Source organism: Miscanthus floridulus, chromosome 3 (genome assembly GCF_019320115.1).
Source record: "Miscanthus floridulus cultivar M001 chromosome 3, ASM1932011v1, whole genome shotgun sequence".
NCBI lineage: Eukaryota > Viridiplantae > Streptophyta > Magnoliopsida > Poales > Poaceae > Miscanthus > Miscanthus floridulus.
The window spans coordinates 109,438,114-109,499,061 of record NC_089582.1 but is presented as its reverse complement, the minus strand read 5'-3'; the positions used below and the strand labels follow the sequence as shown (position 1 = coordinate 109,499,061).

General features: G+C 47.6%; 2 protein-coding genes, 4 non-coding genes and 4 pseudogenes across 6 annotated transcripts; 8 read left to right on the top strand and 2 right to left on the bottom strand.

Moving 5' to 3' along the window:
* Positions 1-8,494: 8,494 nt before the first annotated feature.
* LOC136544206 (uncharacterized) lies at positions 8,495-9,232 on the top strand. The gene has a single exon (XM_066536442.1). The coding sequence runs from the start codon at positions 8,495-8,497 to the stop codon at positions 9,230-9,232; it is 738 nt and encodes a 245-aa protein (XP_066392539.1).
* Positions 9,233-9,476: 244 nt separating this feature from the next.
* Positions 9,477-23,483, top strand: LOC136544205 (cellulose synthase-like protein E6; annotated as a pseudogene).
* LOC136547728 (small nucleolar RNA Z278) lies at positions 12,891-12,992 on the top strand (annotated as a pseudogene).
* Positions 13,098-13,199, top strand: LOC136547789 (small nucleolar RNA snoR97). The gene has a single exon (XR_010781742.1). It is a non-coding gene; the product is annotated as a small nucleolar RNA snoR97 (small nucleolar RNA).
* Positions 13,774-13,868, top strand: LOC136547781 (small nucleolar RNA Z157/R69/R10). The gene has a single exon (XR_010781737.1). It is a non-coding gene; the product is annotated as a small nucleolar RNA Z157/R69/R10 (small nucleolar RNA).
* Positions 13,940-14,034, top strand: LOC136547779 (small nucleolar RNA Z157/R69/R10). The gene has a single exon (XR_010781735.1). It is a non-coding gene; the product is annotated as a small nucleolar RNA Z157/R69/R10 (small nucleolar RNA).
* On the top strand, positions 14,109-14,244 carry LOC136547790 (small nucleolar RNA snoR80). The gene has a single exon (XR_010781743.1). It is a non-coding gene; the product is annotated as a small nucleolar RNA snoR80 (small nucleolar RNA).
* Positions 23,484-37,336: 13,853 nt separating the features above from the next.
* LOC136542058 (serine carboxypeptidase 1-like) lies at positions 37,337-41,148 on the bottom strand. Its single transcript, XM_066534333.1, has 8 exons — positions 40,755-41,148; positions 40,482-40,589; positions 40,089-40,363; positions 39,744-39,989; positions 39,566-39,672; positions 39,381-39,467; positions 39,166-39,271; positions 37,337-37,654 (listed from the first exon to the last, which is right to left on the bottom strand). Exons 1-8 carry the CDS (start codon positions 41,131-41,133, stop codon positions 37,499-37,501), a joined length of 1,464 nt encoding a protein of 487 aa, XP_066390430.1. The 5' UTR covers positions 41,134-41,148; the 3' UTR covers positions 37,337-37,498.
* Positions 41,149-50,570: 9,422 nt separating this feature from the next.
* Positions 50,571-58,488, top strand: LOC136544204 (cellulose synthase-like protein E6; annotated as a pseudogene).
* On the bottom strand, positions 53,148-53,861 carry LOC136542060 (uncharacterized; annotated as a pseudogene).
* Positions 58,489-60,948: the final 2,460 nt, after the last annotated feature.

The following is a 60,948-nucleotide window of genomic DNA, read 5'->3' as shown; positions in this document are numbered from 1 at the left end:
TAACTAAAACTACTCTCTGTTTATTTTATTTTGGACTGTTGAATCTGAAATAGACAATGATAACTAAAACTACTCTCTGTTGCAAGCTTTCTCCTGAGTTAATTTTAGCCAAAGTTAGGTAGCCTGATTGGTGCTACTATGTATCCGATAAAGTTGGAATTTTTCTATTAGATGTTTACACTAGTGGCGCATGTATCAGTGCACCTTTAATTGGTTGGATTGCCTGCTTTCAGTAGGATTTTATTACTACCTTGTTGCTGCCGTTGCAATTTCTAGGACATGACCAATACTTACATTTCTTGGAGATTGATTTCTGAAATGTTGCTGCTTTCTAGTTCAATATATAGATATTACTTTTGGCTCTTGCATGAATGTAGTACTCCTGTTAGGTAATTAAAACATGAATTGAACTTCTTGTTCATCAGTGTAGGTTTGCCCATGACTGGACAACGTACACGTACTTCAGACGATGAGGAAGATGACTATTAGTACGTTGGAGATGCATATTATGAGTCAATAAAACGGTTTGTGGCCTTTTCAGCAGCAGGGAAGTCAATGTGAGATAACTGCATGCATGGTTGAATTTCTCAGGTTATGCACTTGCTTTGGACATGACAACAAGGGACTTCCAATCTGCTGCTAAGGTGGGTGCTACCTTTTGTAGTTTTACAGAGTCTTGGAGTGATGTGAATTTATGCAACTCATATTTTGTGAATTGCAATTGAAAGTAGAACATTTTTTTGTGCGCTTAGACTTCTTCGTCCAATTTAATTGTTTGAGATTATGCTTTTCTAGTCCTACAGTCTCTTAGCATTCTGCAGATTATTTATGTGCAATTATTTTGTCTCTAGACTATGTCCTGTAGAAAGGCTAGAGCTGTAGCAAATATAAGAGTCATATGTATTTTATGTTTTGCAATCTTTGGGTACCAGTGTGCTACCTATCGCATGTGCCTCAATACATATATACATGATGAACGAGATAAAATTTACTGTCTTCTAATTATTTGGCATGCTCTTTGTTTTAGGGAATTGATTGAGTTCTCCACTTCCAAGGTGGGGAATCGTGGCCATGTCAAGCACCAAATCTTGTCGTTACGATAAAAAAGCGTGGCATAAGGGTTGGAAGTTAGTAGCAAAATGATTTCATGTAGCATGTTAAATTGAAGGGATCATGACATTATTATAAACTTTATTTATCAGAGATAAAGAAAATTAAAAATCTGTCAATTTTCTGAGCCAAGCTTAAAAAAGGGCCCTTTACTTTAACTATAATTTAATAAACTTTAATGCATCCAAAGGGCATTTTTATCAAACTTTATATACTAGTATATCTAGAGCAATATTCAGAAGCTTAGCACTGTCCATTGTGACAACAGCTACCCAGCGTGTTTTGCTGTTTTCTCCATCCATGCTCAGAACAGTAGTTAATGGAAACAAATTATTATCTCCTTAAAATAAATGTGATGAACCGAAACTCAGATTGGAGTATTACACATTAAGTCACAATAACTAATCAACACTGCTAGACCAAGCAAAAAACGAAACAACTAGACCTCAGCATAAATAGAGTACCATTGGCTAAGAATGGAATGTTTTTGCACTGAACCAGACAAATTAAAAAAATGTGTGAATTAGCCAATGCATCTGAATAAGAATCTTGCAAAAATTTGTCTGGATTATCAACAACAGTGAGTAATTTGATCTAGTCAAGTACCAAACTTAACAGTAATATGTAGAGAAAAAACTGAGCAATAATGCAAGCATACGTGATTCTCTTTTTCACGTCGATGATCGCTGGCCGGCCGCTGATCGTCTCTCTCGTGGATGATGAAGGGTGCGAGGTGAAACTGGTTCAACGCTCCGTCCCCTCTCACACGCCGAGGAAGGATTGGACGGTGCTCGCTCTCCTTATCTCGTCGATGATCAGGAAGGAATTAGGGCACCAATATGCCGTAGTCGCTGCAGGGAATTCAAGGGCCTGACGACTACGGTTGTAGGGAAGGGGCGCCACGACGACAAAGGCTTCAGGGAGGCCTTGACCACGCTAGCTGCTGGTGCTGGCTGTAGGGATCAGGGGGGGCCTCCACCACGTTCTTCGCAAGGAGACAGCGCGTGGGGGAAGAAGAGAGGCCATGGGAGAGAAGGAGCCGCGACAGGAGCTACAGGCCGCGACCTCTACGTGATATGTAAAATTAGATTAGATCCTTTTTCCAATATAACTGGTCAACATTAATTAATATAGGGTACTTTCGCTATTACTAACACAAACATAGACGTAGCCTATTGGTAGGTGCTTACTTTCAAGACCAAGAGGTCTCAGGTTCAAAACCCACATTGTTGTCATTTTTTTTAAAAAATTATGCAACCGTTAAAGTGGAAAGGCTTAGGTATTGCAACAATGTAATTTTTTGTTGCTATATTATAACCTTTTTGCAATGAACGAAACTGCTACATACAACGAAACCCTAATCGTTGCAACCTTAGTGATTGCAACGAACTATTTTTTTCGTTGCTATATGTACCAATTTTTTTGCAATGCAAGCGACTATTATATACAATGGAACATATTCGTGGCGATATAGATGGGCTATTGCAACCATAAAATAAAGAGTTTCAATATTACCTTAGTATTGCAACAAAAATAAACTTGCCCACAACGCAAATCAAATCGTGGCAACATTAATCACTTATTGCAACCGTTCAATAATTTGTTGCGATAACACTTACTTTTTGCAACGATCTCCACACTTATGGCCACAAAACAATGTTCATGGCAAAAAAACAATCTATCGCAACCAAAAGTGAAAATCGTTGTGATAACAACGCTTGTTGCAACAAAACCATGCCGTTGCGACAAAAAAGCATGGTGTAAGGGTAAGAAGTTAGTAGTCTAGCTTGAGCCATTTTCACCACTATGTCATCTATATAGACGGTGATTGTTGGTTTTGGCTGCTCGACTTGGTTAGGTTGGTCAGGTGGGTCAATTTGATCGGCGAAGCATCGCTGCATGCATCGTTGGTAGGTGGCACCCACGTTCTTCAGACCGAAAGGCATGGTTACATAATAGTATGAACCATACAGGGTGATGAATGAGGTTGCAACCTGGTTGAACTCTTTCATCGTGATCTGGTGATAGCTTGAGTAGGCATTCAGAAAGGAGAGGATTTCGCATCCTGAGGTGGAGTTGACTATCTAATCTATGCGTGGCAAAGGAAAATGGTCCTTTAGACATGCCTTGTTGAGGCCAATATAATCAACACACATTCTCTATTTCTCATTCTTCTTTTTCACAAAAATAGGGTTGGCTAGCCAGTTGGAGTGGTATACCTCTTTGATGAATCTGGCTGCCAGAAGTTTGGTGATCTCTTCACCTATGGCCTTGCGCTTCGGTCATCAAAGCGACGCAGGCGTTGCTTGGCGGGCTTTGATCCTGGGATGACGCATAGTGCATGCTCGGCGACCTCCCTCAATATGCCCCGTATGTTAATAGGCTTCCATGCGAAGACATCCCGATTTGCGCGTAGGAAGTCATTGAGCTCGCTTTGCTATTTGGCCAGGAGCTTGGTCCCGATCCGCACCATCTTGGTCGGGTCAGTGGGGTCGATCTCCACCACCTTGGTTTCCTTAGTCAGATGGAAGGCACTCGAGGAGGTCGGCCCGTTGCAGTCAGGGACTGCTAGAGTCACCGAATTCCCGAGCTCTAGGAGCTCGGTGGAGTTGATGACGGTAGTGGCGAGCTCGTAATGCTCAAGGTCGCATGTGTAGGCATGCGAGAAGGTGCTACCCACGGTGATGATGCCGTTCGGTCCTGGCATCTTTAGCTTGAGGTAGGTATAGTTGGGGATTGGCATGAACTTGGCGTAGCATGGCCGCCCCAAGATGGCATGGTAGGACCCCAGAAAGTCTACCACCTTGAAGGTTAGGACCTCCGAGTGAAAGTTAGCTCGGTCGCCAAACGTGATGGGCAGGTCGATCTACCTGAGTGGGTAAGCTTGCGTCCCCGAGATCACACCGTGGAAGGGAGAGCTCATGGGACATGGCGTTGAGGGATGCGCATGGCGTTGAGGGTGTCAACGTATAGAATGTTGAGGCCGCTGCCTCCATCTATCAGCACCTTGGTGAGGCGCTTCTTGCGGATGATGGGGTCGACGACAAGCGAGTAGTGACCCAGTTAGGCGACATGGGAAGGATGGTCTCTCTGATCAAAAGTGATCAGGGAGTCTAACCAGCTAAGGAAAGAGGGGATGACCGACTCGGCGGTGCATGCCTCTCGGTAGTGTACTTTGTGCTGGCGCTTGGAGTGGACGGCATCGGATCCCCCAAAGATCATGAGGCATTCCTTAGGGTCAAGGAACCTATCTCCATCCTTACCCGCCGTGCCTCCCTTCTTGGCCACGTCCTCCTTGCCTTTCCCTTCCTTTGGCTTGTCGTATTACTGCAGGAAGCGCTTAAGAAGCTCGTAGTCCTTGTCGAGGTGCTTGACAAGGTAGGCGTGGTTGGTGCATGGATTCTCTATGAGCTTGTTGAAGTGGTTGGACTGGCCCATGCTAGGACTGTTTGCCTGTGCGATCGGTAGCGGCGACCAAAGTTGGGTTGGCCGATCGACGTCGATCCTTCTTGTTCTTCTTCCCCTATTATGTGGAGGGGCCCTCGCCTTGGCCCTCGTGCTTGGCCTTGGCCTTGTCTCGACCACTACTGAAGACCGCCCCGACTGCCTCCTTGCCGGAGGCATGGTTTGTGGCAATGTCGAGCAGGTCGCGGGTGGTACAGGGCTTCACATAGCCAAGCTTATGGACCAGGGACTGGCAAGTTGTCCCAGAGAGGAACGCACTAATGACGTCCGTGTTGAGGACATTAGGAAGGGAGTTGCACTGTTTTGAGAACCTGTGGATGTAATCCCACAGGGACTCATTGGGCTCCTGTTGACAACTCTTGAGGTCCTAGGAATTTCCAAGATGGATATACGTCCCCTAGAAGTTCTCAATGAAGACCCTCTTGAGGTCTGCCCAGTCGCGGATGCTGTTGTGCGAAAGAAATTTGAGTCATGCCCAAACATGCTCTCCCACGTAGATGGAGATGTACTGGATGATGAAGTTGTCATCATCCACTCCACCGGCTCGGCAGGCGAGCCAGAAGTCCTTGAGCCATACACCAGGGTTCGTCTCCCTAGTGTACTTGGTGATGTTGGTGGGTGGTCAGAAATGCTGTCGGAATGGCGCTTTCTGGATGCGGCAACCAAAGGCCTGTGGCCCCGGGCCATCAGGGCTGGGGCTCCGGTCATTCGGTCGGCCACCACACCTGGGGTGCATGTCCTCGTACTCCTCGGTAGTCCAGCTAGGGCCCGCGCCGCCCGCTCTTGCCACCATTCGATGGACGTCATCAATGTATTGTGTGTGGCGCCGATTGTTGATGACACTATGAGCGTCACAGTTCGGCCCGAGACCCTCACGCACAGGTGGTTGGTGTGGAGTGGGCGCCGGGTTGGGCTGTGGTGCAGCCGTGGCTTCCTGCTCCACGCTCGACAACTGCTGCGGTGAGTGGACATAGCGATTCGACTGGTGTGGCCCCAGTGCCCCGGTTGGGCAAGAGGCCATGAGCCAGTGTCACGACGCGGAGCTCTCCGTCTGCTGAACGGCGACAGTCTCCACCAGTGCCCAGAGGTTTCGGTGGATCGCCTGCTCCTAGGGTCGGTAAGCTTGGGGAGGCTGCGTAGAAGCATCACTGCAGCAGAGATGTTCTGGCCAACCTGAGTAAACTGAGGGGGGTCGTCCCCTCCGTCCAATATGCTACGCCAGACCTAACGGGCATGACCTCGAGCGCCGCTCACCAGGTTACGCGCATGTGGCACAGAGTGATGCGCCAGGTGCACCAGCGTAGGCGGCGACTAGCTCTACCGCCTTTGTCGTAACTCCTCGCCGTGCTCCTGCGCACGCGCCAGGGCCTGCGCATGGGGTCCAGAGGGGTGTGAGTCTGCAGAGACTCCGCTACCTCTAGTAGCTGTCCCAAGACATCCTCCATGGCGCACTCCTAGGACAGAGGGTGGCAAGGTGCCATGATGTCGCTGATGCTGGAGCCGTCGCTTTTGACTTCGTCATCAACGAGGTCGTGGAAGGTGGCGGGGGCATAGCCCGCCATCTCCACGAACTCGGACGTGAGAGAGGGTGCCGTCAGCATCCTTCGGAGCCCCTGTGTGCACGCGTCCATGGGGGATGCGAAGCCGTAGGAGAACTGGTCGCATGGTGGTCGCGGTGGGGAGAATGGGGTCCCTACAGAGACCTGGCGAAATGTGTTAAATAGTGAGTAAAAACAATATGTACATCACTCACCGTGGGGTTTGAGCCCAGCATGGGCTCAAGGCGAAGCGCAGGTGTCTCGACGTTGAGGTCGTCGAGTGGCCCAGGGCCGGTGGAGGACGCTCCTCCTCCAGTGGGCGCTGGGACAAGCCCCTCCTCACGGAGGCGGTGTACGCCGAGCTGGTTGGCGACGAAGTCCAGACTCCCAAAGAGGAAGGTCTGGAGTGGCACAAAGATGGGAGGAACCCACATCCCAGCAAGTGGGAGCATGAGAAACTCCAGCGAGTCGAAGTGAATCGCATCGCTCGAGCCCGCCATCCGATGACCAAAAGCGTGAATGCACGGCGTCTTCCCCACAGACGACGCCAACTGTCAGTGCGAAATGTGGCCGACAAGTAAATATTTATAGTTTTGCCATGCGCTGTGATCAGATGTGGCCTAGCACGTAATGGCACATGATTTATACTGGTTTAGGCAACGTGCCCTACATCTAGTTTTAGTCGGTCAGTGACTTTATTCATGAGCCAGGTGCTCGAAGTTTGCTGTGGGGTTACAAATGAGTAAGGAAAGAGAATGGGGGTGTTAGAGGCCCGGTTGGACTCTGATCCGAGTGGAAGAGAGTGACGAATGCTCAAACGTGCGCTAAGTATTGAAGTGTATGCTCTGTGTGTCCAAGCTTATCCGCCGTTGAGAGCGTGTAGACTGTGTCCTTTTAGGAGATAGCGTATCCTCTTTTATAGATGAAGGGGATAGCCTTACAAGTCAAAGATGGAAAGGGAGAGAGTGTGTATGGGTGCTACCTAATCTTGTCTCCCACGCCGTCGGGTATGGCATGCCATCGCCCGCCATACTGTTTATGCCGCCATCGCCCACCTGACTGTTCATGACCTGCTATACCTGGCAGGTTGCACAGTGTTCGCCTAGGACGATAAACGACGGCGCCCACAATACTGTTTGTGCTCTGTCGTTTCTAGCAGGCTGTATAGTGTCCGTCTGACATGGCCAGACGACACCGTCCTGTAGGTGCGTAGGGCATGGCAGGGTACGGTCCTCGGTATTGTGGTTGACTTGAGCGCCTTACCTTATTTGCTCCGCTTGCTCCCCAGGCCCACACCGAGCAGGCGTCCTGGTCGGTCGTTCCCAGTCGGCCCTGACTGTGACGGTCAGGAAAGAGAGGCGAACAAAGGTCCGGCATATCCTCAGTCGGAGGAATAGGGTCGGAGTTGGACTGTGGTCCCATCACAGCCCGGCCTTTGGCTCGGGGCTCCGACCAGGTCTCCTGGCGCGGAGGTGCTGGTTGGGGACCGGATCGTGGTCTTGGCCTGCCATTATGTATCTAGGCCGGCCCAGACACGCGTTGTCGCTACGCCGCCTGCTAGGCCTAGTATTGCCGGGAAGCGGGTCCATTGGGAACCTCGAGTTTATGAACCTGACATTAATTGAAGAGAGAGAGAGAGTTGGAGGAAATGGTTTTCTTAATAAAAAAATCATGTCTACACGGAAAACCAACACATAAAAGATGTGATAGGTAAATGCGGGAGAAAGAAAATGCGTGATTGGATAAATGATGATTCTGTTGAAATTATTCATTGGCAACATAGTTTCTATGTATAATGTATACATAAATTAATAGCCATAGAAACTACTTGCAGTATTTTCTAGCACTGTGACTGTCCTGAAACTTTTATCATCCCTACTATACTATGCCATATCAGCTTGAAATTCTCGTAAAACTTTCAGAGACGGGCCTTACTGAAATAACTAAAATGCACCATGGATGGAAGGGAAATAACCTGCATCTATCTCAAGCACGCAGGGTCCACCATTGTCGCTTTTGAATTCTAAACGCCCTAATAATTGCCGACCGCCCCCCGGCTCCCATTAAAAAATATGCACTCGGCCATTGATGCCTGGCGCAGGGCATTTCTGTGGTCTGGCTCTGACCACGCTTCCGGGGCCAAGTGTCTCATTGCCTGGGAGCGCATCTGCGAGCTGAAAGAAGATGGTGGCCTGGGCGTCAAACGCCTGGAAACCCAGAACGCCGCACTGCTGCTCAAGCTGATCCACCGCCTTCACCATCCAGGGAGCTCCGCGTGGGCGAGCTAGGTCACCACGCAAGTCGACTTGCCGGACCTGAGCGGCGCCCTCGATGGGGCTCACTGGTCGGCCCTGCGCTAGCTGTTACCGGCATACCAGCGTATGACCTCGGTCACGGTGGGGGACGGCCGCAACACCGACTTCTTGAATGACACTTGGCTGCTGGATGCTCCACTGGCGGATCGACTACCGGCCTTGCACAGCCACGCCGACGCCCGCGTGCGCTCGGTCCACGACATCGTGCACAGGGGGATCGCGAACGTGCTCCAGCGACGGCTCTCCACCCAGGCATCCCAGGAGCTAGCTCTGCTGACACAGCTCCTTGGCGATGTTACTTTAACGTCCGCCCCCGACGAGAGGTACTGCAGCTTTGAAACAGAGGACCACAAGCTCCGGTCGGGCTTGATCTACATGGCATCCATGCGCGACCGTATCCAATGCAAGACATCTCTCCGCCGCAAGCACATCCTCCAGAACGCTGACTGTGACATTTGTGGCGCGCCGGAGGAAACTGCCGACCACATCATGTCTGGCTGCCCCTTCGCCAGATCGTTCTGGAGACACATCGGGTGGCATGCTGATGCTATTGCCCCGGTGGACGAACTCTGGAAGTCCACTCCGGCACTCCGCCATGTTCTTGGACCGGCGGTGAGCTCTCTCATCCGCCTCTGTTGCAGGGAGCTGTGGAAGCACAGGAATGATGTCGTGTTCCGAGGCTTGGCCCCCAACCTGAATAGGATCATGGCCGCCTGCAAAGAGGAGATTGCGCTGTGGTGCTGCCGGCTGCCTAGGAACAGCAATGTGTTGCTCAGTAGTTGGAGTTCCTTGCTTAACATGTAATCCATCACTCACCCCGTCTTCTGTATGATCTACATGTAATTGGATAGGCGCCGTGCCCTTCCACCCCCGGTTATTCCGGCATCAGTGGAATGAAAATTCAGGTGGGGAGGCCGCTCTCCCCCCGATGTTGACTAAAAAAAATGCACTCTCGTTGAATTCTAACCTGCATCTATCTAGAATGGTTTTGAGCAGGCTCGGCGACAAGCTCCCTTGCGTGGACATCTTCGTCTGCACCGCGGACCCGCGGTCAGAGCCGCCAAGCCTGGTAGTCTTCGCGGTGCTCTCGGTCATGGCGTACAGCTACCCAGCTGACAAGCTGAGCGTCTACCTCTCCGACGACGGCTGCTCGGCCCTCACGTTCTACGCTCTGTGGGAGGCGTCCCGGTTTGCCAAGCTCTGGCTGCCATTCTGCAGGAGACACAGGCACACAGCATCGAGCCGAGGTCACCGGCCGCATACTTCTCGGAGATTGATGTTAAGCTTCGTGCTGCAGGTGCGTTGTTGTGCAGCGACGAAGAATGGTCACTAGTCAAGGTAAATAAATAGGAGTATAAATACGCATGCTTTCATTTAATTTCATCTGGAGATCGGTTGTTGGGCCTTGTTTAGTTCCCTTCAAAATTCCAAGTTTTTTCACTCTCTCTCCATCACATCAATTTTTAGCCGTTTGTATGGAGTATTAAATGTAGGTAAAAAAAATAACTAATTACACAGTTTAGTTGGAAATCACGAGATGAATCTTTTGAGCCTAGTTGGTCCACGATTGGACAATATTTATCAAATAAGACGAAAGTGATACTATTCATCAGGTTGAAAAAACATTAATCTAAACGTGGCCTTGTTGTTCCTTCCCTGCAGGGCAGGCAGAGGCCGGCCAGGCGGCCGGTTTGCAGTATTAGTGAATGCTGGCTGTACGTGCAGTAGTACAGCGTTTGCTGCAGTACGTAGTAGTAATTGATAGCTAATCATTCGTGGGGGGCTCGCGCGTGAGAAATAATTATCGAGCTGCATGCATGCTGCATCGACAATGTACTGATGATCCATCACTACCGGAGACTGTACATTTACCGAGTGCCCATATATTTACCGAGTGTCAAAAGTCGGGACACTCGGAAAACATTTATTACCGAGTGCCAACACTCGGAAAACATAAACACCCGGTAGTAGACCTCTTTACCGAGTCCGAACACTCGGTAACCTCAAACACTCGGTAGAACTACAATTTTACCGAAGGGGCGCACTCGGTAAAAATAGACACTCGGTATTGAGCTGCCACGTCTCCTAGTGTACCAACCGTGCGCCAAACGGCGTCACGGCATGACATGTTTGCCGAGTGTAGAAGTATTTGCACTCGGTAATAATAAAGTTTTACCGAGTGTAAGTTCACAACACTCGGTAAACACTATCTTTTACCGAGTGTAAGTTCACAACACTCGGTAAACACTATCTTTTACCGAGTGTACTGGAGCAACACTCGGTAAAATTCAACCAAATTTCTTGTTTGTTCCCTTCATTCTTTTCCCTCTATCCACATATGATATTGAGTTTTTTACCTGTGTGCCATTATAAAATATTGAAATGACCTGTGTACCATTGAAATTTGAAAAGGTTCTCCAATACCCTCTTTGAAATTTCTTTTGCTCTGTATACCACTTCCGTCAGCTTGCCATTCAATTCTAACGGAGGTGGCTACGAACCAGAGTAAAAATTACCTTTTTTACCTGTGTGCCATTATAAAAGTTCAAAATGACCTGTGTACCATTGTACCATTGAAAAAACGAAATTGCTTGTTTAAGGCCCTAAATGAATTCAAATCAAAAAGTGGTCAACTACAAAGTTTCATAACTTTTTGAGATCTACAATTTTCATTTAGTAAGTTTTTCCATCCGAGGTCGTTTGAAAAATTTGAATTTTAAATTTGAGAGATTCAAACGTAGTTTTGCATGATAAGATGATTTCAAATCAAAAAGTTGTCAACTACATAGTTTCATGTAACTCTGAAAGTAGTCAACTACATAGTTTTATGTAACTCTGAAACTATGTAGTTGACAACTTTTTGATTTGAAATCATCTTATCATGCAAAACTACGTTTGAATCTCTCAAATTTAAAATTCAAATTTTTCAAACGACCTCGGATGGAAAAACTTACTAAATAAAAATTGTAGATCTCAAAAAGTTATGAAACTTTGTAGTTGACCACTTTTTGATTTGAATTCATTTAGGGCCTCAAACAAGCAATTTCGGGGCATGAAATAATTGGCATTTTTTCATTTTTGTTTTGCATGAAATAATGGAGACTTTTACCGAGTGTGACCTAAAACACTCGGTAAAGATTAGCCACGGCCCACCTGCCTGCCATGCTTATGTTTACCGAGTGCCGTAGATCGGGGCACTCGGTAAACATGTACCAGGGCTGCGGTGCTTGAGTTTACCGAGTGTCGTACATCTAGGCACTCGGTAAACAGAAGCATTCAACAAGCCGTTTCTCCCTCAAATCGTTTCCTACTTTCACACACACACCGCACACGCCTGATCCCCACCGCCGCGGCCGCCTCCTCCCCTCCACCACCGCCGCCACCGGGCGGTCCCCCACAGCCGCCGCCACCGGAGAGACGGAGAGAGAGACAGCGGCACCGGCGCACCGGACGACGATCCCCTCCGCCGACGCCGCCCCGTGCTCCCTCCTTCGCTCCCGTTCCCGCGAGGTGGGGTGGGGTGGGCCCCAGCAGCAGCGGCGACGGCGAGCACTCTCTCCCCTCCCCTGACCGCGGCCTCCCCTTCCGTACGTGCTCCCGCCGCACCGGTGGCGACAAGGGACCCCTGCCTGCTCCCGTCGACGCCAGGTAACTGCCCTGTTGCCCACCTCTCCCCTCCGTCTGGTGGCGCCGTGATGCAACTAGTATTAGTAGATGGCTGCAAACATCATGGCGCCGTGATGCTTTTCATTTGATTGAGTGTCCTTTTTTTCTAAGTAGGTCATGATTTGTTCAACCTGAATGTAAGGAACCTTTGTTTACAACTACATGACACAACTGATATATGTTCACCACTAAGGCCTGATTTGAGTCTACAGCTAGCCATAGGAACTCCTAAGTACTTAATGGGCCATTTACCAATTGCACAGTTGAACATATTGGAAAATTCCAGGCTTTTAGTGTCATCTTGACTTATCTAATGACCTCACTCTTAGAGAAGTTAATTTTCAGACCAGACATCTTCTCATAAAGGTAAAGAAGAAGTTTGAGATGAGCAGCTTGCTCTTTATCATCTTGGACGCACAGAATCATGTCATCATCATACCGAAGAACTGCTACCCCATTTTCAATATATTCAGGAACCAACCCCTTAATCAGATTATTACTTTGAGCAAGAGAAATCATTTTAGCCAAAGTATCAGCAGCTATGTTGAAAAGGAAGGGAGACAGCAGGGGATCCCCTTGTCTAACCCCTCTACCAGATTTAAAATAACTTCCATTAGAATTATTCACCTTGACACTAACAGTGCCAGAGCTCATTACTAACTTAATCGAGTCACACCATTTAACACCAAAACCTCTTTGCTTGAGACATTCAAAAAGGAAGTCTCAATTCTGTTTGTCAGTCTTTCTCAAAGTCCAACTTGAGAATTTTTCTTGGTGCAAACCTTGCATCCCATTGGCCACTCATGAAGTCGTCCAGTGTTTGGAGTCTGCAATCGGCTCAAGTTCCTGCGTAGCTCCTACTTGGAGCTGCTGCACCCGCATGACAAGACTGGGCGGTGTCCAAATGCATTTGCAGTTTAGTAATAGTATTGTAGTTTAGTTATTTCTCTCAAATAATTATACTGGGTAAATCGGAACCGAGTTTAACTATCCTTGCACTAGTGCTTTCTGATTTGTGTTGAGGCTGAAAAACTCGAAGAGTGTGTGTTGTCATCAGCTTCGGCTCTGTACTGTGAGCTGGGAGTTAAATAACAGCACAAGATTGTTTACTTCTGTGGGTTTAAGCCACATATTTTGCCTTTTCGTTGCAACATAATTATTTTTTCAGCCTTCAGAACAAGGAAGTTAGCTACTTATATGTCAGACTAATTCATCTGTCTGATGTACAACCTCTGTAGTTTTGGCTGCCTTTGCATGTAGCTCACGCCCTCTATTGACTAGTTGTATTTATAACAGGACTGACCAAATTGATTTGAGCTTGTATAGAAATCATTGGAATTATTTGCTAGGTTGGCCTGGTTAGTGGCTACTGTTAGAACCAAAACACAGGTTTGGGGCTAAATTTCAGATTTCATTAGCCATGCCACAACTATGGAAGGGTTGGGATACATATAGGATAGCTTGCTTGAGCCTTAAGAAAGCTTGCTTGAGCCTTAAGAAAGCTACAGCATATTCTAGAGATGCTAAAGTAGATGCTAGGGATAAAGATAAGGGCTGACACAGCCACCAACTACTTTAGATAATTATCCTAAGTAGATGCTATTTTCTCTTTGTTCCAGGCAGCATCATAGACTGGATTCGTGTCTTCTTTTCTGTGTGGTTACAATGGTTCATTTGAAATGAGAGTGGTGAAGAGCAACTTTTGGGGACTAGAGTTTCAGATATTATCATGGTAGTATTTGACAATCAAACCCTTGGCTGTCTGAGCTCCTAAGTACCAGTTCTCAACCTTTTTATTATTAGTTTATATACATTTTTCTTTACTTCCTGCTCTGAGAAGTTAGATTTTGAGTGGTGATGAGCAATTGTGTTTTGGACTAGAGTTTCTGATAGTACTTGTGGTAGTTGAAGACCAAACCCTTGGCTGTCTGAACTCATCTAACAAGTGAGCAATATCTTTGTCATTTTAGATGTAGATATTTTTTTCCTTTTTTTTCCATTAGATGCGTCCATTACCAATTCTGGAGGATGTCTCTGTTCCTCTTTGTATAATGGCTCGGACGCGACATGCTATTCTAGATAGTTGTGGTTATATCCTGATTGGTGGCGTTCTTTATGTCAATCCAATCCTGGAAAGGCCACATATATTCCATCACATGCAAAGCTGATAAATTTTCCATGTGTTTTTGGTATCCAAATTTATTAAGTATAGGTACATTGACTACACTGAGAGGTGACTATGATCATTTTAGGTCCCATTGATCTTATTTCCAGTTTTATTGCTCTAAACTGCAATATCGTCTATATGTTAGGATGGATGACCGTCAGTGGATGTACACGGGCTATCAGAAGAGGGGTCAATACACAAATGAATGGATTGAGAAGGCCAATGATTTCATGACGAAGGCATTTGCAAACGGACGACGACATGCCTGGTGTCCCTGTAGGAAGTGTAAGAACAAGGCAATGAAAACATATGAGGAGATGAGTAAAGATCTTGTCAACAATGGATTTGTAGAGAACTATACCCGGTGGACCATGCATGGTGAACGCCATCGTGCGAGAGAAGAGGTCGTGAGACAACGGATCGAGGAGTTTGATTCTGAAGCCGGGGTGGCAGAAATGTTAAATGACCATGACATGGCTTTCGATGAAGGAAGTGCAGAGCAGGAGCCAGAGCAAACTGCAAAGGCGTTTTACGCCATGTTGGATGCGGCACAACAACCCCTTCACGGGCGCACCAATGTTTCTAAACTGGATGCCATTGCACGTCTAATGGCTGTGAAGTCCCAGTTTAGCTGGAGTAGAGAATCCTTCGATCAACTGTTGACAGTAGTTGGCACCCTACTTCCGGATGATCACGTTCTGCCAAAGAACACGTATGAGTCAAATAAAATCCTTCGTGCACTCAAGATGTCGTACGAGCAGATACATGCTTGTCCGAACGGATGCATCTTATTCAGGGGAGAACATGCTGACGATAAGTACTGTCCGAAGTGTAAGGCATCTAGGTACATTGAGTTAGAATCTGGTGATGGTCGGAAGACGCAAACAAAAGTCGGCGCAAAGATCCTGAGGTACCTTCCTTTCATACCGAGGATCCAACGGCTTTTCATGAGCGAGGAATCCGCAAAACAGATGACGTGGCACAAAACTGGACACCGATACACTGACAAGATGATACATCCGTCCGATGGTGAATCATGGAAAAGCTTCGATCGGAAGCATACCGACAAAGCTGACGAGGCTCGTAATGTACGCATTGCACTGGCAACTGATGGGTTCAATCCTTATGGTATGGGTTCTTCACCATACACATGTTGGCCCGTATTTGTCATCCCTCTCAACCTCCCACCTGGCGTCGCCTTTCAACGGCAAAATATTTTCTTGTCACTTATAATTCCAGGACACCCGGGGGCTAATATGAGTGTGTACATGGAGCCTTTGATAGACGATTTGGTCCGTGCATGGGACGAAGGGGTAGTGACATACGACCGATTCACAAAGACAAACTTCAGAATGCATATTTGGTACCATTATTCCATGCATGACTTCCTGGCTTATGGGTTATTTTGTGGCTGGTGTGTTCACACGAAGATGCCATGCCCGATATGCAAGTCAGCTGTGGAGTTCTTTCGGTTGGAGAAGGGGGGCAAGTTTTCTTCGTTTGACAAACATCGACAATTCCTCCCTCTTGACCACCCATTCAGGAGAGACAAGAAGAACTTTCGAAAAGGTGTCACAGTGGAAGACTCTGCACCGGAAATGATGACAGGTGCCCAGGTTCTTGAGATGTTAGATGGTCTTGTGGTCGACAATAAAAAGGGGTGCTTCGTGGGATACGGAAAAGAGCATGCCTGGACACACAAGTCGTGCTTGTGGAAGCTTCCTTACTTTAAGGACCTCCTTCTTCCACATAACATTGATGTAATGCACACTGAAAAGAATTTCGCCGAGGCGGTCCTTCACACAATCATGGACTGGGAAAAGTCAAAGGACAATGTCAAGGCTAGATTGGATCAAGCAACGCTGTGCGATAGACCAAAGCTAAACATGTTGCCTCCCTTTCGCGGGAAGTCATGGAAGAAGCCTAAGGCCGACTTCGTCCTAACGAGGGCCCAAAAGAAAGAAGTTCTTCAATGGTTCCAATCGTTGATGTTCCCTGACGGGTATGCAGCGAATTGGAGGAGGGGTGTGAACTTAAGTACCATGAGAATCACAGGGCTGAAGAGTCATGATTACCACATATGGATTGAGCGCCTTCTTCCGGTGATGGTTCGTGGCTATTTCCCTGATCACATCTGGCGAGTGATGGCTGAGTTGAGCATGTTCTTCCGCAAGCTATGTGCTAAGGAGATATCTCGGACCGAGATTGAAGAAATGGAAAGAATGGCCCCGGTGTTGCTCTGCAAGTTGGAGAAGATCTTTCCCCCCGGCTTCTTCAATCCGATGCAACATTTGCTCTTGCACCTACCATATGAGGCAAAAATGGGGGGCCCTGTGCATGCCCGTTGGTGCTATCCAATTGAGCGATGCCTAAAGGTTCTTAGAACAAAATGCAAAAATAAATGCAAAATTGAAGCTTCCTGTGCAGAGGCATCCATTGTGGAGGAGGTGTCATACTTCACAACAAGATACTATGCCGACAACCTTCCTAACGTGCATAATCCACCCCCTCGTTACAATGCTGCCGACAATCAGTCGACCCTCAGCCTTTTCCGAGGGCAACTCGGAAGTGCAAGTGAACCTACCTTGAAGATGTTGAGCCTAGAAGAGTGGCGCTCTATCCAGCTGTATGTGTTGCGGAACCTTGAAGAGGTTGGCCCGTACATTGCGTAAGTTTTACACAAACTTGTTTCTTTTCTTGTCAGTATTTCGCATGCACCCATCCAACCCTCTTGTTAACGTCCGTTACAGCAAATTTGTTCTCCTCTACCATCGTCCATCACGGAGGGAACCCACCGAAGCGGAAGTTGAAACCCTTCTAAGACATGGCGCGGGAGAACGAAATCCCACTTTTATTTGTTGGTTCAAGGAGGAGGTACTGTTCAATTTCATTTGTTGTTTGTACTTAACTCTCAACTTGACAAATATATAACGAATCATCCTACTTGAACTAGCAGGCCAAAACTGACATGTCTATGAGTGCCGAGTTGAGGCAAGTTGCCAATGGATTTGAATTTAGGGTCAAGTCATTCTCTGTGTACGATGTCAATGGATATCGCTTTCACACAACTCGGCATGAGCAGAGTCGGCCGAATCGAAGAACCACAAATACCGGTGTTTTCACGCCAGGCACAGATGGGTTGGACTACTATGGAATAATTGAAGAAATATACAAACTCAAGTTTCCTGGTTGTGTACCTCTTCATCCTGTCATATTCAAATGCCATTGGTTTGATCCCAAAGAAGTGATAAAGACCCCTGAGCTTGGGTTAGTCGAAGTTCTAAAGTCATCCGTCTTGTTAGGAGACGACGTGTACATTGTGGCCCAACAGGCCACGCAAGTTTATTATCTCTCATACCCGTGCCAAACCAAAGACCGTCTTAAGGCGTATGATGTTGTGTACAAGGTATCGCCGCATGGTAAAGTACCCGTCCCAAACGATGATGATTATAACATCGATGCAAACACATATGACGGAGAGTTCTTTCAAGAAGAAGGATTAGAAGGGAGTTTTGAGATTGTCTTAGATGTAGATCTCGCAATGGAAGTAGACAATGATACGATCATTGTTGACGGGGATGATGGAGAGGAGGTTCACAACGCGAAGGACTTGTTATTACTTGAGCAACACCATTCAGGCAGTGTCGCTAGTGATGAGACTTTGAGAGACGATCATAATTACGTCGACAATAGCGATGATGAGATTTTTGGCCCACCTATCAATGATCTTGATGATTATTTCTAGTACATGTAAGATCTGTAGTACTTATGGCAATTTTATACATGTATGATACATTTACTTATTTTGCATCTCTTTTATACATGTATGATATATTTACTTATTTTGCATCTCTTTTATACATGTATGATACATTTACTTATTTTGCATCTCTTTTATACATGTATGATACATTTACTTTTGTATATGCGTACTGATAGTTTATTCCTTTTGTTGCAGGTGATTGATGGTGGGCGGTGGAATCAGGAAGCTTAGGTCGGTTATGACCTTACTGGCTGGTGGCGAGGGGTCCAGCCAGGGTGGAGGAGGAGGGCGTGCACAGACTGAGGGTGGAGGGCGTGCCCAGGGAGGAGGAGGAGGACGACGACGAGGGCGTGCCCAGGGAGGTGGAGCCCAGGATGGAGGAGGAGCCCAGGGTGGAGGAGGAGGACGGCGACGACGAGGGCGTCGAGAGCCGACACCTCCTCCACAGGACGACGACCACGAGTTCGTAGCGGCCACGGAGGAGGATGAGGAGGAGGAGGAATATGCAGCCAGATATGTACGCGGATTTCATTTCGTTGTTGCTACGCTAACTTCTGAATGCATAATATCTTATTGTTGTGCTTCTTCCTACAGACGCGGTTCCACCCCGGTCAGGAGTGCGCCTCGTTCAAGGCATATGCCTTGGCACACAAGGGCAAGGCAAAGGACCCCGACCTCGTCTACAACCCGGAGGACCCGCCCGAGGCATACAGTAACCTGAGCGTGCACAGTCGCCTCAGCGAGTACACGGCGATGGCGAGAGAGATCCATGGGCCAGAATTTGATCCGAGCACCGCTGACCTCGAGGGTGACATCGTCATGAGGTTGGGACCAGGTAAGCCACACGGGAGGTACTATATGGGCAACAGCACCATAGACACGGCCAACACTCAGACACTCGCCCAGATTAGAGCCCGGAGCACGAGTTCGAGCCCGGCCATACGCCCACGCTCACAGCCCCAGGTGGTAGCACTCCAGGTTAGTTCTGTTGCATTCGTTGTCCATTCATTTTCTACCCGTTCTTTATTTGCATTCTAACTATGTGATAAATAATTGTAGGCCCAGATTGAAGCCCTGCAGGAGTCACAGCAGGCCTCACAGAGCCAGTTTCAGGCCCTCCAGCTATCGCACCAGGCCGAGTTGGCACAGGAGAGGGCGCGAGTGCAGGCCCAGCTTGAGGCCTTCCAGCAGTCGCAGAAGGCCTGGTACGAGTACATGGCCAGCTTTTCTCAGAGCATGGGCCAACCTCCACCGCCTCCGCCGCCGCCGATGATACCGTTGGTGCCTCCACCTCCGCGCGACGGCACTCCTGTGAGTCACTCTTCATCTTGAAAGGCTTTTTCAGTTCAGATTGTGCTACAGTCAACACTATCATGTTAGAACCTAGAAGAGAGTAGGATACATACATGTATAAGTTAGATTATTAGTAATATTGTTCAGACCTTGAAAGGCATCATGTTAGGTTCTACATGAGTACATAGGTGCTCCAATTCCATTGTTCAGACCTTGAAAGGCATCATGTTAGGCTTTGACTTGCTGGATGTGGCTGAACTTGTGCCACTCAGGACCAGATTTCCCTGCTGCTATGGAAGTGAGCAGGGATAAGGAACAATCTAGCAGCAAATGCCTTGGGTTTACATCCTGCAGATACCTTGGGACTGTTTCCATGCCATAATCCTCCAAATTGAGTCTCTGTAGTGCAGGCATGCCCTCCAATACCTTCATCTCTGGGCACATGACGATGACGAGCTTCTGCAGTTTCGGTAGATTACTGATCCTCTCCAGGTCAGTGTTCCTAAACACGTCGAGGTGGACAACAGAAGTGAAGTTCTCCAAAGAGCTTAGGTTCTTGACACCATAGATGCCTAATTCCTTCAATGCCTTTGCGTGGAAGGCAAGGCCAGGAGGCATGTGGCTCAACTTGCACATGTTGAGTTTAAGCCTCTCCAAGATAGGCATGGCTTTCACTTGTTCCTCCCACACCCATTCCTCCCATTCGACAAATCTACCAAAAATCAAATCATGTAATCTGGGAAACGCAACCCCTACATGATTGCTTGGTTGTAGGAATTCAAGCCCAACACGCTTGATTGCTGGGGCACGAACAATCTGCAGAAGCTCCAAGCAGGGGAGCTGACTCAAGCCACTAGGAAGCTCTGTGCAGCAGGCCAAGTCATCCATCATTAGAATCCTCAAGCTCCGAAGTGGTGCGACTGCTGTCGGCATCATCCATCTTGGGAGCCGCTGACCAAAATACCCTTCAACGTTAAGGTTTTCTAAGCCAAGTGGAGGGCAGAGCTCATCAAAAACCTCCTCGATTTGCCACTTATCTTTCTCAGAGATCCCTTCTTCCTCTTTTACCAACACACCATCATCGCCAAGTCTACTGGTACAACACAGTGACAGATATCTTAGGTGGTACTTTTCACCAAGTTTGGCCAGTATAGCAGATGAGGAAGAAGCTACATTCTCCAAGAAACAGATATGAAGATCTGTTAGCTGGGAGAGCGGCCCTAGTTCTGTTCCTTTGCTTTCCAAATCATGTTGTTCTGTTCCTTTGCTTTCCAGAGATAATCTAAAAAACTTTTGCGATTTAAGTTTGTCGATATCTTGCACATAGAGGAGACCTAAACAGCAACTAACTTGATATGTGTTATCTATTATATGCCTATATATTGATGTCACTGTTAACTGGTCTTTCGAAGGAATATTTGAATTTGGCATACTACCTTATGATTAATTGACAAATATGTTTATTTTCTTTTGCTCCCTCATTCCAGGGACCTTCTACAGCTGGATCGAACAACGATCAAGACTTGGACTTGTCTCCGTTTCTCGGTAGGGCTCCGACCATGTGACAGGACCATGTTTCACTTGTTTGTATGTTGAACTTAGAAGTGGGTTGAACTTTGTGGACTTTGGACATGTTGATGGTGTTTGTGGACTTTGCATTGTGCTTGTGACATTTGTTGTAGCTATATGTTGGTTATAATGAGTGGATGTGACATTTGTGGACATATATGTGATATATATTGTCTATCTGTTGGTAACTGTGATATTCTGTTATAATTGTTGTTAATTGTGGCTGGATATGCACTGAAACAAACAAAAAAAAATACTGTGGACAAGTTTTACCGAGTGTTACACTCGGTAAAGGTAATGTTTACCGAGTGCTACACTCGGTAAAACAGAGAACAGAACCAAATTGGTTCTGATTCTGTTAATTTTGCCGAGTGGTGCCATTTTTTACCGAGTGCCACGACCCACTCGGATATATGTGCCATTTTTTACCGAGTGGAACACTCGGTTAACGAGTTACATGTTTACCGAGTGTTACTGGTACACTCGGTAAACTATATTAGGGAAAAATATTTGCGGAATTGTTTTAATCATGAAAATGGTTATCTGTTTACCGAGTGCTATGTATAACACTCGGTAAACGACGCCGTTAACGGCGAGCTTGGGGACTGATGACCGTCACGTCGTAGTTGTTTACCGAGTGCCGGCGTAGCACTCGGTAAGATTTATTCTCCGAGTGTCCCGTTATTTGACACTCGGTAAACTAACTTTACCGAGTCGTTGTTTACCGAGTCATGTTTACCGAGTGTGGCACTCGGTAAACAATTTACCGAGTGTTTATCCATATTTGCCGAGTGTTTATCACACTCGGTAATTAATCAGTATCCCGTAGTGCATGTGTTCTTGGTCGATGAGCAGGAGTCGTACAAAGAAATGACCGAGCGCATCGATTCTGCGTCCTTGCTGGGCAAGGTTCCTGAAGAAATCAAAGCAATGCATAAGGGATTTTACGAGTGGGATTCTTCAGAAGTTACCTCGCAAAATCACCAGCCGATTGTTCAGGTGGTTTATTTGTCAAGCCTGGTATAGTTCTAGGTTTTGTTCTTTCTGTTCCAAAAAACTCATTACGAAAAATAAAGACGCTTAACTTTTGAGTCATCTACATCTACAATATACATTTTTTTTGTGTCATGACTGATGAGATAATGAACACCACCGAGCCTAACATTTGTATCCCCTGCTAGCTAGGTTTTGATTGATGGGAAGGATCGGAGCGTAGTTGACAACGGAGGAAGCATGCTACCTACATTGGTGTACATGGCACGCGAGAAGAGGGCTCACTATCACCACAACTTCAAGGCTGGGGCGATGAACGCTCTGGTGCACTCACGTCATCAGTCTTTTACTCCGGAATGCATGCGCTTCACATTTTTATCATCAACATCCGATCAGTATATGTTTAGTATCGTCTATAGTACCAAGATATATAGCTAGCAATAATACTATCCTAGTCCTTAAAATAAGCACAACTTCCATCTTAATAATATTAAGGCTAACAGACAGCAATATATACACCAATCCTGCAGGCATAACGTGACGAAGTATGTACGTATTATCAAAACAAAAAAGTGAACAAGAGTCGTACCACCGAACATTTCTTTATGGCATTGTATGTTGTATCTACTGAAATTCAGATAAGGGTGTCGTCGGTGATAAGCAACAGCCCTATCATCCTGAACGTGGACTGCGACGTCTACTCCAACAACAGCGATTCGATCACAGATGCACTGTGTTTCTTCATGGATGAAGAAATGGGCCACAAGGTTGGGTTTGTGCAGTACCCCCAGAACTACGCCAACTTGACCAAGAATGGCATATATGGTAACTCCCTCAATGTCATCAACGAGGCCAGTGCAACCAAACAAGAAGTTACATGCTATCTTAAAGCTATCTACTATGATCTGACTTCATTCCTTCTGAACCTTGACATAAATACAAGATGAAGTACATTATTTCATACATCTATCTGTCAAAAATCTGAAGGTAGAGCTATGCGGCATGGATGGTGTGGGCGGCCCCGCGTATATCGGTACCGGATGCTTCCACAGAAGGGAAATCCTCTGTGGAAGAAGCTCCACTGAAGACTACAAGCAAGATTGGGACGACACAGGGATCACAGCAGCAAAACCTCAACAACACATCGACGAGATCGAAGAGCAAGCCAAGTCTGTAGCGACCTGCGCCTACGAGGCAAGCAACACGTAGTGGGGGCGTGAGATGGGCGTAAAATACGGTTGCCCGGTGGAGGACGTCATCAGTCATCACCGGGTTGGCGATCCAGTGCAGAGGGCGTGCGTCGGTCTACTTCAACCCGTAGAGGAAGGCATTCCTGGGCCTCGCTCCGACGACGCTTGCTCAGACGCTGCTGCAGCACAGGAGGTTCGGCGAGGGCAACTTCTCCATTCTGCTCTCGCAGTACTGCTCGGTGTTGTTTGGGCATGGAAAGATCGAGCTGCCGCTGCAGCTGGGCTACTGCATCTACGGTCTATGGGCTCCAAGCTCGTTGCCTACGCTGTACTACGTTATCGTCCGGTCACTTGGCCTCAGGGCATCCCTTGTTCCCGGAGGTGGTGATTCTCAGTGCCAGTCCTAGATTCTAAGGGCCCCTTTTGACCATGCATAAAATCTTATAATATATATACACTAATTTTACTTAGAAAACAAAAACAAATTCAATAACATATTTTTAATTTAACATGTCTGATAATTATCGAGGAATAATATAGATTAAGTAATATATTTGTAGATGTATGATAATTATCGAGGAACAATGTAGATTAAAAAAGCAATATATTCGTTTTCTTTTCTCACACATGACAATTATTTCTTAGGTAACATTCTAAAATTCTAACACCTCAATTAGAAGAAAAATATAATTATATGGGTACAAAGTTCTAAAAGTCTAGAATGCTATACAAATAATTAATTTAGATTAAAAATAAAAAAAGAAAAAAATACCTTGGGTCTAAACAACTGATCGGTGATCGCAATTCATAAGAAGCCAAGAATCAAGATGCCATCGTCGTAGAGCCCTGTCTGGTCGCCGTCCTCGTGCGCCGTGTCCGTGTCTTCGGTAGTCTAGCTCTTCACGGAGGCGCGGCTCGTCACTGTGGGTAGCACCTTTTCGCACGCCTTCACGTGCGACCGTGAGCATTTCGAGCTCGCCACTGCCGTCATCAACTCATCCGAGCTCCCTCGGCTTGGGGAATTGTCGACCCTAGTAGTCCTAGACCGCAACAAGCCAACCTTCTCGACCGCCTTCCGCCCACTTGAAGAAACTAAGGTGGTGGGATCGACCCCACTGGCCCAACCAAGATGGTGTAGATCGGGACCCAGCTCCTGGTCAAATAGGAATGCGAGCTCGCCGACTTTCTATGCACCAATCGCGATGTCTTCGCATGAAAACCTTCCGACATACCGGGCATACCGCGGGAGGTCGCCGAGCACGCACTACGCCTCGTCCCGGGCTTGAAGCCCGCCAAGCAATGCCTGCATCACTTTGACGACAAGAGGTGCAGGGCCATAGGTGAGGAGGTCGTCAAACTTTGGGCAACCGGATTCATCAAAGAGGTATACCACTCCGACTGGCTCGCCAATCCCATTCTTGTTAAAAAGAAGACCAGGAAATAGAGAATGTGTGTTGATTATACTAGTCTCAACAAGGCATATCCGAAGGATCACTTTCCTTTGCCGCGCATAGACTAGATAGTCGACTCCACCTTAGGATGCGAGATCCTCTCCTTTCCGGATGTCTACTCAGGCTACCACCAGATCGCGATGAAAGAATCCGATCAGCTCGTAACCTCGTTCATCACCCTATATGGTTCGTACTGCTACGTAACCATGCCTTCCGGCCTGAAGAACGCTGGCGCCACCTATCAACGGTGCATGCAGCAATGCTTCGCCGATCAAATCGACCCACTCGACCAACCTGATCAAGTCGATCCGCCAAAACCAACAATAGCCGTCTATGTTGATGACATAGTGGTCAAAACGGCTCAAGCTTGCGACTTGATCGCAAACTTGGCTGCAACGTTCACGAACCTCCAAAGGTTCAACATCAAGTTGAATCTCGAGAAATGTGTTTTCAGGGTTCCGAAGGGGAAGCTCCTTGGATACATCGTGTCCGAACACGGCATCGAGGCCAACCCCCAAAAAATCATGGCCATCTCCAACATGGGCCCTATACGCAACATCAAGGGCATAAAAAGGCTCACCGACTGTTTGGCTGCCCTGAGTCGATTCATCTCCCGGCTCGGTGAACGAGGGATGCCTCTCTACAAACTTCTCAAAAAGACAGATGCTTTCGTCTGGAGTGAGGAAGCACAGCAGGCTTTGGAAAGCCTCAAAGCATCACTGACGTTGGCCCCAATCCTCATCGCTCCCGAACTGGGAGAACTCCTCCTCCTCTACGTCATGGCAAGCAACCACGTGGTGAGCGCCGCCCTAGTCGTCAAAAGGGAGGAGCCAGGACACCACCTTAAGGTCCAATGACCTGTGTACTTCATCGGGGAGGTACTCACCGACCCCAAGGTCCGGTACCCCTAGGTGCAGAAACTTCTATACATTGTGCTGATGGCGACCCAGAAGCTCATACACTACTTCACCGACCACGAAGTCTCGGTCGCCACTTCATACCCTTTCGGAGACATCATCCACAACCGCGACGCTGCGGGATGAATCTCCAAGTGGGCACTCGAACTAATGGGCCACGACATCAGGTATATCCCCTGCACTGCTATCAAGTCTCTGGCTCTCGTGGACTTTGTCGCCGAATGGATGGAGGTCTTGCTCCTGACCCCAGACGTCACCCACGAGTACTAGACGATGTACTTCAACGGGTCCATAATGGTGCTCGGCTCAGGGTCTGTAGTGGTTCTAATCTCCCTAGATGGGAGTAGGCTTCGCTACGCCATCCACCTCCATTTTCGGCCTCAAACAAAGCCACGGAATATGAGTCCCTCATCAATGGACTACGCATCGCCATCGAGCTCGGCGCTACGTGACTCTACGTCTGCGGCGACTCAGAGCGGGTCATCGACCAGGTCATGAAGGAGTCCTCTTGCAAAAGCCCCCTCACGACAGCATACTACCAGGAGGTGCGCAAGCTCGAGGACAAATTCCAGGGGATCGAGCTACACCATGTCCCCCGAAAGGACAATGAGGCCATCGATTTTCTCATGAAATTGGCTGCCAGGCGGGTTCTGACTCCGGACGGGGTCTTCATCAACGACCTTCATGAGCCGTCCGCCCACATCCTGGTAGGTTCGATCTAGACACATCCTGATGTTGACTCAGCGCTCGGGGGCTCTGACCCCAGTGCCTCTGTGACAACATCGCCCACCGACGTCGCCGTGGTTGCACTCGATCAAGCTGACTGGCGAGTGCCGCTACTCGCCTACCTCCTCAAGGAGGTTCTCTCACCCAAAAGGACTAAAGCGCGATGGATTGCTCGATGCGCCAAGACGTTTGTCATGTTCGGTGATGAACTTTACAAACAAAGTCCATCAGGAGTACTCATGAAGTGCGTCCCTACCGGCCAAGGCAAGTAGCTCCTCCTCAAGGTCTATGCTGGAATCTGCGGACACCACGTGGGCTCGAGGTTGTTGGTCGGAAAAGCCTTTCGCTAAGGTTTTTACTGGCCCACTGCACTATGAGATGTAGATGAGGTGATCCGCAGGTGTGAAGGATGCCAGTTCTACGCTCGGTAAACTCACTTGCTAGCACAAGAGCTCCAAACCATCCCCATCACCTAGCCGTTCATGGTCTGGGGGCCTGGACATGGTAGGCTCCCTCAAAAAGGGCTCAGGCGGCTTCACTCACGTACTCGTAGCGGTCGACAAATTCACCAAGTGGATAGAGGCCAAGCCCATCACCAACATCTGCTCGGAAGAGGCAGTCAAGTTCTTCCTCGACATCATCTACCGGTTTGGCATTCCTAACTGTATCATCACTGACCATGGAACTAACTTCACCTAGAAGAAGTTCCTCGACTTCAGTGATGGATACGGCATTAGGATCGACTGGGCCTCGATCGGACATCCATGTACTAACGGTTAGGTCGAGCATGCCAATGGCATGGTCGTCAAAGGACTTAAGCCATGCATCTTTCACTGACTCAACAAGTACGTCGGGCATTGGGTTGTAGAGGTCCCAATGATCCTCTAGAGCCTATGAATGACCTCAACCCGATCCATAGGGTTCACACCCTTCTTCCTAGCTTACAGAGCTAAAGTAGTGTTGCCCTTCGACCTCGACCACGGCGCCCCAAGAGTGAAGGCCTTCGACCATGACTGAGCCACAGAGGCTCAGCAAGACGCAGTCGACCTGCTCGAAGAGGCCCATGAGACGACCATCATCCGCTCCGCTCGCTACCAACCGACTCTCTGTAGGTACCATGAGAGGAAAATCAGAGGAAGTATCCTCAAGGTCGGAGACCTCATGCTTCGAAGGACCCAATCAACCAAGGAGAAACACAAGCTCTCTCTGCCTTGGGAAGGACCCTATATGGTGACCGATGTAATCCGACCGGACACCTACCGACTGAAGGACAACAACGGCAATATTCTCACCAATACTTGGAACATCGAATAGTTACGTCGTTTCTTCCCCTAAAAATTTGGTCTTACCACTTTCTTTCATTCAACGTTTGCTCCTACAAAGCACCCCGACCTAAACACTTTCAGCCTGGGTCGCTCGGGGGCTCCACGAGGGTGCAATACCACCTCTCTTTTTTACTATCATATGGTAAATACTTTTCTACCCGAATGAAAGGGTAGTCCGTTCCTTTAATTACCTTACGTAAACTTTGCTTTAAACATTCTGACTGATCACAGCTCGCCATGACCTATGGTTACGAGCAGCTGAGCCTCACGGGCCACACCCAGGTTCTTAAGGTTATAGCCTATGGTTCAAACTAGCAGGTGCGTAAAAGAAAGAAAAAAGAACAAAGCTATGCTAGGGTAAAAATAAGAACGGATGGGACAAGCTTCTCTAAACGAAGTGATTCATCACGAAATAAAAATTGATGTATTCATCAATACAAATGTTCACACGGGGGCTTCCTCACAAACTCATCCTTTACATATGCTAAGTACTTCTACTCTAATTTCTACAGTGGCTGCCCGACGGCATCGGCTGACGGCGCGACCGAAGAAGATAAAGGCTGCTCGCCCTCCGACAGGGCGACGCTCGGCTCGGTCGAAGGTGGGGCGATGTTCGCTTCCGACCTAGGCTCCACTCCATCCGTAGGCTGGGCGATGTCCTCCTAGTACATGCCTTCAGTTGTGCTCGCACAACGAGCCTCCATCACCCATTGTGCGAAGATTTGCTCTGCCACCAACTGTGCGTGTGGCAACAATCTTTCCCCGAGCACATGGATGGAGTCCGGGCTCCAGCCATCGGTGTACCCGCTATAGATGGCAGTGAAGTCCAGGTCTAGGTGGTGCATCGCCACCAAACTTAGCACCCCCAATGTCCTGTAGAACATCCCATCGGAGATGAGGGCTCGAACCTCATCCGGGACCTCCGCTAGTTGGATGGCGGGCGTGCTGGTGCTTGGCGCTGACTCGAACACCTCCGTGATGATGACCTAGGCGACATTGTGGATCTGGTCGAGCTCCTCCTCAAGAGCATGTCGCTCTTCAAGGGACTTGGCCAGCACCTCCGCATTCTGGCCAATCGTCGCCATGGTCATCTCCAGGTCCTGCTCCAGTGACCCAACCTTTCCGCCCAGCTCTAGAAGAAGGATGACAAGCTCAAAATCAAGCTAAGGAAAAAAACCAAGACATCGAAAGCAGAATAGATACATACCAAGGTAGGTGTTCTCAAGGATGGAAAGTCCTTCCTCCTATCGAGACACCTGCTCACGTAGCCCAGTGTTCGCCTCCTCCGTCCCCAGCACCCGGCACGAGCACTTCCTGGTCTACCTCCGATCGAGCCTTCTGCTCTAACTCTAGAGCCTCTAGGGAACTCTAGAGCGCCACCTCGGTCTCCGCTAGGGACTTCTAGAGTGTCGCCTCGGTCTTCACCTGGTGGACCTTTGCCGCATCAAGGCCCCGCTCGGCGGCAGTCGCCCTCTCCAATGCAAGCTGTTCCACCACCCATGCCTCCGTCGCCTCAGCCGCCTAGTCTTGAGACTGATGGCGGGTGGACTCCAGCCGGTGCTTGAGCTCGGTGCCGCGATGCCATTGCCTCCCACTCCATTTGAGTGTGCTCCTCCTAGAGGAAACAAGACTTGCGGCTTGACATCTCCTCTAAACCCTACAAAGCAAGAAGTAAACACGCTGAGGCAACCAATGAAAGACCAAGGAGTCAAGGACGAGCACGGAAAACCTACCTCGATGATGTGGGGTAGGTCGACCATAACAGCCTATTGGATGACCTTAACCCACTCCAAGGTCTCCTCAAGCCTTTCCTTGGTTTGGGAGAGATCTGACTCCATTGCGAGTCCTCAACCCCAACAATGTCCTAGAGCTGCAACTCCTCCTCATCCCAAAGGATGAACTGCACCTTCCTTGGGTTGCCAGGGTAGGGCCACACTAGGTCGGTGGTCGCCCCTAACCCACTAGAAGGCCTAGCCGATGACTGGACCACTGCAAGCTCCTATGATGGTGGGATGGCCGGTGGCTCCACCCTGGTGCCTACCTCACGGGGGCAGGGGATCTCCACCTCCTTGACCTCGCAGCCCTCCGGCGATTGTTCTACCACTGGTCTGGTCGTGTCTCCTCCTGACCCTGACAACTCTGACCAGGAGGGCGAGCCGTGTGTCCCTCCACCGGGTGAGGCAGGGAGCCTGGTCTCCCTCCCCTCTTTCACCGTAGTCAGTGCAGGAGGGATCACGAGGGTCACCTCCAACCTGGTCTCCGCCGTCACCACTAGGATCGCCGCCAACACCATCGCCACTGCTGCCGCCAAACTTGCGACCAACTAGGAGGGCGTAGCCCTCGGAGGGGAAGGTCGCACCATTGCCACCCTGCTCTCCCTGTCGCTCGTCGCAATGCGCTACAAGGTGGGCCCCCACTCCTCCTACACGGGAGGCGAGCCGATGCTCAATCCTATCAATATCTAGATGATGTCAAACAAGTACAGGTCAGTCACACTAAAAAAACTCAACTATAAGATCAAACAATGCATACTGAGATGTAAGCGGTAGGGCTCTAAAGCCCCGACCCGCTGGCAATGGGCCCATCGGGCGAGGACCATTCATGGGCTGCGACCCATGCCCCCTCACTTCAACCGGGGGGAGTTGGCCCGATCAGTTCCTGACTAGCCCATGAATCACCGTGACCACTGGCTCGAGGCGCGCCCACTGGAGCAGCTGGCGGGGCGTCCCCCATTGAGGGTCGCACGCCGGCGCTAGCCCTGAAGAAGCGCGGGTGCGAGCCTGCTCCTTCGACCGCCTGGCCTACCCTGCCATGCCCAGAGTAGGTGGGGACAAGGTCGGCAATGTGTCCGAAGGCCACGGTGACCGCGTCCGCTTCGCCTCTCGCCCGCCGGCGGTGTCCAAGCTAGTGGCATGCTTCCTTGGTGCAGGAACATCACCGCACCTCCCCATATCCCACCCGTCGCTGGCAGACATGGCTGTAGGCTCGCGGTGCTCCACCGAGGTCACGATGACCTCCCGCCTCCCTCATCCTTGGAGGAGATCATGTCGTCACCCATCTCCGTGGGGTCCTCTGACTCAAGCTCTACCTCGATGTCGCTCCTGTTTTCCCTAGCCCACACATGTCAGGTGATGTGCTGCTCCTTCTGGTGCTTCTTCTGAGCCTTCTCAGCTCTCTTCTTCTTCCTGCCATCCACTTCCTCCTTCAAAGTGGCTTGCCGAGCCATGCCCTCCGGTCCCTTTGGAAGGTGCGGTAGGGATTTATAACCGATAAGTCCCTACGAAACGGACGAGTTGAAGTTAAATTATAGGAGAGCGAGATCGGTGTGGAAAGGTCTAGGCTTTCCCTCGAGGGTCTCCCATGTCTTTAGTTGCAGCACCCGGTCGAGTCGGCTCCAGACTTCATCCTTCGCCAACTCCACTGATGATGCGTCGTCGAGGTCCATTGGGCCGGAGTACAGCCACATTGGCCGTGTCCTTTTCGCCAGTAGGGTGACCTGATGGTGGAAAAAGGTATCTAGCTTGTTCTGCCAGCTAGAAGGGCCCCATGACCAGCTCTCCCACCTCTCCGGCCTTCTACTGGTGAACAGCGAGAATGGTGCCTCCGCCGGGTTCTTGATGTAGAACCACTCCCCATGCCACCCCCAATTGGAGTCGTAGGGGGTGTATGCGGGGTAGGCGCCCAACGCACTCAACTTCTTCTATAGGGCAAAGCCCCCAATCGATGCGGTCCTAGGCAGCATCCCCTCTGACAAAGCTCGCCTAGAGAAGATCCTCTAGAAGAAATTCACATGCGGCTCCATCCTGAGGAAGGCCTCGTAGACAGTGACAAAGCCGGCGACGTGCAACACCCCAGTCAGATTGAGATGCTGTAGCTCTAGGCCCCACTCATTAAGGATACTGTGCAGGAACCAGTGTGTAGGGTACCCTAGCCCGCGCTCGTGGAAGGCAAGGAAGGAGATGACCTCGCCAGCTCGAGGTCGCAGAAAAGCCTCCCCCGCAGGAGCCATCTAGTGTGCCACCTCCTTCGGCGGCAGCAGCCCCTTCTTGGCGAAGGTGACCAGCACCAACTCGCTTACACTGGATGACCTCCAGCTCGACATTGTGCTCTGGGTTCATGAAATAGACATGTGAGTTCTCCTTTCCCTCGCTCTACCCTTTTTTCCTAGGAACCGCTGCGGCACATGAACGCTCTTGGTGAGAAGGAAGAAGGAGGAGAGGCGACAGTTGGGGAATAGGCGAAGGAATAGGACGAAAAACCTCTCCCTTCCCCTATTTAAGGAGGAGGCATAGCAGTTGGGGAAAGGCAAAGGATTAGGGCAAAAAACCCTCTCCCTTCCCCCATTCAATGCGGATGGGATGCGGTGGGACATGTCCTGACCGATGGGATGCGCCCTACCCGATGAGATGGCGCCTGGTTAGATGGGACGTGGCCTATGCATGGCCCACCACTACCACATGCCAGGAATGAGAAACAAGGCGCAACCATGCGTAGGCAGCCCTCTGCCTTCCCAGGCAAGACTTGGAAGGGCCCAACAATAGGATCTCCACCAACGGAGAGACCAACGGGCTTCCTAAGTCGATCGGATGGCTCAGGCAAATGCCGAGAGATAGGTAAGGAGCAGAGGGACACCCCATGTGGGCCATGCCGACTCCATCATGAATGACTAATATGGATCCATTCGAACATATCCGATAAAGACTCCTCAAGCCTGTCACTCGAGTCATCGAGGTAACTCTATCAATCCCTCTTACTTTATTTTCTGAATGCATAAAACATTCATTCATCCATTCTCATACACGCATTCACACATCCATCCATGCACGCATTCATTCATCCCATACATCCAAAGCATTGCATATGCGGTTGATGCATCAAAATGCTCCATGTTGCATCATGAAGCGGTAGTTGCCTCATTCAACATGAGCAACGATCGATCGGGGTTTGAAGGCTGGCCCACGAAGGGCTCAAGGCCGCCCTGCATCAAACAGAGCCAGGGGAGAAAATGCAGATGAGCCCCAGCGGCCCTCGCCCAATCTTCTCCAAAGTAGACAGGGTCATCTCAACCTTCTTGTTTGATCCTAACCTCGAGCCATGCCCACAGAATCTCCATCGAGGGGAGGCCAGCGGGCCACCGAGTTAGTCTCTGGAACAACCCGAGCATCTGCCGAGACATGGGTTAAGGAGCAGTGGAATGCCACATGAGGGCTATGTCGACCCCATCATGAACGATGGACCTGGATTCCACTCGAACGTGCCTATTAGTGAGCTCACTGAGCGTGTCACTCGGCCATCGAGGCAAGCGACGTTAGCTCAGTCCCTCCGGTTATGAAAAAACCATAGATAGGGTAATGCATAGAACCAGACCAACCCCTACCAAGCCCAACAGGGCTTAGGGGCTCAGGTCGCCCGACACTGACTCGAGAAATCAACCAATCACGCAGGTCGTGGGCGAGACAAACACGGGCAAACACCCCAAAAAACAGTCTGCAGCCCTAGGAAAAGAGTACCAAGATGCTCAGCCTCCAACCGACTCACCAGTCGGATGCAGGCTCGGAGGCTACCCTCGTGGGTGCGCTCGCGTGCACCCGCTGTCAAAACAAAAATTCCTCCGCTGGCAACACAAAAACCCCCCTAGACGATTCTCCCCGAATTGCTCGGGGCTACACCCGTGGGTGCGCTCGTGCACACCCGCTGTCAAGACAAAAATCCCCCAGACGATTCTACCCGAATCGCCCGGGGGCTCTAGGCTCCTGTTGGGTTCATAAACCTAGAGTCCCTCATGGACCTGCTTCCCAGTAAAAGCTCAGGCCAGCAGATGATGTTGTGAACGATGCATAACTCCTGGGCTAGCCTAAAAAACCTAACGACAGGCCATATCTAGTCTCTGACTGGAAGGCCTAGCCAAGGAGGAACGACACTCATTTTCAACTCCGGCCCGCCTCTCCATCCAGAAGGCCTGACCAAGGAGAGGAACGGCTCTCGCTTCTGACTTTGGCCTGCCTCTCCGATTGGAAGGCCTCGCTCGCTTCTGACTTTGGCCCGCGCTCTTCGACCAGAAGGTCTCGCTCGCTTCTGACTCCGGCCGCCCCTCTGACCAAAAGGGCTCACTCGCTTCTGACTCCAGCCCGCCTCTCCGACTGGAAGGCCTAGCCAAGGAGGGATGGCACTCGCTTTCGACTTTGATCATCTTCTCCGACTGGGAATACACCGAACCTCTACTTACAGCTCTTCTCCGACCGGGAGGCCAGAACCGACTAGGGAAAGACCGACTGAGGACGCCCGCTTAGTGAAGACCCAAGAAACGGACAGAGCAAGTAAGGCAGAGTGCTCTAGTCAACCGCAATACCAAGGACCGTACCCTGCACACCTATAGGACGGTACTGTCAGGTCATGTTAGAAGGGTACTTTATATCCTTCTAGATATGTCAGAACACTAACAGTGTTGTGGGCGCCGACATTTATCCTACATGATGGTAGGCGCCGACATTTGCCATACCAGAAGAAGACAGTGGAACCAAACACATGCATCCAGCCATCAACAGTGTTGTGGGCGTCGACAAACTGCCTTGTACTCGACAGCGTGGGCAACAAGACTAGGTAGCACACACACTCTCTTTCTCACACTCTCTCTCTCCCACACACACTCTCTCTCTCTCTTGTAAAGTTGTCCCCTTCATCTATAAAAGGGGATGTGCTCTCTTCAAAAGGACGATCGATTCATTCATGATTCTAGCGATTCACATAGACAACAGACGATTCTCTCTGCCTGGCTCTAGAACTCTAAAGCCAGACAGAGCGCATGTTGGAGCTCCCGTCACTCTTGGCCCTTTGGTCCAGAGTCCGACCGGACCTCTGATACCCCCCATCTTACTCCCTCTCGTTTGTAACCCCATAGCAAACTTCGAGCACCTAGGCTTAGGAATAAAGTCACCGACTGACTCAGACTGGACGTAGGGCACGTTGCCTTAACCAGTATAAACCCTATGTCATTGATTGCTAGGCCACATCTGATCACAATGTACGGCAAAACGACAAATATTTACTAGTTGATCACTTTTCACACCGACACTTACATAAATCAAACTTCTCTAATCAAATGTTGCAAACACCATGAAGCAATGGCAGGAAGTTAGTTTGGAACGGGAGCATCGTCCTATTTGGATCCATGGTATTAACAACTAGTTGGCTAATCTTTAGTCCCTAAAGATCTAAACATGTGGGCCAACAGATTTGCTAATACTTAGCCAAGCCTTCATGCCAAAGAAATTCTCGTCGACAATGCATTTTGTATGCAGGGAATTAGATGGGTAGCACATGAGACATATATTTATACTAGTTCGGGTACGGGGTATCCTATGAACAGTGAATAATCGTTCTCTTATCACGTATGCTTAGGAATTACAGGGGCACTGATACGTTTGTCTAGCTATGCAAGCCTAGCTAGATTCTATGAGATGTTGACTATTAAGTCAGTTACATGGAAATCTATCGGATCCTGGTCGTAGAATTAGTGACTTAGTCTTTGTGTGCCTAGAGATTATAATCAACTAGAATTGTTTGGATAGGTGGCTTGCAACACAAAGTAGAGCTAGAGCAAAATTGCATTTTGCCATTTGTTGTACTAATGAATTCTATCTAGTGATTTTGTTGATTTTTTATAGATTATTCACCCCCTCTAGCCATTTAGGACCTTACACCTGGCCAGTTTTTTGAGTCTAGATTGAGTTTTACTTGATCTAAACTAGCCCAATATCATGGGAAACTTGTAGGTTTCGTTTGAGAAAGGTGTCCTACTAGGATAAAACCACCCCTCTATATATTAGAATATTATTGCCGATTGAGGTAATCTAACTACACAATCGACAAAATTAATCTACTACCTCTCTTTTACCCTTTTCCCATCTATTACCTCTCCTCATTCTTCATCTCTGCTACATGGTCGGTGGATCGACAACGATGAAGCTCTAGAGCGATCAAGCCAGCTAGGGCACCCCATAGCCACCACACACACACCCCAATAGGGTCCCCCCTGGGCAAGTGGGGTTTTGGGTTTCAAGAGATTTCATTGGCGTGTCTTGTGTATCATGCTCCTGATGAGGTTCCTCCGGTGACTTGTCTTGTGTATCACACTCATTGTTGGAGGCACCAGATAAAGTATTCATCTGTGAGCACACTATAGGCATCAACCAACTTGAGGGTTGGCTTGTCTAATCTTTGGCCCGCCTATACCAAGCGATCTAGCTCCTTACTAGTGTGGTGACCTAATTCGCGTCAACACACTTTTGGATGACTCCGCTAGGGAACGTTGGTTCGGCTGTACCCCACGGTCTGGCCAATCTTTCTAACCAAGCCAATTGGTTTAGCTGTATCCCATGTCTGCACCTAGACTTGTGGTAAAGGCAAGTAGTGATGGGTATCAACTAACTCCTGTCACTATGTAGCTCCCTTTAGTCGCCATCTCGATCCTACAAAGGCAACAGACTCAAAAGTGATGAGTTAATTGTCAATCACTTGTTAGTGCAGTAGTGATGGGCATCAACTATCTCCTGTCACTATGCAGCTTTACCTATGGCATGGTGAGGCTTATAAGTTATAGCCTATCACTAATGACTAAAATGTGATGCTCCTATTTGGGGTTAGAAATGCATTTTTCATGTCTGTATCAATCAAATCTTAGTTGTAGGGAGATATTTTATGTTAGATTGGATCTAGATTTACCTGATCTACATCAAGATGCTAAAGATCTAGGGTTTGTTTGGTTTGCTATCAAAGGTCACCATGCCACAGCATAGCTCCCGCACCACACCTTTCGTCATGCATTTCGTTTAGTGCATCGCGACACAACCTACCATTCGCTAGTTCATTTTTGTTTCCACCAACTTTCTAAGGTGTGGCAGATGAATCGTCTGTCACACCTTTGACATAGACCATACATGCTTCTAGTTAATTTTCTATTTCCCCTATATCTCATTGGTGATGACCATGGCCTACACATATCTATTACGTGGTGTGTAGATTTTTGGACTTGCAGTGATGTTGGAATTAGTAGTGGGTTCACATCTACACACAAGGATGCCTATGGATTAGAGATTCACCAAGCTTCGTTGCTACGAATAGAACATCGATGTTTTTGTTTGATTTTAGTGCCAAGGGGTTGTATCCAAACCATTGTAACAATCTTATTTATGTAGTTTGATGTTGTATGGTAATGTAATCAGTTGAAAATAGATGCCCGTAATATCCTAGGACTATCAAAGAGGGGTAAAAGAGTCAGAATTTTGGTTTTGAAATTCTAGTTTGTTTTAGTTTGAAAGTGAACTATGAATGAAAATCAATTTCTATAAGTGGATTGTTTTGTCTCTTAAAGTAGTCCATTTCCACAAGTCTTGGGTACGGTCACATCGGGTGGCTAGGGGGGTGTTTGATGTGTGAAATGAGGTAGTCCATTATCATTTCACTCTTTTTTTGTTTGTTTTGAGGAATAAGTTGATCTATATAACCTCGTTCCTAATAACGATAATAATTAGTACTAGTACGAGAAATAAAGTCATTTCATTAAATTTAAGAGATAGACTCATGATGCATTATTTCATCTAGAATGGATTGATTCACACAACCAAACACTCCAGAAACAACTCTAGAAAGACGTCACCAATAACCCAAAGAAATATAGTGTTGAAACCTAAAGAATGCAACCATACTCATGGTCATTACATTGGAAAACAGAAGGTTGCCCAGCTTTAAAGAAAAATAGGATAACGGAGTGCACTGTCTCACATGCATAGGAAACAATCTTTGTGCATAGTACTCTTGTCACTTCACACAGACCGAAAATCCATGTCCACTAAGGGAAAACATGAAGCTTTAATTATAACAACCACATACCATATAATATAAAACCAACATCAATCAAAGTTATACTAAATGAAAAGTACCAACATTGTCTCATAGAAAAGTTTTGCTCCTGTTTATTGAGTTTGCCATTGAGCATATAACCCTTGAAGGAATTACTGCTCCATTACGTACGGTGGGAGCACCCCTTTTAAAAAGGAGTCCAATAATACTAATGCTCTCTCGGGTTGAGAGGACGGAACCATATGACCAGCTCCTCTGACAGAGGCAAATATGAATCCTCCCTTGTATTGTTGAACATATCCTCCAACCTGCAAGCATAATCATCAAAATTCATGAGCCAAGCTTATTATAAACTTGTATATATATATATATGTAAGGCTTTATTCTAAAGATGAGATTTCCATAGGAAATAAATCTATATCTTACTAGCCCATCAACCCAAGCTCCCACATGGGCTAGAACCATAGAAGACATATTTATTAGATGTTTATGTTTAATACCTACAACTAATAAAATTTACTTATATTAATGTTTTTTCTTTCGTCATTTTTGGATGCAATACATATATAGAAACTCAGTGATTTCTATTCATTTGTTTAACTTATTATCTATATGGTTTTTCATCCATATATACATACCTTCCCCCACTGCATGGCAGCTTCATGTACCTTTAATATGCATTTATTTAAAACCCTAGCTTAAGTTATGGTGGATCTTGTTGCAGCCCATGTCTCATGGCACCACCATTAATCTAGATTTTGATTTGAAAATTTTGAATTTATTAGTTGCTATAATATTTTATCCTCAATTTAAGTTGAAACTTTATGTTTACTGTATCTTTTATCAACTCTCGTTTTGTATTTTATTAAAAATAAAAAATTAGATTGTAGATTGCACTCTGAAGTACTACGGTGGTATGTCCATTTAAACCTGCATGAAGTGCTCAAGATCGGTTTGAGGTATATTTTGGTTTTTTTCAAATGATGGAAATGCGTAATTTAGATACAAACTAAAGGTGTTACTTTATATTATTTTTGTTATGGAAGATGTGGGTGATTTAGATGTAAATTTAGGGGTTACTTTGAATTTTCTTTGTTAATGATAGATGTAGATAATTTAGATACAAAATTAAGGATTTATTTTAAATTATCAGAAGTGGGCCATTTTGATGCAAATTCAGGGGGTTATATGATAGACGTGGGTAATTTAGATATAAAGTCATTACTTTATGAATTTATCATAATGGTATAAGTGGGTAATTTTTTAGAAAACATAATACATCCAATGTCTTAGTGGTGGTGATAATTAGAACCTACCAAATTAAAAGCCATGTTTTTTTTATTTTATAATTTTTAGTATTTATTATTTTTCCTAGCACACCTCGGAAAACTTAACATGGAGACCTTTTTGAGCTTCAAATAGTAACACACTCTGTTCTAAGTTGCAGTTTACTTTCACGTTATTATAAGTCAATCTCCTCTAATTTTAACCAAGTTTTTATAGAAAAAAAATCTACAACGTCAAATTAGTTTCATTAAATTTTCTATGAAATATGCCTTGATAGTTGTTTGAACTTATAAATGGTATTCTCTCCATTTTAAATTATAAATCATTTGTCCTTTCTAGATACGGGTGCATAGAAAAATAAAAGGCAAAATGACTTATAATTTGGAAAAAATAAAGTGAGTAACATTTTTTTTCTAAAAGCTTAGTAAAATTAAGTTAAACTAAATTATAATTATTTGGAACATAAGAAATACAAACTATTTGCAGCAATAGAGGATGGTATAAATATTACTTTGGCATGCATAGAACTTACCTCCTTGTTTACTGTCCACGGACGCCATGGAGTTGTGATGCGAAGGTTAAGATCATGGATAGAATACCTCGTTGCGGGAAGTGGGCATACGGAATCAAAATCGCCACTGAAATTTTTTCATAATGGCATTATTTTCATTTGTACAATACATATTACTACTATATGTGCTTTGGATAGTTTAATTTGTCAACACTAAAAAATCGCCACTAAATTACCTAAAAATCCAGACAGGTAACTTCTTCTCAACTAGCCATGAGATTGTTGGCACCATGGAAATCGGTGAATCTTTCCAGTGCAAGTTTCTGCAAAAACCACACGAAGTTGGAGGTGAATACTTTGTAATTACTCCTAGCTCACTAATATTATAACGGTGGTGATGGGCCCAATTAAAAGATCTTACGTGCATGCGGACCAATTTGTCATTCTAGCGTGGAAGGCCTTCTGCACTGCTGGGTCATTGAGGTAGGAATAGGTGTAATAATCGCTGCATGGATCATATCCAGGTAACTGCGATATGTGGAAAATGTTATATATAGAACCAAATATATGAAGTGAAACATTGTGAATCGTTGCCTTACGTAGCCACTGGGGTAGTATGCTCCGTTGGCCGCGTCAACACAGATTGGAGCATAGATGTTGTAAGGATCAATTTGTCCAGGATCGAAAGCTTCCACTGCGCCATTGCATAGCACACCATCTGAATTGTCAAAATTGCAGTGCCTGGTTATGTTGTCAAATACCTCGTCTGACATCAACCCATGGCTCCAGTAGTAGTCAACTTTACCCTTGAAGTTCATATTCCAATCCAGAAGTGGATTTCCAACCTTGAAGGAAAAGGATATATATAACCATTATGGACAATTTTGTTATTTTACAAAGCTAACTATATATAACCTGCTGCAAAGAAAAAATCGATTTGGTACCAAGATGCCCCGTAGGTTTATTGCCGTCTTGCTGTTGTAGGAATTCTGGATTAGGATGGTGGCAGCAAGTTCAGGCACGTAATGTCCGGCGTAGCTCTCCCCGGAGATGTAGAATGGACGGCTTTTGTATTCGGGGAAGCGTTCCAGCCAATTAACCAAAAACAAATACGCGTCATTAGCTGTCCTTTGGTCTCCACTGCGGTCGTAGTCCGAGGATGTGTTGGAGTAAGAGTATCCGACACCCGCCGGCGATTCCAAGAAGATCACATTAGCCACTACATATACACCGTTTTTTTAATTATTAATCCCGTTAGATCGAGTTTCCCCATCCAAAAATATACATATTGTCGATGAGTTTCCAGCTTAAGCAAAAGAAAGGCAATTACAAGTTACCATTGTTCCAAGCTTTCTTGTTTCTACTCAGCGTTTTGTTGTCGCTATTTACACGGAACGGGCCGAGTTCTTGCATTGCTCCGTAGCCAAGCGACGAGCATCCTGGCCCTGTAGTGGACGGTTATTACCAGGTTAATTACCCATGCATACTGATGCATTAACATGCAGAAACACACGCATACTGACATTAATGAACTCCAGAACTAGTATATTGTTAGGTTCAAACTCATTGCGTGCAACTGCTCTACCACAATTCAGAGAAGATATATGTACCTCCGTTAAGCCACAGGAGGAGCGGCTTTGTCGAGGCATCCTGCGGCGCCTCCACGAAGTAGTAGAAGAGTGCCCGGCCATTCTCCTTGTCGACGGTCACATACCCGCTGTACTGGTCGAAGTCGACGTCGTCTGGTTGCCCCGGCAGCGCAGTGATCTTGTCAGCTGCCTTCAGGGCGCTCTGTTCGCTGTCGGAGAACCTTGTGCTGACCCTGTGGCCTATGTTACTCACCTTAAACGTGCCCTTGTCGCTACGACTGTCCCTCCTAGACCTGATGAATTTTCGCAGTTGATCCTCTTGGGACGCATCTGCGTGCAATGCAGCAGCGCAGATGATGAGCAAAGCGTAAAAGAGAGAAGAAGCATTGTTGCTCCTCATCTTCACGGTGGTGAAATGTATGTCTGTGCGAGATTTACAATTCGCTTGCTATGGCCTATGGGTTTATATAAGCCCCAGAAGTAGGACTGAGAAGTGTTTTTTGAAAGAGCAGTTTTGGATTCTTCAATGGCTATTCACCATCTTGTGGTACATTTAATGAAGAAGGTTGGTCAATGACTTGTACATCATCTTCATCATCTTTTGGCTTGATGTCTCCCACCAGAATATTCTTCATAGCCTCCCTCAATGGTTCATCACCTACATCATCAAGATTCTCATGTGCTCCTTGGGAGCCGTTAGATTCATCAAACTCCACATCATATGTTTCTTCAACCAAGCCGGTGGCATGATTAAATACTCTATATGCTTTGGACTTCAATGAGTAACCAACAAGAAAACCTATATCACAATGTCTTTGAAACTTCCCTAGGTGTTGCCGCTTCTTGTAGATATAGCACTTGCAACCAAACACCCTAAAGAAGGAGACGTCCGGCTTCTTCCCATTGAGCAACTCATACGGTGTCTTGACAAGGAACTTTTGAAGAAATAGGCGGTTGGATGCATAACATGTGGTGTTAATTGCTTCCGCCCATAGAGCTTCGGGGGTGTTGTACTCATCTAGCATTGTCCTTGCAAGAGTGATCAAAGTCCGGTTCTTCCTCTCAACTACACCATTTTGTTGAGGAGTATAGGTTGCGGAGACTTCATGTTTGATTCCAACTTCATCACAATAAGCTTCTATGTTTGTGTTGTCAAACTCTTTGCCATTGTCATTTCTTATCTTCTTGAGCTTCACTTCAAATTCATTTTGGGCTCTCTTGGCAAACTTCTTGAAACAAGATGCAACTTTGGATTTGTCATGAAGGAAGAACACCCATGTATACCTTGAATAGTCATCCACAATCATAAGACAATAGAGATTTCCTCCCAAACTCTTGTATGTTGTTGGTCCAAATAAATCCATGTGTAGGAGTTCTAGCACTCTTGTGGTTGACATGAAAGCTTTGGTTGGATGAGTGTTTGCAACTTGCTTGCCGGCTTGACATGCACTACAAAGCTTGTCCTTCTCAAACTTCACATCCTTCAACCCTCACACCAAATCATTCTTCATAAGCTTCTTGAGTGAGCTCATCCCAACATGAGCAAGTCTTCTATGCCATAGCCACCCAAGTGTTGTTTTGGTGAATAGGCAAGTCTTCAAGTTTGCATCTTCGGAGGTGAAGTCAACTAGATATAAGTTGTTGTATCTAAATCCATTGAATATCACTTGTTTGTCATCTACTTTGGATACAACAACCTCCTTCTCGGTGAATAAGCATTGGAAGCCAAGATCACACAATTGCCCAACGGATAGCAAGTTGAAACTCAATGAGGCAACATAGAGCACATTGGAGATGGAATGATCATTTGATATTGCCACTTTGCCCAATCCTTTAACCTTGCCCTTTGAATTATCTCCAAAAGTTATTTTCTCTTGTCCATCTACCTCTTCATCTAGTGAGGTGAACATACGAGGATCACCGGTCATATGTTGAGTGCAACCATTATCAATAACCCAATGACTTCCACCGGTCTTGTAGTTCACCTACACATAAGAGATTCAAGCTTTAGGGATCCAAACTTGTTGAGGGCCCTTCACCTTCTCAACAAGTGACTTAGCCACCCAAATCTTCTTAGGCCTACTCTTGTTGGGGGGTCCTAAGAACATGACTTTCATCTTTCCACTAGAATCTTTTCTAAGCATGTAGTGAGCATTGAAAGCAAAGGGTCTAGCATGCTTGGGCAAGGGTTGTGGTGGTGGAGTTTGACACTCATGAGCGAAGTGGCCTTCTTGTCCACACTCAAAACATCTCTTTAGCTTTAGCTTTGGCTTTGATTGTTGGTGTTGAGCTTGAGCCTTCTTCTTCTCTACACTTGCCATATATCCAATGCCACTTCTATCCATCTTCATGACGGTATTCATGAGTAGCTCACTTTGGAGATGCTTGTCTCTAGCAAACTTGCTCAATCTCACCTTGAGATGCTCTTTCTCCATCTTGAGCTTCTTGTTCTCTTCCTTGAGAATATCATTGTTCTTCTCTTCCTTGAGTTTCTTGTTTTCTTCTTTGAGCTTCTCATTCTCAAGGATCAACTCTTTATCATGATCAAGAGTTTCTAGCACAATGGTGTTGTGACTTTTCATCTCTTCAAGATCTTTCATGAGCTTCTCATGGTCACTCTTGAGCTTGACATACTCATCATAGTCATTGCACTCAACCACTTGCTTGCCTTTGCTACTAGATCCATGCTCAATGCTCTCATCAATTAAATCATCACATGAGGTAGCTATATCAATCTTAACAACATGGTTAGTAGCATCATGTGGCTCATTTGGTAAGAATTCTTGTGCAATAACAAGGGTATCATAATTGATCTTTAGAGTTGTATATTCATCTTTTAGCTTGTTGTGACTAGTGATAAGCTCATTGTGCACCCACTCAAGTTTATCATGTTTATCTTTAAGCTCTTTCTTAGAAGATTTGAGCTCCTTGAGTTTGGATGATATAGAATCATTTGTTTCTTTGAGCTCATCATTAGCCTTTTCTAATGTATCACACTTAGCTAAGAGTGAATCATTTTTAGCATCAAGTTTTTCATTTATAGCTCTACTCTTTCTAATGATCTTAGTGTATTTTCTTAATATTTTGACAAGATCATCATATGTGGGTGAATCATCATTGCTATCACTATCATCATCACTAGCTTGCTCATCATCACTACTATCATCACTCTTAGTTACCTTGCGTTCATCCTTGGCCATAAGGCATAGGTGTGTAGAGGATGATGGCGATGGTGGTGGTGAGAATGCAAGATCAATAGCAATGGCGGCCACCTTCTCATTGTCACTCTCATCATCGGATGATCCACTTGATGAATCAATGTCCGTGAGCCAATCACCGACAATATAGGCCTTGCCACTCTTCTTCTTCTTGTAGAAGTCTCTCTTTTTGCCTTCTCTCTTCTTGTATGGCTTATTCTTTTTCTTTTCATCTTCATCACTTGAATCATCTTTCTTACCCTTGTTCTTGAACTTGTCTTTCTTGGGCTTTGTGCATTGATGAGCTAGGTGACCAAGTTCGCCACAATTGTAGCAATCCATCTCGGAGATTGGCTTTCTTCTTGAGCTAGTGAAGAACTTCTTCTTCTTGCCGTCAAACTTGATGCCACTCTTGTTTAGCTTCTTTAGCATCTTGGCGGTCTTCTTCACCATGAGAGCAAGACTTTCTTCATCATCTTCATCACTTGAGCTCTCATACTCAAGTCTTGCCTTGCCCTTATCTTGGCTAGCTTTGAATGCTAAGTCCTTCTCTTTCTTCTTTGTAGAGGATGAGCCATCTTGTGGCGTGATGTGCATGTACATCTCATGAGCATTGATCTTTCCTAAGATTTGTATCGGTGTAGCGGCGGAAAGATCACCTTGATGTAGCACGGTCACAATGTGCCCATATTTGTCAATGGGGAGGACACTCAAGATCTTTCTCACAACGTCGGATGGTGACATTTGAGTAAGTCCAAGCCCATTGACTTCCTCTACAAGAACATTTAAACGAGAATACATTTCATTAGCACTTTCTTTGGGAAGCATCTCAAAAGAATTTAGCTTTTTAATCACAAGATGATAGCGTTCCTCACGCTCACTCTTGGTTCCCTCATGGAGCGCACAAACGTCCGACCATAGTGCATGGGTGTCTTTGTGGTTCCTTACACGATTAAACACATCTTTGCAAAGGCCTCTAAAGATGGTGTTGCGAGCCTTTGCATTCCATTTTTCATAGTTTACTTCATCGCCTTGAAGTTGTGCGGCATTCTTAGGTGTTGGGAACCCTTGAGAGGCGGCTCTAAGAATTCCAACATCTAGAGCTTCTAGGTAAGCCTCCATGTGAATTTTCCAATATGGAAAATCATCCCCCTCGACGATAGGAGGAGGTCCATCCCCGTGAGACATCTTGCTCTAAGCGGTTAGGCTTAAAAACGTGAGCACGAGGCTCTGATACCAATTGAAAGGATCAAGATGCCCAAGAGGGGGGGTGAATTGGGCTAATTCTAAATTTTCTTGCAATAATCAAATCCTACCGATAGCCCAATTAACCCCTTGTGCCTAGAAAAGTGTTTCTATCAAATCAACGCACAAATGACTTGCACCCTATGTTCCAAACTTACTCTAGCATAGGAATTTTAAGAATGTAAAGCAAGTATTAAATTGCTCAAAGTAAATACTCAAAGTAAGTGCTCAAAGTAAATAGGGAGAGAAAAGAATGCGGCGATGTTTTGCCAAGGTATCGGAGAGTCGCCACTCCCCACTAGTCCTCGTTGGAGCACCCGTGCAAGGGTGTAGCTCCCCCTTAATCCGCGCAAGGATCAAGTGCTCTCTACGGGTTGATTCTTCGACACTCCGTCGCGGCGAATCACCCAAAGCCGCTCACAACTTGAGTTGGGTCACCCACAAGCTCTGCTGGGTGAACACCAAACTCCCAATCACCACCAAGCCATCTAGGTGATGGCGATCACCAAGAGTAACAAGCACGAACTCTCACTTGACCATGCGAAGCCTAATGAGAAGATGGATGCACACTTGTCTACTCTTGATTCACTAATGAGGTTTCACTCTTGGATTCTCAAATCACAAACACCTCACTAGGACCTTGCTCTTCTTGGCACTCACAAACGTGTTTCTCAGCTGTTGGAATGAGCAAAAGTAACTCCACTCACGAGTGGAGCTTCTATTTATAAGGTAGCCTGAAAAACGAACCGTTATGAGCTTCTGCGGGGTGACCGGACGCTTCGATCATTTTGACCGGATGCTCCGGTCACTTCAACCCGCGAACAGTTTTCAAGTGATGACCGGACACAGTCAGGGTCCGGTCGGTACTGACCGGATGCGTCCGGTCGCTCTTGGATGCTTACTGTAAACGACCGGACGCTCGATACTCAGGGTCCGGTCAACACTGACCGGACACGTCCGGTCGCACTTTCTCAAGTCTGGACCCTTACTGGAGTCGACCGGACGCTAGCCCTCAGCGTCCGGTCACATGACCTTCCAGTGTCCGGTCACACCAGACTTGATCTTCACGGTCAAATGAACTGACCAGACCCTGCGGCCAGCGTCCGGTCGCACCGGAGCCAGCGTCCAGTCAGTATTTGACCCTCCATTCACTTCCAACTCTCGATCATATGTGAATGAAGTTTGCTCCAAAGGATCTTAGGCATTCATAGGAGTTACCTAGAGCTAGTTTTAACAAGTGTGCACCACACCTAACTCACTAGACTCAACTAGGTCAAGCTACCCGTTCATACCCCCTTCATAGTACGGCCAAAGAAAAAACAAAGTCCTAAACTACTCTAAGTGGCTCTCCAACTTCAATTTACACTTAGAACTAGTTATCCTTAACCTTGTCGTCCATCCTTTAAAAACCAAAATGATTTCCATCGTAGGGGCATGACAACCTCGATTGCCCAATCGATCTCCATTACCATGACCTAACTTAATTGCCTCTACAAAACACACGTTAGTCATAGTAATCTTGTATTGACATTAATCACCGAAATCCACTTAGGGGCCTAGATGCTTTCATGCTGAACGGCGACAGTCTCCACCAGCGCCTAGAGGTTTCAGTGGATCGCCTGCTCCTAGGGTCGGCAAGCTTGGGGAGGCCGCGTAGAAGCATCGCTGCAGCAGAGATGTTCTGGCCAACCCGAGCAAACTGAGGGGGTCGTCCCCTCCATCCAATATGTTACGCCAGACCTGACGGGCACGACCCTGAGCGCCGCTCACCAGGTTACGCGCATGTGGCACAGAGTGATGCGCTAGGTGCACCAGCGCAGGCGGCGACTAGCTCTACCGCCTTTGTCGTAACTCCTTGCCATGCTCCTACGCACGCGCCAGGGCCTGCGCATGGGGTCCAGAGGGGTGTGAGTCTACAGAGACTCCACTACGTCTAGTAGCTGTCCCAAGACATCCTCCATGGCGCACTCCTAGGACAGAGGGTGGCAAGGTGCCATGATGTCGCTGATGCTGGAGCCGTCGCTTTTGACTTCGTCATCGACGAGGTCGTGGAAGGTGGCGGGGGCATAGCCCGCCATCTCCACAAACTCGGACATGAGAGAGGGTGCCATCAGCATCCTTCGAAGCCCCTGTGTGCACGCGTCCATGGGGGATGCGAAGCCGTAGGAGAACCGGTCGCATGGTGGTCGCGGTGGGGAGAATGGGGTCCCTACAAAGACCTGGCGAAAGGTGTTAAATAGTGAGTAAAAACAATATGTACATCACTTACCGTGGGGTTTGAGCCCAGCATGGGCTCAAGGCGAAGCGCAGGTGTCTCGACGTTGAGGTCGTCGAGTGGCCCAGGGTCGGTGGAGGACGCTCCTCCTCCAGTGGGCGTCGGGACAAGCCCCTCCTCATGGAGGCGGTGTACGCCGAGCTGGTTGGCGACGAAGTCCAGACTCCCAAAGAGGAAGGTCTAGAGTGGCACGAAGATGAGAGGAACCCACATCCCAGCAAGTGGGAGCATGAGAAACTCCAGCGAGCCGAAGCGAATCATATCGCTCGAGCCCGCCATCCGATGACCAAAAGCATGAACGCACGGCGTCTTCCCCACAGACGACACCAACTGTCGGCGCGAAATATGGCCGACAAGTAAATATTTATAGTTTTGCTGTGCGCTGTGATCAGATGTGGCCTAGCACGTAATGACACATGATTTATACTGGTTTAGGCAACGTGCCCTACATCTAGTTTTAGTCGGTCAGTGACTTTATTCATGAGCATGGTGCTCGAAGTTTGCTGTGGGGTTACAAACGAGTAAGGAATGAGAAGAGGGGTGTTAGAGGCCCGGTTGGACTCTGATCCGAGTGGAAGAGAGTGACGGATGCTCAAACGTGCGCTAAGTATTGAAGTGTATGCTCTGTGTGTCTAAGCTTATCCGTCGTTGAGAGCGTGTAGACCGTGTCCTTTTAGGAGAGAGCGCATCCCCTTTTATAGATGAAGGGGATAGCCTTATAAGTCAAAGACGGAAAGGGAGAGTGTGTGTATGGGTGCTACCTAGTCTTGTCTCCCACGCCGTCGGGTACGGCATGCCATCGCCCGCCATACTGTTTACGCCACCATCGCCCACCTGACTGTTCATGACCTGCTATACCTGGCAGGTTGCACAGTGTTCGCCTAGGACGACAAACGACGGCGCCCACAATACTGTTTGTGCTCTGACGTGTCTAGCAGGCTGTATAGTGTCCGTCTGACATGGCCAGACAACACCGTCCTGTAGGTGCGTAGGGCATGGCAGGGTACGGTCCTCGGTATTGTGGTTGACTTGAGCGCCTTACCTTATTTGCTCCGCCTGCTCCCCAGGACCACACCGAGCAGGCGTCCTGGTCGGTCGTTCCCAGTCGGCCCCGACTGTGACGGTCAGGAAAGAGAGGCGAACAAAGGTCCGGCATATCCTCAGTCGGAGGAACAGGGTCGGAGTTGGACTGTGGTCCCATCACAGCCAGGCCTTCGGCTCGGGGCTCCGACCAGGTCTCCTGGGTGGAGGTGCTGGTTGGGGACCGGATCGTGGTCTCGGCCTGCCATTGTGTATCTAGGCCGGCCCAGACACGCGCTGTCGCTACGCCGCCTGCTAGGCCTAGTATTGTCGGGAAGCGGGTCCATTAGGAACCTCGAGTTTATGAACCTGACATTAATTGAAGAGAGAGAGAGAGAGTAGGAGGAAATAGTTTTCTTAATAAAAAAAATCATGTCTACACAGAAAACCAACACATAAAAGATGTGATAGGTAAATACGGGAGAAAGAAAATGCGTGATTGGATAAATGATGATTCTGTTGAAATTTTTCATTGGCAACATAGTTTCTATGTATAATGTCTACATAAATTAATAGCCATAGAAACTACTTGCAGTTTTTTCTAGCACTGTGACTGTCCTGAAACTTTTATCATCCCTACTATACTATGCCATATCAGCTTGAAATTCTCGTAAAACTTTCAGAGACGGGCCTTACTGAAATAACTAAAATGCACCATGGATGGAAGGGAAATAACCTGCATCTATCTCAAGCACGAAGGTCCACCATTGTCGCTTTTGAATTCTAAACGCCCTAATAATTGCCGACCGCCCCCCGGCTCCCATTAAAAAATATGCACTCGGCCATTGATGCCTGGCGCAGGGCATTTCTGTGGTCTGGCTCTGACCACGCTTCCGGGGCCAAGTGTCTCATTGCCTGGGAGCGCGTCTGCGAGCTGAAAGAAGATGGTGGCCTGGGCGTCAAACGCCTGGAAACCCAGAACGCCGCACTGCTGCTCAAGCTGATCCACCGCCTTCACCATCCAGGGAGCTCCGCGTGGGCGAGCTAGGTCACCACGCAAGTCGACTTGCCGGACCTGAGCGGCGCCCTCGATGGGGCTCACTGGTCGGCCCTGCGCTAGCTGTTACCGGCATACCAGCGTATGACCTCGGTCACGGTGGGGGATGGCCGCAACACCGACTTCTTGAATGACACTTGGCTGCTGGATGCTCCACTGGCGGATCGACTACCGGCCTTGCACAGCCACGCCGACGCCCGCGTGCGCTCGGTCCACGACATCGTGCACAGGGGGATCGAGAACGTGCTCCAGCGACGGCTCTCCACCCAGGCATCCCAGGAGCTAGCTCTGCTGACACAGCTCCTTGGCGATGTTACTTTGACGTCCGCCCCCGACGAGAGGTACTGCAGCTTTGAAACAGAGGACCACAAGCTCCGGTCGGGCTTGATCTACATGGCATCCATGCGCGGCGAACAGACATGCCCAGCCTTCGACTTCGTCTGGCGCAACTTCGCTCCTCCACGAGTTAAGTTCTTAGGGTGGCTTCTGATAAGCAACCGTATCCAATGCAAGACATCTCTCCGCCGCAAGCACATCCTCCAGAACACTGACTATGACATTTGTGGCGCGCCGGAGGAAACTGCCGACCACATCATGTCTGGCTACCCCTTCGCCAGATCATTCTGGAGACACATCGGGTGGCATGCTGATGCTATTGCCCCGGTGGACGAACTCTGGAAGTCCACTCCGACACTCCGCCATGTTCTTGGACCGGCGGTGAGCTCTCTCATCCTCCTCTGTTGCTGGGAGCTGTGTTAGCACAGTAATGATGTCGTGTTCCGAGGCTTCGCCCCCAACCTGAACAGGATCATGGCCGCCTGCAAAGAGGAGATTGCGCTGTGGTGCTGCCGGATGCCTAGGAAGAGCAATGTGTTGCTCAGTAGTTGGAGTTCCCTGCTTAACATGTAATCCATCACTCACCCCGTCTTCTGTATGATCTACATGTAATTGGATTGGCGTCGTGCCCTTCCACCCCCGGTTATTCCGGCATCAGTGGAATGAAAATTCAGGTGGGGAGGCCATTCTCCCCCCGCTAAAAAAAATGCACTCTCGTTGAATTCTAACCTGCATCTATCTGGAATGGTTTTGAGCAGGCTCGGCGACAAGCTCCCTTGCGTGGACATCTTCGTCTGCACCGCGGACCCGCGGTCGGAGCCGCCAAGCCTGGTAGTCTCCGCGGTGCTCTCGGTCACAGCTACCTGGCTGACAAGCTGAGCGTCTACCTCTCCGACGACGGCTGCTCGGCCCTCACGTTCTACGCTCTGTGGGAGGCGTCCCGGTTTGCCAAGCTCTGGCTGCCATTCTGCAGGAGACACAGCATCGAGCCGAGGTCACCGGCCGCATACTTCTCGGAGACCGATGTTAAGCTTCGTGCTGCAGCCTGCAGGTGCGTTGTTGTGCAGCGACGAAGAATGGTCACTAGTCAAGGTAAATAAATAGCAGTATAAATACGCATGCTTTCATTTAATTTCATCTGGAGATCGGTTGTTGTTGTTCCTTCCCAGCAGGGCAGGCAGAGGCCGGCCAGGCGGCCAGTTTGCAGTAGTAGTGAATGCTGGTTGTACGTGCAGTAGTACAGCGTTTGCTGCAGCACTGAATTCTTGCAGTACGTAGTAGTAATTGATAGCTAATCATTCGTGGGGGGCTCGCGCGCGAGAAATAATTATCGAGCTGCATGCATGCTGCATCGACACTGTACTGATCACCACTGCAGACGCCCTCTTTGCCGAGTGCTGTGGGCACTCGGCAAAGCCAGCCAAGCACTCGGCAAAGGCTTTGCCGAGTGCCGCACTCGGCAAAGGTCTCTCGGCAAAGATTTTATCGGCAAAAATTTCTTTGCCGAGTGCCAAAAATCGACACTTGGCAAAGTCTTTGCCGAGTGCCAAACCCGCACTCGGCAAAAAAATAACTGCCGACAACATTTGACGCCGGCTTTGCCGAGTGCCTAGGGACTGGCACTCGGTAAAATTTGAATTTTTGCCGAGAGCCAGGGCTCAGCACTCGGCAAAGAAACCATTTTTTTTAAAAAAAATCTTTTTAAAAATAGTCTTTGCCGAGTGGTACCACCTGACACTCAGCAAAATTGACCTCTTTGCCGAGTGCCAGGCTGTGGCACTCAGCAAAACTGGAGAAGTGGCTGTTTTTGCAGCATTTTTTCCAGCTTTGCCGAGTGCCACACCCCTAGCACTCGGCAAAGACTTCTTTGCCCAGTGTTGGCACTCGGCAAAGCTGGGAAATTTGCTATTTTTTTTGTTTGTTGCTTTCCTTGGCCCGAGATAGCTCCTTGGCACAAAGCTAGCGGAAGAAATAGCTTAACTCTGCCAGGACATGCCACACATGCTCGGGGACGAAACCTCTGGTCATCGCTGGAAGGAGCCGCTCAATCCATATGTGGAAGTCATGACTCTTCATCCCTAACACTCGGCAAGTGGACACGTTCACTCTCCTCCTTAGATTCGCCGCATACCCATCAGGGAACATTAACGACTGAACCCACTGACATACTTCCCTCCTTTGGTCCTTCTTCAAAACGAAATCGACCGAAGTCCTTTTCCATTTCTTGCCAGGCGCGGGAGTCTTCATCACTTGCTTTGGTCTATCGCACAGTGCTGCCAGGTCCACTCTTGCCTTAACATTGTCCTTTGACTTTTCTGTGTCCATGAGTATTCCCCAAAGCGCCTTGGCGATATTCTTCTCTGTGTGCATTAAATCAATGTTGTGTGGAAGAAGAAGATCATTGAAATAGGGAAGCCTAGTCAAGCCCGATTTATGAGTCCACATGTGGTACTGACCATATCCATCAAAACGACCTTTCTCTTTATCAACTTTGAGAGCCTCTATCTCAGCGCCGATCTCGGCAGCAGTCATCATTTGAGGTGCAGGATCGGTGACTTCAACACCTTTCGTGAAGTTTTTGATGTCTTGTCTGAATGGATGGTCAAGGGGGAGGAACTGACGATGTTGGTCGAACGAAGAAAACTTGCCACCACTCTTCAGCCAAGTGAACCTCACACCTGCCTTGCATATTGGGCATGGGAACTTCCTGTGAACACACCACCCGCAGAATAGGCCATACGCCAGGAAGTCATGCAAGGAGTAGTGGTACCACACATGCATTGTGAAGTTTCTTTTTGTAGCTCGGTCGTATGTCAGTACCCCCTTTTCCCAAGCATCGATCAAATCATCGAACACAGGCTCCATGAACACACCCATATTGTTCCCCGGATGTCCAGGAATTATCAATGACAAAAATACGTTCTTTGGTTGAAAGATGACACCGAGGGGGGGGGGGGGAGATTTAGGGGTATCACGAACACAGGCCAACAAGTGTATGGGGCTGTGGACATTCCATACGGGTTGAACCCATCTGTTGCCAACGCTACACGTACATTGCGAGCCTCCTCAGCTTTAACATGATGTATGCCATCGAAATGGGTCCAGGCGTCGCCATCCGATGGGTGTACCATCTTGTCCAGATTGTACCTTTTGCCATTTTTGTGCCATGTCATCTGTTTCGTGGACTCCTCTATCATGTACAGCCGTTGGATCCTCAGTATGAAAGGAAGGTACCATAGGACCTTCGTAGGGATACTCAGCTGTTCCTTCTTGCCATCACTAGTGTCGACCTCCAGGTACCTAGAGGATTTGCACTTTGGACAGTGCGTTGCTCCCTCGTGATCTTTCCTAAAAAGGACACATCCATTCGGACAAGCATGGATCTACTCATACGGCATCTTAAGTGCACGAAGAAGTTTCTGTGACTCATACAAGTTCTTCGGCAGGATGTGATCCTCCGGAAGCAGGGATCCAAAAACTACCAACATACCATCGAAGTTGTCCCGACTCAAGCTAAACTGCGACTTCAACCCCATGATGCATCCAATTGCATCCAGCTGCGATACCGTTGTCTTTTCGTGCAAGGGCTTCTGCGCTGAAGACAGCATATCATAGAACGTCTTTGCGCTTTCCTCTGGCTTCTCCTCCAATCCTTCAACGAACCGTGCCTGCTGAATGTCATCCATCCAGTCTGCTACCCCGCCATCTCCATCATAATCCTCGAGACGCTGTCTCACCACCTCCTCTCTAATACGATCGGCTTCACCATGGTGGATCCAACGGGTATAGTTTGCCATGAATCCATACTTGATAAGATCTTCCCCCATGAGCCTCTTAATTTTTCTTTTCTTGTTGCCACATCTGCTGCACGGACACGGCATCTGGGCTGACCCTTTAGCAGCCTCGCCAAATGCATGCTCCAGGAAAGCATTGGTCTTAGTCATCCATTCTAGGGTCATACTTGCATGGCCCGTGTACATCCACTCACGGTTATCCATCCTCTGGCACATGCATATGTAAGCGAGTAATAAAAACTACAGGTAAATCCACAAGGCGTTCCTACTATACATCTAATAGGTGAAGGATAGGTCCTAATCCCACCCGAGGATGCGTAGATGAGGTTGGCTTCCATGGTCCGCTCCTATCCAAGACAGAATTTCGACAGCACCTCCCCGCTGTTCTCCCGATACACGTCCTGGCAGGGAGATTGTGTATCAGGAAAACAACGAGGAGGTGGTGCTGAAACTCTATCTCGGACAGGAGCGGGCCACAGAAACCAACCCATCTACGCATCCATGGGCTGTCTAAAAAACGTGGACAATTCGAAACAGGTACGGAATTTGATATGCAAAGATCTGCATACCAACGACCGTATCTCTTTCGGACGGGAGACGCCTAACTGGGCTTACACGAGATACAAGTATGGAAGATGGGTTATACCTAAGGTGTCGGTGAGGTCAGGCTAGTGGGGCGGTGGTGAGTCACTGCAGTGGCGAGGCGACGTAGTGCAGGCAGAACCACAACGCCGACGAAGACGATCGGGGTCGCCGAGTGCCTCCCAACGGTCCTCGTCCTGCAAAGAAAAGACAAATGGTTAGACTCCATTGAAAATTTCGACAGCACCTCCCCTGCATGGAGAGGTTCCCAAAACCTGCAGAAAACATTGGCACGAAGGCCAACAACCACATGTATACCAAACATAGGCACAAAGGCCATGAACCACATACATACAACAATAACTACTACTAACACTAAAACTATGAACAACAACTACAACTACTACTGTCACTACGACTTACTAACTAATACTAACACTACTAATTAACTACTACTACTAACACTACTCCTTACTAACTAATACTAACATTAGGGCATACCTTGCCAGCGAGAATGCGAAGACCGAGGGCCGGCGACGACAACGGGGACGACCGCTACGGCGTGAGGGTCGACGAACCGAGGCGGCACCTTTCTTCTCCTCTCTTCTCCTCTTCTCCCCTTCTCCTTCTCTCCTCCCCTCCTCCTCTCTTCTCCCCTGCCTCCTTCTCCTCCCTTCTCCTTCCTCTCCTCCTCCTCCTCCCTTCTCTTTCTTCTTCTTCCTCCTCCCCTTCTTCTCCTTCCTCCTTTCCTTCCTCCTCTTCCTCCTACCTCCTCCTCCTTCCTACTGCGGGCGCGGCAGGCGCGTGGGCCTGGGAGCCGATGGGGCGGGCGCGCGCGCGTGTGTGTGCGTGCGTGGTGTGTGCGTGGTGTGTGCGTGGTGTGTGTGCGTGTGTCCGGTTTTTTTTTTATATTTCAAACCTCTTTGCCGAGTGCCAGATCCGGGGCACTCGGTAAAGAAAGTATTTTGCCGAGTGCCCCCGATCTGGCACTCGGCGAAATAAATTTTTTTTTAAAAAAAAAATCCTGTCCTGGCTTTGCCGAGTGCCAAACCTTGGCACTCGGCAAAATAATTTTTTTTTGTTTTTTGCCACCAACTTTTTTTCTTAGATTTGTATTTGTACCATGAACAACATGTTCAAATTTGGCACAATTTCATTGCTGTTTGCTATATTTCTTCACTTTATTTCGTTTTCTTGCAATTTTCCGGAAAATGTAGGTTTGAACTGCGGGTGCATCGAATAATAGTTTTGATCCGTTCCAAAAATGTTATTCTTGTTTGTTAGTGTTACTTTATGCTAAATCTAGGAACTGTCTCCAAATTTCGATCAACGTGCTCACGGGGCAACGTCGCGAACTTGCGTGCGAGTGGTTATTTAATTCTATAAAATTCAAACGAATCCCAAAAATCATGAAACTTGGCGAGATGTCGTGATATCATATGCATATGCGGTGGTAAAAATTTGAAAACGTTTGGAGGACGTCATCACGTATGGTGTTCACAAACCAGGACATTGATGTCCTGGTTTGTGAACACCATACGTGATGACGTCCTCCAAACGTTTTCAAATTTTTACCACCGCATATGCATATGATATCACAACATCTCGCCAAGTTTCATGATTTTTTGGATTCGTTTGAATTTTATAGAATTAAATAACCACTCGCACACAAGTTCGCGACGTTACCCCGTGAGCACGTTGATCGAAATTTGGAGACATTTCCTAGATTTAGCATAAAGTGACACTAACAAACAAGAATAACATTTTTGGAATGGATCAAAACTATTATTCGATGCACCTGCAGTTCAAACCTACATTTTCCAAAAAATTGCAAGAAAACGAAATAAAGTGAAGAAATATAGCAAACAACAATGAAATTGTGCCAAATTTGAACATATTGTTCATGGTACAAATACAAATCTAAGAAAAAAAGTTGATGACAAAAAACAAAAAAAAAATTATTTTGCCGAGTGTCAAGGTTTGGCACTCGGCAAAGTGAATATTTTGCCGAGTGCTAACCCTGGCACTCGGCAAAGCCAATATTTTGTCGAGTGCCAAACAGAAGGCACTCGGCAAAGAGGACGGCGTTGGGTACCGTTATCCCCGGGCGCCTCTTTGCCGAGTGCCCAACTTTGCCGAGTGTCTGGCACTGGGCAAAGTTTGGCTTTGCCGAGTGCCTTATTTTGCCGAGTGCCAGACACTCGGCAAAGCCCTATTTGCCGAGTGCCAAGTTTCGCCGAGTGCCCAATATTTGACACTCGGCAAAAATTTGAGCACTGAGCAAAGTCCTGGTTTCCTGTAGTGTCCATGTGTTCTTGGTCAATGAGCAGGAGTCGTACAAAGAAATGACCGAGCGCATCGATTCTGCGTCCTTGCTGGGCAAGGTTCCTGAAGAAATCAAAGCAATGCATAAGGGATTTTACGAGTGGGATTCTTCAGAAGTTACCTCGCAAAATCACCAGCCGATTGTTCAGGTGGTTTATTTGTCATGCCTGGTATAGTTCTAGGTTGTGTTCTTTCTGTTCCAAAAAACTCATTACGAAAAATAAAGACGCTTAACTTTTGAGTCATCTACATCTACAATATACATTTTTTTTGTGTCATGACTGATGAGACAATGAACACCACCGAGCCTAAGGTAGTGTTTAGTTCCCAAAATTTTTTAAGATTCTCCGTCACATCGAATCTTTGGACGCATGCATGAAGCATTAAATATAAATAAAAAATAAAACTAATTACACAGTTTAGACGAAATTCACGAGACGAATCTTTTAAGCCTAATTAGACTATGATTGATACTAATTGTTAAATAACAACGAAAGTGCTACAATACCATTTCGCCAACTAAATAAGCCCTAACATTTGTATCCCCTGCTAGCTAGGTTTTGATTGATGGGAAGGATCGGAGCGTAGTTGACAATGGAGGAAGCATGCTACCTACATTGGTGTACATGGCACGCGAGAAGAGGGCTCACTATCACCACAACTTCAAGGCTGGGGCGATGAACGCTCTGGTGCACTCACGTCATCAGTCTTTTACTCCGGAATGCATGCGCTTCACATTTTTATCATCAACATCCGATCAGTATATGTTTAGTATCGTCTATAGTATCAAGATATATAGCTAGCAATAATACTATCCTAGTCCTTAAAATAAGCACAACTTCCATCTTAATAATATTAAGGCTAACAGACAGCAATATATACACCAATCCTGCAGGCATAACGTGACGAAGTATGTACGTATTATCAAAACAAAAAAGTGAACGAGAGTCGTACCACCGAACATTTCTTTATGGCATTGTATGTTGTATCTACTGAAATTCAGATAAGGGTGTCGTCGGTGATAAGCAACAGCCCTATCATCCTGAACGTGGACTGCGACGTCTACTCCAACAACAGCGATTCGATCACAGATGCACTGTGTTTCTTCATGGATGAAGAAATGGGCCACAAGGTTGGGTTTGTGCAGTACCCCCAGAACTACGCCAACTTGACCAAGAATGACATATATGGTAACTCCCTCAATGTCATCAACGAGGCCAGTGCAACCAAACAAGAAGTTACATGCTATCTTAAAGCTATCTACTACCATCTGACTTCATTCCTTCTGAACCTTGACATAAATACAAGATGAAGTACATTATTTCATACATCTATCTGTCAAAAATCTGAAGGTAGAGCTATGCGGAATGGATGGTGTGGGCGGCCCCGCGTATATCGGTCCCGGATGCTTCCACAGAAGGGAAATCCTCTGTGGAAGAAGCTTCACTGAAGACTACAAGCAAGATTGGGACGACACAGGGATCACAGCAGCAAAACCTCAACAACACATCGACGAGATCGAAGAGCAAGCCAAGTCTGTAGCGACCTGCGCCTACGAGGCAAGCAACACGCAGTGGGGGCGTGAGATGGGCGTAAAATACGGTTGCCCGGTGGAGGACGTCGGTCTACTTCAACCCGCAGAGGAAGGCGTTCCTGGGCCTCGCTCCGACGACGCTTGCTCAGACGCTGCTGCAGCACAGGAGGTTCGGCGAGGGCAACTTCTCCATTCTGCTCTCGCGGTACTGCTCGGTGTTGTTTGGGCATGGAAAGATCGAGCTGCCGCTGCAGCTGGGCTACTGCATCTACGGTCTACGGGCTCCAAGCTCGTTGCCTACGCTGTACTACGTTATCGTCCGGTCACTTGGCCTCAGGGCATCCCTTGTTCCCGGAGGTGGTGATTCTCAGTGCCGGTCCTAGATTCTAAGGGCCTGGCGATCTCATCGCAACGGCCCCTTTTGACCATGCATAAAATTTTATAATATATATACACTAATTTTATTTAGAAAACGAAAACAAATTCAATAACATATTTTTAATTTAACATGTCTGATAATTATCGAGGAATAATATAGATTAAATAATATATTTGTAGATGTATGATAATTATCGAGGAACAATGTAGATTAAAAAAATAATATATTCGTTTTCTTTTCTCACCCATGACAATTGTTTCTTAAGTAACATTCTAAAATTCTAACACCTCAATTAGAAGAAAAATATAATTATATGAATACAAAGTTCTAAAAGTCTAGAATGCTATACAAATAATTAATTTAGATTAAAAATAAAAAAAGAAAAAATACCTTGGGTCTAAACAACTGATCGGTGATCGCAATTCATAAGAAGCCAAGAATCAAGATGCCATCGTCGTAGAGCCCTGTCTGGTCGCCGTCCTCGTGCGCCGTGTCCATGTCTTCGGTAGTCTAGCTCTTCACGGAGGCGCGGCTCATCACTGTGGGTAGCACCTTTTCGCACGCCTTCACGTGCGACCGTGAGCATTTCGAGCTCGCCACTGCCGTCATCAACTCATCCGAGCTCCCTCGGCTTGGGGAATTGTCGACCCTAGTAGTCCTAGACTGCAACAAGCCAACCTCCTCGACTGCCTTCCGCCCACTTGAGGAAACTAAGGTGGTGGGGATCGACCCCACTAACCCAACCAAGATGGTGTAGATCGGGACCCAGCTCCTGGCCAAATAGGAATGCGAGCCCGCCAAGCAATGCCTGCATCACTTTGACGACAAGAGGTGCAGGGCCATAGGTGAGGAGGTCGTCAAACTTCGGGCAACCGGATTCATCAGAGAGGTGTACCACTCCGACTGGCTCGTCAATCCCGTTCTTGTTAAAAAGAAGACCGGGAAATGGAGAATGTGTGTTGATTATACTAGTCTCAACAAGGCATGTTCGAAGGATCACTTTCCTTTGCCGCGCATAGACTAGATAGTCGACTCCACCTTAGGATGCGAGATCCTCTCCTTTCCGGATGCCTACTCAGGCTACCACCAGATCGCGATGAAAGAATCCGATCAGCTCGCAACCTCGTTCATCACCCTATATGGTTCGTACTGCTACGTAACCATGCCTTCCGACCTGAAGAACGCTGGCGCCACCTATCAACGGTGCATGCAGCAATGCTTCGCCGATCAAATCGACCCACTCGACCAACCTAACCAAGTCGATCCGCCAAAACCAACAATAGTTGTCTATGTTGATGACATAGTGGTCAAAACGGCTCAAGCTTGCGACTTGATCGCAAACTTGGCTGCAACGTTCACGAACCTCCAAAGGTTCAACATCAAGTTGAATCCCAAGAAATGTGTTTTCAGGGTTCCGAAGGGGAAGCTCCTTGGATACATCGTGTCCGAACACGGCATCGAGGCCAACCCCCAAAAAATCATGGCCATCTCCAACATGGGCCCTATACGCAACATCAAGGGCGTACAAAGGCTCACCGACTGTTTGGCTGCCCTGAGTCGATTCATCTCCCGGCTCGATGAACGAGGGATGCCTTTCTACAAACTTCTCAAAAAGACAGATGCTTTCGTCTGGAGTGAGGAAGCACAGCAAGCTTTGGAAAGCCTCAAAGCATCACTGACATCGGCCCCAATCCTCATCACTCCCGAACAGGGAGAACTCCTCCTCCTCTACGTCGTGGCAAGCAACCACATGGTGAGCGCCGCCCTAGTCGTCAAAAGGGAGGAGCCAGGACACCACCTTAAGGTCCAATGACCTGTGTACTTCATCGGGGAGGTACTCACCGACCCCAAGGTCCGATACCCCCAGGTGCAGAAACTTCTATACGTTGTGCTGATGGCGACCCAGAAGCTCCTACACTACTTCACCAACCACGAAGTCTCGATCGCCACTTCATACTCTTTCGGAGACATCATCCACAACCGCGACACTGCGGGATGAATCTCCAAGTGGGCACTCGAACTAATGGGCCACGACATCAGGTATATCCCCTGCACTGCTATCAAGTCTCAGGCTCTCGTGGACTTTGTCGCCAAATGGACAGAGGTCTAGCTCCTGACCCCAGACGTCACCCATGAGTACTAGACGATGTACTTCAATGGGTCCATAATGGTGCTCGGCTCAGGGGCTAGAGTGGTTCTGATCTCCCTGGATGGGAGTAGGCTTTGCTATGCCATCCGCCTCCATTTTTGGCCTCAAACAAAGCCGTGGAATATGAGGCCCTCATCAATGGACTACGCATCGCCATCGAGCTCGGTGCTACGCGACTCTACGTCTGCGGCGACTCAGAGCGGGTTGTCGACCAGGTCATGAAGGAGTCCTCTTGCAAAAGCCCCCTCACGACAGCATACTACCAGGAGGTGCGCAAGCTCGAGGACAAATTCTAGGGGATCGAGCTACACCATGTCCCCCG

Bases quoted from the DNA above. Each gene is read 5' to 3' on its own strand.
- LOC136544206 (XM_066536442.1), top strand. From the start codon at position 8,495: ATGACCTCGGTCACGGTGGGGGACGGCCGCAACACCGACTTCTTGAAT.
- LOC136542058 (XM_066534333.1), bottom strand. From the start codon at position 41,133: ATGAGGAGCAACAATGCTTCTTCTCTCTTTTACGCTTTGCTCATCATC. The intron at 39,468-39,565 runs GTAAGATCTTTT...TGGTTTTTGCAG, and splicing joins ACAAATTGGTCCGCATGCAC to AAACTTGCACTGGAAAGATT. The intron at 37,655-39,165 runs GTAAGTTCTATG...TTATGCTTGCAG, and splicing joins CGTGGACAGTAAACAAGGAG to GTTGGAGGATATGTTCAACA.